The following is a 72,089-nucleotide window of genomic DNA, read 5'->3' on the forward strand; positions in this document are numbered from 1 at the left end:
TATTAAATTTACAAATAATAATGGTCCACTATAAATAATCATAAAATTAATAGATCAAAACAATAATACACAAATCCAACAAAGATTGAATAAAAAATAGATTATTTAGAAAAAAAAATCATAATTGAAGCATAATAATTGAAGCAAATTATTGAAAGAATAAATAAAAAAATAATAATTGAAGTACAATAATTGTAGTAAACTATTTAAAAATAAATAATTGAAAACAGAAAAACTATGTATGGCCACTTGAGAGATAAGACATTTATTTTTAGTGGTACGCTAGGTTTATTTTTAATAGGTATGATTAGATTTTTAATAAAAAATTAAGGATACAATAGAAAAATAAAAAATAAAGTAATTTTTAGGTCTCACCTCCCCCTGCTTACATCCCAATTTCGAGTGTAAGAAAAATTGAGATTTGAGGGATAAGGGAGGGTAAGCCTTACCCTTACTTACCCTTATCCTTTACTAACTCATCTCTTTCCCAAACAGGGGTATAGTAATTACTTACCCCTTATTACCCTTATTTACCTTTTCCTCACCCCCACCCAAACAGAGCATTATGCATTACCATTTTCATATTAGGTAATCTCCATTTATTATGGAGATTTTATTTATTATTTTCAAGAAATTAATAAATCCATTCATTTATGAGGTTCCCCTTTATTTGTCATCTCTCTCGAAATCCTGTAGCACTTATCCATTCAGCATTACCCTAAACTCTGTAGTTGAACATGCCTTGTTCTCTAGGAGTGAGCATATTTCAGCTCAAATCAAAAAATCGAACAGAATCAAATCAATTCGGTTTAATTAGTTTGGTTTTAAAATTTAATCGGTTCGGTTTTGAAGGGAAAAAATCGATAAAATCGAACAGAACTGAATAGTAATTTTATATATTCAAATCGAATCAAATCGAACTGAATTAATTTTTAAATTAATTTATTTTTATGGGGAATTTATAAATTATATTTAATTATATATATATAAATTGTTAATTTCATTGATTAATGGTTATTGGGTCCAAGCCAAAATCAAAATTAGACCAAATAACTTGAAAATTAAGTCTAAATTAAAAAATTAATCAAAAATCAAAATCGATCGATTTGAACTGAATCGAAATAGAGCGGTTCGGTTCAATTTCTAAAATATGTAATTCGGCTTTCATAATTTAATTCAGTTCAGTTTGGTTTGAACCGAATGCTCACAATGTTCTCTATATAACGGGGATAAGAAAAAGCTTTTGTGAGAGAAGTTAGCATGCAAAAAGCTTGGTTCTATGAGGAGCATGGTCCTAAGGAAGTCCTCAAATTGGGAGACTTCCCAATTCCTTCTCCACTGCACAATCAGCTATTAGTTGAAGTTCGGGCTGCTGCTTTGAATCCTATTGATTCCAAAAGACGTCAAAAACCCTTTTGTCCTTCAGAATTTCCAGTGAGTAGGAATTCATAATAAGAGACATAAATTTAGGGAGAGGTGGGATTGTGGGGTGCTGAGAGAGTGAGATAATCATTGTGAATCCATTTCTTTGAGAATGATACATGTTCAAATAGTACTTTGGTGACATTGCAAGAAATTTGAGAACTTCCTAGAATGTTACTGAATAAGAAGATAACTAGGGCATGCAAAATGAGACCTTTAAAATTTTGTTCTCCTAATGAATCATGCGATTATAACATGTATAATGACTACTGTGCAGGTGGTCCCTGGCTGTGACGTGGCAGGTGTGGTGGTAGCAAAAGGCAGTGGTGTTACAAAATTTTGTATTGGTGATGAGGTTTATGGAAACATTCAAGACTTTAATGCAGAGGGACAACCAAAGCAGCTTGGGACACTGGCAGAGTTCATAGTCGTGGAGGAGAGTTTGGTTGCAAAGAAGCCAAAAAACCTTTCATTTGAAGAGGCTGCTAGCTTGCCACTTGCTGTTCAGACTGCAATTGAAGGTTTCATAACTGCAGATTTTAAAGAGGGGGAGAATATTTTTGTAGTTGGTGGAGGTGGTGGGGTTGGCAGTTTAGTTGTTCAGCTTGCGAAGCATTTATTTGGATCTTCTTATGTTGTTGCTACTTGTAGCACTCCTAAGGTGGAATTTGTCAAAAGTTTGGGAGCTGATGAAGTTGTTGACTACACCAAGACAAGATATGAGGAAATTGAGGAGAAATATGATTATGTTTACGATACAATTGGTATGTTTCCACTTGACCTCGTAGATTGCAGCTTCCATTCTGAGAAAGTGTTTCATATTGAGCTCTTTTTTCTATTAACCTCAACTTTTGCGATGGATGAATCTTAATTCTGTTGATCTGCTAAAACTATTGCATTTTTTTATCATATTAAAATATTAAATGGAGGTATTATTTTAGTATAATTTTGTTTTGTTTCTTTCTGTAAATGTCTCTTAATTTATAATTTGATCTTCAGGCGACTCCAAGAATTCTTTTGTGGTAGCTAAGGATGGCGCACCAATTATTGACATAACCTGGCCGCCCTCAAATCCAAGGGCTGTTTATTCAAGCTTGACAGTTTCAGGGGAAAACCTGGAGAAGCTTGAGCCATTTCTGGAGACTGGCAAACTCAAGGCTGTGATTGATCCTACCGGTCCATATAATTTTATGGATGTAATCCAAGCTTTTGGTTATTTAGAAACTGGAAGAGCCCGCGGAAAGGTTGTTATCTCTTCCTTCCCATCAGAGCACCATCTCCATCCTGCCATATGCGAAAGCAAGAACAATATCTGAGATTTGTATTCGCAGAAGATTCTGTTTTATTGGTGTGAATTTATTCAGGGTTGTTAAAAATAGCAGAAATGAATGTATTGAATATGCCTGTCATAAGTTTTGAGTTTCTGGTTGTTTTCTTGTGTATCAGTGTCTTAATTCTTTTGTTCCTCCTCCATAAGAAATTAATATACTAAGTTATTATTCCTGGTTTTTCATTTATATTTTCTCTTCCTTAATGAGAAGTATGCTTGATTAGAATTAATATCATGATGAATTTGGAACTCCCTGTTGTACAGGGCATTTGATATATATATATATATATATATACACTGTCAAAAGTTAGAATTTCATTTAAAAGAGTCCAATGGACTATTACAAAGATAGAATCAAGCCTTAGACCCATTAAAAAAATAAATAAATAAAACTCAATTTGTTCTTTTTTAACTTTTGGTTGAATTTAATCCAAAGTTTTATTTTATACTCAAATTAACCCAATTGATTAATATATGTCATTTTTTAATATTTAATTATTTTTTAATATTAAAATATTATATAATTATTTAAATAAAAATAAAAATATTATTTTTATTATTCAATATTATTAATTAAACTGAAAATATAAAAAATATCTTTATATTTTAATATAATTAATTAAAATTTTAATTAATTTTAATTATTTAAATGAAAAAATATGATTTTTGTACTTCATGCTTTTAATTTAAAATTAGAAAATTATAATTAAATAAAACTAAAAATATAAAAACATTATTTTTCCATATTATTAATTAATATTAAAAAAGTAAAATATAAAAATAACTAATTATAATTAATTAATTAAGATTAAAAATAATTAATTAAGTAATTAATATTAAAAAATAATTAATTTTAAAAATATTTAAAAAATTAAAAAAAAGGTAACTCACATACCAATGTGGTGAGTGAGTTATACCTTACTCAAAATTGAACTAAATTAGACATAAATTAAAATTTTTAAATTAAATTAAATTAAAATTAAATTAAATTAAATCTTTTCAATAAATATAAGGAGAAAATTAGACTTTATTCTAAAATAAAAAATGCTCACACAACCTAGCTAATAGTGTAGGCCCAAAGCCCACAGTTCCAAAACCCTGGGGTTAAGCTATGTTGGGGTCTCTCGCACAGCGTTGCTTGCCATCATTGATTCTTCACCGTGCCATTTATGCTATTAAGAAAAAGCCCAGCCTCAACGGGCAAATAGAGCAATCACCAGAAGCTAAAAATCGAAGGAAAACTCTGCCACTGGAAGCCATGCAAGGCTAAGATCTAACCATATGAGCATAAAAACCCCATCGTCAAGTGCATCGCCCCAAGCTCCCAAAGATTGAAGCCAAGATCTATCAACAGTGACTTAGAAGCAGAGCTAGCACCAATGTCAGGACCTCGAGATACCATCTTCTCCATAGCTCACAGAGCCATAGTTGCACCAACACACAACCAATTAAGGCATACAAACAAAAAATGCAGATCACAACCTTCATTAGTGTTCCACGAATCTGCAACCAAGTAAAATGGAGATATTTACAATCCAACCTAAGTTAGTGAAGGCAAACTGTTGGAATCCTACATTAGAAAAATATAAAATAAAGGACCAATATGTAATATTAAATTAATTAATCATTTTGATATATAAAATAATTTAATCAACTGATATTCTCTTCAAATTTAACGCAAACCCACGTTAAATTATTTCATTCAACCAACTACAATTGTGATTTTGGCATATTGTTTCAAATTCTATGATATATTCAGCGGCTTTGTTACGAAACTGCCAAAGAGATCCTATCTTCATTTTCTTCTCGTAGAAGAATTGCTAGAGGTTAAATGAAAATTAAATTTACTAAAGTTTATTCGATAAATGTCTAAATTATATGTATTAATTACATAAATTATTTGTCACCATCAAGGGTTGATTAATTCACCATCAGCTATTAATAATAAGTAAATCAACATGACAATTTGAGGTTTGGATTAGCGATTAAGTTTTGTCAGCAACGGTTAGCTTTTAGCATCAAATGTTTATCTTATCAGAGTAATCAAGTAATAATCTATTACCTAGAGGCTATAGACACAATCAACATTGAAATACTCCCTTTTTCCAATTTTTTTTTTAGCACTCTGATAGGAAAATGGACATCCTCTTCACCATCTTCACCTTCACAGCAATCCCAGTTCTTCTAATCTTCATGACTTTCTTGTGCCTCATGCTCAAACTCTACACCGGCAAAGACATAAAAAACCCAAACTACGCACCAGTAAACGGCACAGTGTTTGGCCAGCTTTTTTACTTCAACAACCTCTACGACCACCAAACTGAAGTGGCCCAAAAACAGAGGACTTTTAGGCTTCTTGGTCTTGAGGAGAGCGAACTGTACACCACTGATACGAGAAACATAGAGCATATGTTGAAAACGAATTTCGATAAATATTCCAAAGGGATGTATAATCAAGATATCGTGACTGATCTTTTTGGTGAAGGTATATTCGCTGTTGATGGAGATAAGTGGAGACAACAAAGGAAGCTTGCTAGTTTTGAATTCTCCACGAGAATTCTTAGAGATTTTAGCTGTTCTGTTTTTAGAAGAAATGCTGCTAAACTTGTCAGACTCATGTCCGAGATTGCGATTGCTGAAAGGGTTTTTGATATGCAAGTGAGTCGATGAAATTAGCTCTTTTTTCTTGGGATCATTTTACTTTGTTTAATTAACTAATGATTTGATGACTTTTCTGTTATAATTGGTAGGATGTTCTGATGAGATGCACCTTGGATTCCATATTCAAAGTGGGTTTCGGAGTGGAATTAAATTGCTTGGAGGGTTACAGCAAAGAGGGAACTGCTTTTATGAAGGCCTTCGATGACTCGAATGCCTTGGTCTATTGGCGCTATGTGGATCCATTCTGGAAACTCAAAAGGTATTTCAGTATTGGGTGTGAGGCTTCACTTAAGAAGAATATCAAAATCATCGACGACTTTGTACGCAATCTTATCCGCACCAGAAGAGAGCTGTTTACAGAGCAACGATGTCAGGTTTATTTCTTGCAAATTTCTGATCTTTCTTAATTTGATTTATTAGTTTATGATAAAAAAACTGATCAAATTCCTGATAATTCAAGAATGTCAAAGAGGATATACTATCCAGGTTTTTGTTGGAAAGCGACAAGGATCCAGAGAAAATGAATGATCGTTATCTGAGAGATATTATTCTAAATTTTATGATTGCTGGTAAAGATACTAGTGCAAATACTCTTTCCTGGTTCTTCTATATGCTTTGCAAGAACCCTCTAGTCCAGGAAAAAGTTGCACAAGAAGTGAGAAAGGTCACAGGTAGTAGTCAAGATGATGATACTGAAGTTGAAGATTTCATGGCAAAAATAACTGATACAACACTTGAGCAAATGCATTATCTTCATGCGACATTGACAGAGACCCTGAGGCTATACCCTGCAGTTCCAATAGTAAATTTGCCTCTACTATCCACTATTTATAGTTTCTTAATTTTATGCAAAACCATTAATAATTTAATATTGTTAACATACTTCCTTAATGTACTCAAGGATGGGAGATGTGCAGAAGTAGACGATGTTCTTCCTGATGGGTTTAGGATGAAAAAGGGAGATGGATTGTACTACATGGCCTATGCCATGGGCAGGATGACTTATATTTGGGGAAAGGATGCTGAGGATTTTCGGCCAGAAAGATGGCTCAGCAATGGGATTTTCCAACCTGAATCGCCGTTTAAATTCGTAGCATTTCACGTAATCTCTCTCTCTCTCTCTCTCTCTCTCTCTCTCTCTCTGTTGTTGCAAATATAGTTCATCATACATTACTGCTTAAAATTTTTGGTACCTCGTTTTACATAACTTGCAGGCTGGTCCTCGGATATGTTTGGGAAAAGATTTTGCTTACCGACAGATGAAGATAGTATCAATAGCCCTTCTCCGATTCTTCCGCTTTAAATTGGCTGATGACACCAAAAAAGCAACTTATAGGACTATGTTCACACTTCACATTGATGGTGGTCTCCATCTTCGTGCAATACCGAGGACACGCTTATAAATGTTTGAATATATGAAGCAAATAATCATCACATAAGGTGAACTTTAGCAAAATGAAAGTCGCACTTATACTTCTTTATATATACATGTATATATATATAAAAGATGAGAAGGGGATTCGAACTTGGCACTTTGTCTAAATTGAAAGATACATATATCACCATACTTTTGGGTACTATTTACTAACAAAATTGTCTTCTCTTTCTGTACCCATATCTTGTCCAACCAATTAACCAAATGTTGTCGTGGAAATTGAAAAGCAGGTAAGTTTGAATAAGTGAAAGTAAATTACTACCCTATTATGTTACCGTTTTGCTGTAGTTCAGTAGAATCTTTGCAAATAGACCAAAGACTAGCATGGAGTAACATGGTATTCGAAATAAAATGCACAAAGAGGCACTTGGAGACCTGTTGACATGCAAAGCAGTGCAACTAAGTTATTGCCACAGATAAATGGTTTATTTGCTCACAATAACAGCAGGCTAAAGGAACTGACATGTAGTCTTAACCCATCAACATTCACTACCTTACAACAATATGCACATTGATATTGCAGAAGAAACAATGTCGCTGGACTTTGAAATAAATCAACCAGTTTGCCTGTTCTAACTTAATATGGATGACAATGGAATTTATACTCTATCAAGGACCTATTTTTCACCATTTAATTGACAAAAAAAATTGAAGCACAGCAAACCGCCAATCACAGTCCTCACGCATCACACCCTAAATTAAGATGTGATGGTCCTACAAACATAAAAAGACATTGACATAAGAAGCAATAGGATCCGACCAATTACAACAAATGTGTAGCAGTCACAGTAGGAAGTTGAAGCCCTGGTCTAGAGGTCCATCCTTTGCGTTTCCTGTATTCCTCAATAGCCCGTAACCGAACCCTTTCTTGTGAAGCATCTGGGGCATTCTTCAGAACCTGCAGAAAACAGAAACATCTTAGTCTGAACTACTGTGTTAATAATCTATCATGTAAATATCACGCAACACTTGAGCTACCTTAGGAACAGCAACCAATTTTGGTGGAGCTTGGACAACATCTCCAAATTTTATCTGTTCACGTACAGGAAAGTCCAAATTCTCTTCTGTTTTGGATTTTTGGCGTTTCTTCTTCTTTGCTTCCATATACCTATATCAATTTAAAATGTAAATGTGATCATCCAGATGTTCAAAAAGCATGCCTGAGCTGAGTCTGTGAAAAGGAAGCACTAGAAAGTTTGCATTCTTTTTGGGTAATTCAGGCAAGCAAGTGACTAGACATTCAACTACATTGGATCTGATACATGAATCCCCATATAACCCATTCAAACCAGAGCCACATGCTCCAATGGACCCCTCAAAAGTGCTCTAATTCGCTATTAAATTCTATAAGACTTGTGCCCATAGGTTTACGGTTTCAGCAGATGGCAATTGTAGATACCAAATGAAATCATAATAAACAACCAAATATTACTGCAAAATTCTGGGCAACTATTAGAGACAAACAAGATATAAAAATCAGGTCCAGGCATAGCATTCACAAAAAGAAGACATCATAGAATACTTATGAAAAAATACCATTGGAAGTTACGAACGATAAGCTCAATCTCACTGTAGAAAGATGACCTTTTCAAACCTCTTGTAGTTGGTAATTGGCAGAAAATTGTGATGTCCCTTTTATCTTAAGGACATTATAAATACAAAGACAGGGAAAGTAAATTCTGATAAAAAAGAGCAATTCTGATAAGAAAGAGCTCCACCCATCTATGATAAGATCCCATTAAATGCAAAGGTTCTTAATTGATCGATCTATAGTGAAGACTTCAATGCCAATAAGTGCCACAACATTTTAATGCTTTATACTAGGAATTAGCAGAGCAACATCACTATTATCTGTGGGGATTGGGAAATCCCTGTTTCTAGCTTCTTCTTCATCCAATTTTCCAATCCAGAGGAGACATTTTAGATACACAAGGGTTCAAGTGTAGTGGAGAGATTTTTACTCACTAATAATAGATTCTATGCAATTGATGAAAGGGCAATCTATCGCATAAGAAATTTACATCTCATCTTAGATGCTTACTTTTTCTTGCGCTCCCGCCTTTTCTCACTGGTTTTTGTCTTCTCCATTTCAAACCGAAGATCATCGACTTGCTTTCTCTCTCTCTTTTTCTTTCTCTTTTCATCCTTGCTATCAAGAACAATCTCATCACCATCATCTGTAGGTTCAGGCGTTAAAAGTTTCCCATCGTCACCTTCATCCACGGTAGCTTCTGAGGTAATTGCATCCTCTAGAGGGAATTTCTAGACATATCATACTTGTTATTCATCATCAAAAAGTTCAATCCAAATTCTTTCATTCAGTGAAACGCCTAACGCAGCCTAGAGAAACTCTGAACAGTCTTACAAACATTAAAGCCTGACTGAATCTCTCATTGACGAAGCAAAATACAAGGAATTAGCGCTTACATTTTCTGCATAACCGCCTCCCCGTTTCCTCTTCTCTTTAGCAGAACCTAAAACAAAAAACAAATCGGCATAAAACACTGTTTCTGCGCATATATAAAGATAAAAGGGACGGAGAGAGGGAGAGAACCATCAAGAAGATGAGAAGTGAAGGACATGATCTGGCGAAGTTTGGAGGGAAGAGCGTCGACTTGGGAGGGGTTGGGTGGCGGCGGAAGACGGGTGTGGCCTCCATGCGCCGCCAAGTAGTTCTTCTCTCTCCTTTTTCTTCCTTTCCTTCCCATCTGCACTCCGTTGTCTGTTTCCTTCTGCTAACCCTACTCTCGTTCTTTTTACGCTGATGTTGGTCAAAGGGCACGCAGCTGGCACAGTTCAACTAATCAGATGGTTCATGTTCATTGTCAGTATCCACCGCCAAATACCTCATCAGTCGTCACTGGGACATCGTGGTATTATTATTATTACTACTTTATTTTATTATAAACGAAAATAAAATTTTATAATCATTTTTATAAATCGATACATCTTTTACAAAGTAATTAATTAAAAAAAGTTACTAATTTAATAAAAAAATAATTATCACAAATACTATATGTAATGTAATTGATTAATTTAATTTATTTTAATAAATGAGTAATTTATTTCTGTAATTTTAAAAAAAAATTATTGTCTATAATTTATTTGTTAGATTTTTTCTAATATATATATATATATATTACGTTAAGATATTTTATCTTTGCAATTAACAATTTTACAGCATTAATTTACAAAAATTATATGAGATGAATTATAAAATTTTATTCAATAAATAAAATTACTTTATAATAAAATTAAGTAATTATAAAATTTAATTATAAAACGATGGGAGATAATTATATAAATTAACTTGCATGAAAGGACTGAATAATAAGGACTCACATAATTATTAGATAGATTTAATCTAAACATTATTATATTATTTATATTTATTTATAATTATATAAGGGTATAAATATTATTAAAAATTAAATTTACTGATAAATTAATAAATTAAATTTATTTAATATATATATATATTTATTATTTATATTTTTTCCTCAATATATAATTTTTCCAATTTATTTATAATTTTTTCACCTGCGAGAGCAAAAATCACTAACATAATCAAATTTTATTAAGTTATATTGACAGAGAAATTTCAACTAGGAAAGGCTTTATGTATCCCCACCCAAAAAAAAAAAATTAAAAAGGGTAAATTTTTTTCGTTTTTCACATGTGGAGTTTTTTTTGGTTTTTTGAACATGCATTTTTTTGCAACAACAAGTCCCAAATGGGCAAAAACAATACAAGCCATAAAGGGCATATATAACAAAGCTTCGTAGCCAAATGCACAAAGGTCAAAACTCTTAACCCAGCCCCAAAAATCAGTTTAAACCTATAAACCACTAGCCTTAGGAAATCGTGCAGCCAGCTAGCAAAATCACCAATCGAAAGCACACAGGAAAATAAAACCACCAATGGCACTTGATCAGCCTCATTGGATATCCCAGGCTGGCTGGTGCAGCAACTGAGGACAAAGATAAAGATCGTCAAGGGTAAAACAACAGCACTACCATCAGATCTCCAATATTCAAATCAAAACTCAGTCGCTGCCAGATTAAAGTCTCCAAAACCAATCGACCCTAACATTTCTAGGGAAGAAGATGGCCTGAAATGCAGAGGTCCAAGGAGTTTCAGTTTATTGTAGCCTTGGATCAGCCTGTGCGAAGTAATTCCGGTGGACTCCTCTAAATACCACATTCCCTTTCTACAGAAATATCAATAGTTGGCTATTACTCAATCTACACAGAGAACCAAAGATACGTTCTCACCATGCACAACCCTTGCGCCTTACGCCAAACTTAAAACTATGCATACCGAAACAGGGATAAGAGAGAGCAGCCTTATGCCTGATTGTATAAACCAACATCAATCACCTCCCCTGCCTCGAAAGGCAGGAAAAGTTAGAAGAAAATCTCCTCGGCGATTACGAGAGAAAAAAGCTAGGCAACCAAATGAGAGAAATTTCTCTCTACCAACAAGAGAGATTTTTCCTTCAACACATGTGAAGGAGTTAATATGTTATTAATTTGGATAGAGTATAAAAGAAAAGAGAGTTAGCATTTTATTAATTTGGATGGGATTTAAGAAAAGACAGGAAAATTTTGTAAAGTCTAATTTTATGGCCATCCAATAAAATAAAAGTTAAATATTTTTATTAAGAGATTCAAGTAGGCACTGTTGTATAAAATTCTGAATTGCAACTGCTGGTTCTAATTGAACATATTCAGTTTTGACATTCTAAAAAAAAAAAATATTCAGTTTTGGTACAAGACAATTAATTTTATACGGTGGAACGACTACATGTACAAATGATATACTACAAGACTAAATTCACTATATCAAAAAGAAACACAAAAAAAAAATGAAGGCAAAAAATGGACAGCTCAAGTGCTTAGATTCGCATCATCAATCTCAATGGCCGCAAACTACAACTCAATTGAATAAAAAACCGTAACTACCAGTGGAAACAAGACACTTATGAACAGAATGTTGTTCCACTGGTCAAATACATATGTTACACCCACACGCTGTGAACTGTAAGTTCAGCAATTGATTTGGTACCTGCACTGGAGTAATCCATTCCGTCGTGTACATTCTATTGATGTCCTGGTAGTATTGCGCATCTCCTGTAATCCTTCTTCAACTAATCAAACCGCAGCGGCCTAAACCTATGACTTTATAAGGGGCCTCAGCCCTTCCCCTTCCCAACCAAGTTTGAGCATTTGATCTACCACTTTCAAGCTCAACTGCGAGAAGAAATTGGATCTAGTCATGATAAGGTTTACTTCATAATAAGCATTTCAATCACGATATCAGCTCCTTAACCATCATGAATTATTTTACGAGTTATTACCATCATCACAACATTTTCTATAAAACTACACTTTGTTTTGAGCAAGTTTAAGAACACAAAAGATAGCCAGGCATGTTGAAGAATACTACTATTTTATATCAGCCAGAAAAGATCAATCGACAATGGCCATTTAATACAAGCAAAAGCAAGCTATGAACATAATCAAATCAAATATTTGCATGGAGATGCATAGCACATACTTGTCCTAACTGGACTGAAAAACATTGCAGATGATAAATCAAAGAATCATTAACTGGTTAAAAATCCCGAATATTAAGGTCAAAAAAAGAAATTCAACTTACAGCTGGATCAGTGAAGATTATCAACTGCTTATCTGCAGTTGACACCAACAGATTTGTGTTATCGTTGTTTAAAGCCAGAGCTGTTATATCTTGGCCTTCTTCAAGCTTCAATACATGAAATACCTGGAGTATCATGCATTTCAGGACTGTTAGTAAAGCATCACCAATTAATAGTAAGGCCTAGCGGTTCCATGGTTAAAGAAGTGTATAATTCATTTCCCAACTCACAGCTGCACTACATTGAACATGTTTCATCATATGATAGTTAAAAAGTAATCACTACTAGCTGTAACATGTAGCATGATAAAAATGCGTGTCAATTACATAATAATCCTTTGATTTTCATACCTTCAGCGTAAGCAGATCCAAGAAACATACTGAGGGGCTAGGCACATCCAATCTGTTCTCCTCCCCAGTTTTCTCGGATTCCAGTTCAAAATCCTCAGCTCCTGGTTTCTTTATACTGAAATTATTATTACAGTTACACGTGTTCATTCCAATCAAAGCACTCTTCCCATCAACAGAAATTTCTATGCAACTGACAATGCTAGAGAAAGGAAGTTGCGCTCTAGCAATTGGTACCCCATTAAGAGTAAAGGTACATAGAGTATGTTGAGATTTGTTCCAAGTCAACACAACCCCCTCAGATGAAAGGCTAACAGCATGGGCCTCAATATCAACCAGTCTTCTGATCAAGCGACCGCTTCTCACAGAATGCAATAGAACATCAGATGAAAGAGAGCAGGAAACAACAATCCCAAGATCTGAACTGACACAACAACATAGTATTTCTCTGTGGTGACCCCGAAGGACATGTATTGGACCCTCAATACGATGCCTCCTGCTTTTGTCTGCAAAGACATTTGCTGCAGTACTACTGGTTGAAGTTGGAGTGCCTGCACCTGAGGAAGGTTCTGACATACTGCTCGAATGTGATGTAAATGCCCTATGTATCTTCCAGAGTAATACAGTAGTGTCCCGTGATCCTGTGACAAGATAGTTGCTATCTGGGGAAAGAGCAATGCAAGTGACAGGAGCACAGTGCCCAATGGCTGTTTCTAGGGTTTTGGCTCCATCTGATGACACTAGCTTTATACTATTATCCACATGCCCACCTAGGTACACAAATGTATGGAAAATGGATATTAATTTATTGAGAAAATACATGACCAAATATGAAAAGCAGGCTGTTGAGTATGCTGGAAAGCCCAAAAAATGTAGGTAGAAAGGAGGGAAGAAAAGAAGAAGAAGAAGAAGAAGATTATGATTACACTGTCGAAACTATAACCTATATAAGTATATGCTTGAACGTTGACTAGAACTGTCAAGATTTCCCTTCGGTACCTTCTTTTACCTTCTCAGGAAGCAAACCAAGGATAACTGTTTACTTCAAGTTAATTAAAAAAGATTTTACAGAAACACACAAAAAACAAAGAATTTTTTCCTGTTCTGTTCGAGAGAGAAAGAGAAAGAGGGTTAGTCCTCTTCTAAGGTAAACAAAAAACATTAAGGGTAAAAAGTATACAGTTTTGAAATAGATCTCCCCCTCCATCCTCCAGAATACATGTTTGCCCAACAATCAAGGGATAAATATTTTCAACCAACACATGAAGGTCAGGAGAGAGCAAACCATTATTCTGTTAAAGAGTTTTACAAACCCTAAAACTAATGCTATCAGTTTTGCAACATAATCAATTCTCCAAGTTTCAATTAAGTATTTCCATTATTAGCTCTTATTGTTAACAGGTTTGATTTACTTGGAATGTTCAAAATTCAAATCATTGTGGATTTTCTCTTGGCCATGTCTCCTTGCAATTTGATCTGAATGGGACAACATACAAGGTAAAAGGCAAAGAAGTAATGCCCACAAATACACAAAGGGCTAAATGACAGCACCAGGTTGGTTCTCACGTGATCTGTTCACATACCTCATAGCCATAGATTCTTTACCAGTCCCCAAATCCTGATTGTCTTTATTGATTCCAATGGCTACCCCATAATCCAAAACGTGCTACCTCACCCTTTGGCTTTTGAAAATTCACCAGAGCATCACTTAAGCCTTCCACCACTATAATATGTCAACACTGGAGCTTTATTCAATCCCTCCTACATGTTTTGCATCACAAAGTCTCCAATAGTATAACGTCAATTATCAACAATCTAATTCCTATTTTTGAATCCAGACACCACATAATAAAATACACAAACTTGATTGCAAATTGGCCACTAGCTCATCGGTAGATGCTTACTCCATCGTGGAAGCAACAAAGTATTCAAATATCAGGTTCCCCTCCTTCAGAAAATGTTGCCGAGAGGTAGAGAAATCACTTTGTGACCAAAGAGTTGCAACAAGTCCAACTTTAATTACTACTTTCTCTTTTCTGAGTTAAATTTCTGCAGCCTTAAAATAATTTCTTGCCTTTCCATTAAAAGTTAAGTACAAATTGATAAACAGACACATTTGAGTAATCGCCACCCAGCCAGGAAAAGGGGATTGTAGTTTTTGAAGTACTCGAAACAATCTGAAGTACGCTTAGGTATTTGACCACAATATATTGCAATTAAAGGGTCCTCCTTAAATCCTAAAATTAGATTCTTGAGATTTCTTAGAACTTTTAGAAGGGAAAGAAAGCACTTTACAATCTAGTTATGTCAAGGACTGATCATGAATAAATTGAATGCTTACCAGTGATGATTTCTTTATCTATTGTGATGGAAACAACAGCTGTACTTCTGATTCCAGATGCAGCAAATGCTATTGCCTGGGGGAAATGCCACTCATCAGTACCTGACCCAGCTGGCCCTTTGAATATGCGCATGAATGTTCCACTGGCAGAACTAGCTGCAGCTTTTCCATGTTGAAAAAGGAAAGGTGCACCCTGCCCATCTGGGGTGTTGGGTTGCCACTTATGCTGTGCAACATGTGCCGCTGGTGCATTTATATCAGCGATTATAACGGTATCCAAATGTGCATGAATGGCAGCAGCAGGTAGATTGCAGCGCTCAGGGCCTGGAACAGCATATGGTTTGACTTCTTTTGGGTTTCGAAATATAGTCTGACATGAAAATTATGTCAGGGTACTGTGCCATAAATTAATCCTCTTCCATAAACAAGATAATAGGAAGTTGCAACCTCTAGTTATTATATAAAGAGTCAATGAAAAAGGAGCTTAAATTTTTATCAAAAAGCACCATAAGTTTTGTAAGACATTACAACATCCACACCACAACTAAGGGATGGATCAGCTGTAAATGCCTTCCCAATTCTTTGGTCTCTCATTATAGTCAAGGGAAATTCTGTCATTAAGTTTTCAAGCAATACTATCCATAATAGCAAACTACACCACACTATATTTAGGCAACGGAAGGATGAGTTGAACATGTGCAAATCCAAATGCACATAGAAATGCATGTATCCAAAAGCTTTATCAGGCAGGAAAGCATAAAAGTTTAGCTAAGATCAGACCTGCAAATGGAGAACATCAGCTAATGGCTTCTTCTTCAAGTGAGGAACAGTCAGAAGTTGGGATGGGGTCTGTCCAAAGTATGCAATCTGGTCTTGTGTAGCTCGTTGTTGTACCTTTTGTGGATAGATACAAAGAACATGAAAACAAGGAACAATACCATAAGGGTCCATTCAAATAAGTGAGCATTTCAAATAAAGGTAGATTTTTTGAGTTTCAAGTGAAAAAAATTATTATACCAGTACAAAGTCAAATTCAAATTCCCCTTCATTGGAAATCCTTATCCATCCAAATGAATCCTAAATTAAAACACTTGTAGAATAACAGAGAAAACTTACTGGATCTGAGATCTTATCTATATCTACTGTCCCTTCATAGGTAATGTAAAAGAAAACATTATTTGCCAGTATAGCTTCTTTACCACGTTGCTTATACCTGCATAATCCAACTCATCAAACATTTGAAATGAAAAGGACAGTAACTAATTATCCTTGTCCATATAATAACTGGCTCAGATTGAAAATAACAAAACAAAGACAAGAATGGAACATGAGTGATGAACAGTATTATAATTATGCAGAAACATACCCAAATATGAGATCAATCCATTCATGCAAATGCTCAGATACATGCTCACTCTCAAGAGCCATCCGATGCTTATGGATGAAATCAACTGGGTTTTCAGCCCAAGGAGGAAGTTTGACAGAATCTGAAAAATTAAATGTTATAAAACTGATAACTTTAAAGATATCTGTTACTGGGACCATGTTTCGTTTATGAAATTGAAAATAGTTTGAAAAACATACTAAGCTTTTCTCCTAATTGCGTCATGCCAAAGTCAACTGAATTTTCATTGGTTAAGATCTCAGGGAGATAAAACAACTCAGGAACCTAAGACAGCCAAACACACATACAACCGTCAAAGTGCAAATGATTAGAAAGATACAAGAAGAATAGTTAGGGGATAGTAAAATGAAGCAGTGCCTTCATGTTAATTATCAGACATACCAGTTCCTTCACATCACTCATGTCCTCAAGAACTCCATTCCAAGTAGCAGAAATATCTGAAAACATCCGGTCTGCATGATCAAATTTTCCACCTTGCAGTTTTATTGAAAGAGTTGTATATGGTTCTACTCTAACAAGATAATATAATACCTGTGACAGAAATATGAGTAATTAGCATAAGATAATACCAAAATGGCTACATTTTACACCTGACAATAATTTGAGAGAACACGTTCAATTATCATTTAAATTATTTGTAAACAAAAACAAAAAATAAAGCATACCAAAAAATATATAATCCAAACAACACTGTTATGATATAGGAACCCATAACAGCAAGATCTCAAGTAACAGAAAGACTAGAAATAAAGCGGAGAAAGAAATAAAGTTTTGGGAAGAAGAGAACAGAGAGGATGAGAAAGAAATTGAATAGATTCTTGATATTTTTCAGAATGCCCTTCTTCAGTTACAAATACAATAGTTGTTATTTACACAGCTAACAGCCCTTCCTATATCTGTCCCCGCAAAATATAACTTCCCTAACAACTTTCGGTTCTTCAGCTAAGTACCACAGACCACCCTATAATTTCATTGCTTTCACATACAATCACAGCCCCTTGTTCGCCTTATTAGTCATAACATTGCCCACTTCTTGGAATCATTCTTGTCCTCAAGAATGAATAGTGGAAGCTGCAATATAACACTGAAATTGTTGCCTCCATATCCAGAAAATTACCAGAAATATTCAGCAGCAAAAGAATATTTCGTCAACTTCAATTTTTCAAAGAAATAAACTTTTTAAAATTTTAATTAATGATATTCATCAACTTTGTAAGACCAATTGCATAAATGTATAACTGCTACACAATCGGCAACTTTAGATGATAAAATGCAACAGGAACTTACTGTCCCAGCACTTGAGTAATGAGAACCATAATGGAACTTCGGGATGACAGGATCATCGAAGCTAGAATACCTCTCCTGAAATTTTTTTAGCCGATCAAGATTCAATGCACCAACAGGCTGCAAATACACAAGGCACTGTATTGACAATAGCAAAAGGGACAATGTACAGTAAGTGAAAAAAAAATTCCAATTATTCTACCTTTGAAAGATCTCGATATGAAGAAGGATCAGAAAGATCCAAACTCTTTGAACAGTAATCAGAAAGAATCCAAGGGAAGACTGGATACTGTAAGAAAACAAAAAGAATTTAGCAGCAAATGCAGAAAAATTCCACTCGCAAAGAGTAGTTACCTGTGAAACCCACCTGAGTTATGTCATTATAACTACGCCCAGCCAGAGTATTAAGCTGCATTAGATATTCAAAATTGCTGATCTGCATAATGGTTATATTGTACTGGTTAAAATTCACAATTTAGGGGAAATGAGCATTTTAGTCACAACTGTAAGTGAGATTGAAGAAACAACTGAAATTCATTTTATACCTCCCACCTAGCCCAGCGTTCCATAAGTTGAGTTCTCTTCAGAAGTTGTTCAGGTCTCTACAGTGGAAAATAAATTACACACTTAAAAGTAACATCAAAGACTTGTGAATAGCCAGCTTAAGTCCCAAACACATACAAACACCCCAATGTGCACACAAGCACATGAATAATGAGTTAAGTTGTTGAAGGAATATACAAGTCAAAAGACAAGCAGCAAACCTGAGTTGCTAGATAAATATTGTTCAAATGAGGAGGACGTAATTGTACAATTGCTCGATAAGCATTTCTTCGCCCCTCAGTACTCTGGGAATCAACATTTTAATCCACAAAGAAAGGTTTGCGGTCAGACTATTTATATAAGCAACAAAGTGACAAGTAGTCAGGCTTATTTCATAATGTACCCCAAAATCAAAGAAGAAATTTGATCGGTCAACCATAAAAAGTTCCAGAGCACTTCTTCTAAGAAGATATCTGTGACAAAGACAAACCAGTACAAAAGGAAAATCAAAAAAAAAAAAAAAAAAATGACAACAGAACCTGAAACAATGAAATTAAGATACAAAATAACAATTACCATGAACACAATAAAACAAAATGACAATTTATCCAAATGAAGGGCAATGAATTACAAGAAGAAGAAGAAGAAGATGAAGAAAGAACTTTCAAAAATATAATAAGGGACCATCATTGCTATGTACTAACTATCTAAGGCATTGCTCAAAACCATTCCACCTCCAACAAACATTGCTAAAACTATGACAGCATACTCTGATTACAGATGGGTGAAAAAATGACTGGCAAACCCTCTATGAAATGCTCCAGTGAAGTCCATTATGACACCCACTTTGCATTAAAAAAGTAGCTCTCTCTAAATAGCACTTGCTTCTCGGGGTGGATTGCAATCCAAACTATGAATCCAGAACCAAACCAAATATTGTATTATCCAATGTCAGGACAGGCGTTAAAATCAAACCAACCAACAAATGGCCTACTGCACTCGATCAACCCATTTCTGCTGGTAGTAAAAAAGAAAGAATAATTTCTGCAGTTATGTAAAACCAAATATTATTCTCATCTCTTTTACTGAAGTTCAGCTTTCCCATTATGAATCATCGTAAATCTGCAAATTTACAATTTCATTCCTACTTCAAACAAACTAAGGCACTGGACATATTATCAAAATGTAAGACTCAAATTGTTTAAATGAGAAAACTACTAAAGAAATGCAACCCCAATTAAACTAATAAAAGCTGTAAGAACTTTACCTTCGGCTATAAATCTGATGGAGGGAAGACATCAACCAGCTGCGATCTTTTTCTTCGTCCCTTGATTCAGAAGATTCCATTCCATCCACAGCGTTGCTTTCAGTGGTATCAACTATAAAATTTATTCTCCTAGTTGTTACCTGAAAGAAATAATTGGTTCCCGTGATCAGTAATAATTGGTCACATTAAAATGGCAAAGAATCACTTTCCAAATCTCGTGTTCTAGAACAGGAATCAAGCAAAGTTCTCCCATTTACATTCAATCTGTTGAAAAAGACCAAACTGTTTAGGTCCCACTGTTATTAAGCAGAAAAGATCAAACTGAATAATGAGTGCAAAACTGGTTTACTTACTAAGCATAAGAGGATTATCAACCCAAATCAGAATAGGATTTGTAACATGTAAGCTAAATTTTTCAAATCAGATAATCAGAATCCATTTGCCACTCATTTGAAACCCATGGAGTTGTCGCAGTGGCAATGTAGGAGTAACAGTGGTGGGTATTTTATCCCTCACCATTTAAACATTAATAGGGTAAAATGAATGGGTTAGGGTTAATTGGAATTAAACGGGTATGGATGCCTGCATAAACTTAAAATGGGTGACAAATGGGTATACGGGTCATTTGCAACCCATACAAACCCAAACATTTGCCACCCAACACCATGATCCTCCACAATAATTGTTGTCTCCACTCTTAGTTATGACCAAGACGCTTGCAAAATGAACCATCCCATGTTTTAAAAAAAAAAAAAAAAAAAGATTTCCAAGTCTATATGTTTGCAAAATTTTGATAATCAAGCAAGCTCTTCATGGATAAATAACTTGACAAGTTTTCACTCATTTGGTTCGGGAAGCATCTTTTTTTTTTTTTTTTATTTGATGAGGGAACCACTATAAAATTTCATTACATGAATGTCATACAATGAATAAAGTAAGACAAAGTGAACAAAAAGCAATGCATGCATAAAAGGAAGATTTTCATTGCGCTTAAGAAACTTACTTGAAATGTTCCTCGCATAACCATTAAGGGCCGGACCATAGATGATGGAAGCTCAAGAACAATCCTTTCATTAAGGTCACTAGGAACATATCCTTGTGCAACTGCTGATGTACTTTCTAAATCTTGGTCGCCACCATGTTGAGCATCACCTGATTCTGCAGATGGCTCCAGGTTTTCATCAGTTGCTCCTGATGGTCTTGGCTGGCTCACTTCACTCAGTTCTGTTTCATAGGCGCTACCATCTAAAACATTAATTTCTGTATGTTCATCATCCTCAGTTATTCCCTCCATTGAGATTGCTTCTGCTGCCAGAACAGGAACATTCCCTTGATCATTCTTCCTCTCAATTTGATCCTCATAATTAGCAGCAGCACCAAAATGATCAGACCCCCTATAATTCCTCTTCAAAAATCTTCTCATTCTTGAAGAACTTTCCATAAAGTCTAGCTTCCAAAAGACCTACATGTCGTTACATTTTTAAGAAAAGCTCCTCAAGATAATGCATAAGAATTTATTTAGAGAAAAATTAAGATATGATACAATAAGCTTTGCTTTCTCTGTACATACACGTTTGGGACTGCACAAGTGGCCCCCAAGTGGCCCAAAAAGACACTTCATCTCTATCAAGCAACGGATAAGTTTCCGCCATGCACGAATACCACTAGATAAATGATGTCGAGCTGTTACATCGGCTTGAGCACGCCTATCAACCTAGAAAATTATATATAGAAATAAGTGATTCTATCATGTCACCATGGTAAGTAATTACAGAATGAGACAAACATTATTCAAACCTCTGATCGCTGCATGTTTCTAGCTAAAGCAAAACATGCAACAAGGACTGCTATAAATTTATAAGATAGAGCATTGAAATCTTTCGCATAGACTGATCTTGTGTCAAATGGCTGCATACATTCCATCCAGGAAACTCCCATGGCTTCAGTAGTATTCCATCTCTTCACACGCTCCATGTCACTTGCATTTCTTCGCTGGGCAGATGTGGCCATTGCAACTGCACTAAGGCCCCTTCCAGAACCAATCTTAGCATTACGTTCCAGATCACGTGCTGCTGCCAATGCTGCAGCTTTTGCAGCAGCCTTATCCTTTGGAATATTTGGTGTTTTGTTGGTCATCTCTAAAGGTTTTTGGAAGCTTGAAAAGGTATGTAGTCTAGATGATTTCCGCTCAAGCAAGGAAGAGTCACGCTTAAGTTGTGTGTTAGTTGCTGGAGATGAGGTTTCCCCACCTGCAGCACCAGCAGCAATCATTGCCAATGCCATAGCAGCTGGTGGTGAAGCAAATGCAGCTGCCCAAGCTGGAGAGATCATGGAGAGAGCAGCCTAAAAGAAAGAAAGTTGAAATGTTCAAAAAAACAAATATAGAAACACTATTGACACTATAAGAAATTGTCTGATAGTGAGAAATTAACTTGCTTCCAAAGTTTGCAATAAGAGGCAACTTAATGGCATGGCTACCAAATTGAAAGGAAAAAATGCATGGGGGGCAAACATACAATCCTCCACTGCACTTCTTTAGCATTTAGGTCCCTGGTTATATTTATTCCAGAAAAGTGTGATAACAACAATAAATAAAATGCAAACTTGACTATTGCTGTGTTAAGAAAGAAATTAGGCCACTGCAGATTATCTATCAGCTTTAAAGCATAACATTAAATGTACACTGTGTGTGTATCCACCCACCAAGACATGCTTTAATAAATACAGCGGCGAATACCTCTCCTTTCTTCTCTGATTTTGTATCATGCGGACCTATAAGCACCTTAAAATATTAAGTCCTATACTAATAAACAAGCACATAACTCAATCACCATTCTGGGATATGAGAGCAATAAATTGGTCCCAATTCAATCACCATTCTGGGACATGGGATCAATAAATTGGTATTAAGATGATATGAAAAGATTTAAGGCAACATTCCATGCATTCAGCCTTACATGCAATATAACCCCAACTTCCCAAGGGCAAAGCATTAGATGGTTCAGGCCAAATGAACATGAAATGATGTTAAACTAGCAAAATAGCAAAAGAATCAGCATATATCCATAGAAAAAATTTTTACCATTGTAATTGAGGTATTTTTCATACATACAAAGGTGTAGACTTCCTCATTAAAAAGACTTCTATAACACTCCTCCTCAAGTTGGAGTATAGATGTTAATCATGCCCAACTTGTTACAGATGTAGTCAACCCGAGCTCCACTTATAGCTTTTGTAGACAAATCTCCTAGTTGGTCTCCAGTTTTGTTGTGTTGTGTTGAGATAATCCCTTGTTGAAGCTTTTCCCAGACAAAATGACAATCAATTTCAATATGCTTGGTCCGTTCATTGAACACAGGATTAGAAGCAATATGGATAGCAGCTTGATTATTACACCATAAACGCGCAGGCAAAGAGGTCTTAAGGCCAACCTCATCTAATAACTGAAGTATCCATACTATTTCACACATTGATTGTGCCATAACTCAATATTCCAATTTAGCACTAGATCGCGAGACTACGCTCTGTTTCTTACTTCTCCATGTCACCAAATTACCTCTAACAAAAACACAATATCCAGTAGTTGATCTTCTATCAGCCTTAGAACTTGCCCAATCTACATCTAAAAAGCATTCAACATTCAAATGCCCATGATTATATAATAAGCCTCGCCCTGGAGCTCCCTTCAAATAACACAAAATTTATCCCAAAACTTCCCAATGAGCAGACATTGGAGAAGACATAAACCGACTTACCACACTGACTGAGTATGCAATATCAGGACGAGTTATTGTAAGGTAGTTCAATTTACCTATCAACCTCCTGTATTTTTCTGAATCCTCAAATAGTTTACCATCCTCTGCTCCAAGTTGGAGATTCGGGGTCATTGGTGCATTGTAGGGCTTAGCGCCTAATTTTCCAGTTTCTATCAGTAGATCAAGAACATACTTCCGTTGAGACAAGAAGATACCTTTCTTACTTCTCATAACTTCAATACCCAAGAAATATTTGAGTAGGCCTAAATCTTTTGTTTGAAACTGGGTCTGAAGGAAGTGTTTAAGAGATGAAATGCCTACAGAATTACTTACAGTGATAACAACATCATCAACATACACTACCAGTAGAATTAGGCCAACCTTAGACTACCTATAGAATACCGAATGATTGCACTTACTCTTTTGCATACCAAAATCTTGTACTAATTCACTAAATCTCTCAAACCAAGCCCGAGGACTTTGTTTCAAGCCATAAAGAGACTTTCGAAGTTTGCAAACTTTACCCAACTCCCCCCGAGCAGCAAACCCTGGTGGTTACTCCATGTATACCTTATCTTGGAGATCACCATGAAGGAAGGCATTCTTTATATCTAATTGGTGCAAAGGCTAATCATGTGTAGCTGCTAAGGAGATGAGCAATCGAACTGAAGCTAGTTTAGCTACAGGAGAAAAAGTATCAGAGTAATCTACCACATATGTTGGAACATATCCTTTGGCTATAAGACGTGCTTTTAATCTGGCTATAGAACCATCAGGATTCGTCTTTACCAAAAAAACCCATTTGCACCCAATAGCCTTTTTACCAATGGGAAAAGGCACCAGTTCCCATATATCATTTGTATCTAAGGCCTCTATTTCCTCTTTCATAACGGCACACCAACCAGGATGAGATAATGCCTCAATGACCGTTTTAGAGGTTTTTATAGAATCTAAAGAGGTAACAAAACATCAAGAAGAAGAAGACAAATGATTATAAGAAACAAAAGAAGAAATAGGGTAAGTATATGTATGTTTACTTTTGCGAAGAGCAATGGGAAAATCTAAAATAGGATCATGATCAGTGGTAGTAATTGGATCTTCCGATGACTAAGATGGTGGAGGATCTAAGTTTGGAGTCTGCAATCTCCTTAAATAAACATGAATAACAGGTGGTTGGACTGAGACAGGGACAGGGTCAGAGGAGTAGGAAGAGAAGATTGTGTTTGTTTAGCAGTGTAGACTAAAAGGTCATCATCCTCCCCCTGATTCTCATACACAGATGTTTGAGAAAATAATGGAGTAGACCCCAAAATGTAACATCAGCAGAAATAATATAATGATTAAGAGTTGAAGAAAAACACTTGTATCCTTTTTGGAGCCACAAGTATCCAAGGAAAACACACTTAAGAGACTTTGGATCCAATTTAAAAACTTATAGTTGAACAATTCGCACAAAACAAGTACAACCAAAGATCCAGAGTTCAACAGGAAACAATGATTTAGATGGAAATAAAATAGTATAAGGAATGTCTCCATCAAGGACAGAAGATGGCATGCGATTGATCAAAAAACATGCTGTAAAAACTGCATCGGCCCAAAAATATTTAGGTACCTTCATTTGGAAAAGAAGTGCCCTAGCTACCTCAAGAAGATGTCGATTTTTTCTTTTGTCAGCACCATTTTGAGATGGTGTATCAACACAAGAAGACTGGTGAAGAATACCATTCTGAGTCCTATAGTTCTGAAAGTGCTCGGAAAAATATTCTTTAGCATTATAACTTCTTAGCATACGTACAAAAGTATTAAACTGAGTTTTAATTTCAATACAAAAAGTATTAAAGATAGAAAATAACTAAGAATGATTCTTCACTAAATATAACCATATAACACGAGAGTAATCATCCACAAAAGTAACAAAATATCTAACTCCAAGTTTAGAAGTAATGGAACATAAACCCCAAATATCAGAATGAACTAATTCAAAAAGGGACGAAGCCCGTTTATTGACTCTAGGCACAGAAGGTAAACGATGATGCTTAGTAAACTGACATGACTCACATTCTAGTACTGACATGACTCACATTCTAGTACTGACAAAGACTGAAACTGAGGACATAATTTCTTCAAGGTAGATAAAGAAGGATGGCCCAATCTACAATGAACTTCAAGAGGAGTTAAGGTACTATAGGGAGCAATAGATCGCGGTTCACATTTATCAAGGATCGAGAGACCACTGACTCATGCCCTTTACCAATAATCTACATCATCGTAAGATCCTGAAACAAACAATAGTCAGGAAAAAAGAAAATAGAATAATTTAAGTTTCGAGTGAGTTTACAAACAGATAGTAAATTAAAAGAGAAGTTAGGTAGACATAAGACAGATGACAAAGATACGGATGTGGTTAGATTCATAGTTCCAGAACCAATGACACACGAAGTAGATCCATCAGCTAAAGTGACTGTGGAAGGAGTGGTAAAAGACTGAAAATCAGATAAAAGACCAGAATTACCTGTCATATGATCTGTAGCACCAGAATCAATGACCCATTTAGACGAGGATGACACAAGGCATGTAGTGAATTTGCCTGACTCAGCGATAACAGTGATTGAGGAGTTGGTAAGCTTTAGAGATGCCTGATACTGGGAGAACTGTGCAAATTCTTCTGCAAACACTGATATAGTTTTCTCAGAAGATAAAGACACTGTAGAATTTTCATTTACCATATTTGCCGCCTGGGATCGCTGATTTTTCCTCTGAAGTTTTAAACAGTTACGTTTTGTGTGTCCAGGCTCATGGCAATAATAACAAATGACTCCTCCCGAGTTCTGATTAGACCTAGCCTCCACATTATGTTGATTGTTTCTGTGGTTAGTAATCCCTCCTCTATATCTTCCTCTATTTCCCTGTTGTCCACTTATATTTCTACTAATAAGAGCACTGTTAATAGGTTGTGAAAAATAAGTGCTTTCTGTACGAAGGACACGTGGAAAAGTATCATGAGAAAATCTGATATTTAACAGTTTCATATTCGGAGAGTAAACCAACAAGAAAACTCATAACAGTCATTTGCTCACATTGAGCTTATTGCACCTTTACATCAAGACTGAATGATAATAGAACATTAAGCTCTTCATAAACACGTTTAAATTCCATAAAATATGTTGTAAGAGTCTTGTCTTGTTTTGCAGATCGATGAAATGCTTTGCAAATATCATATATGCGAGAAATATTGCCTTTGCCAGAGTATAAAAATTCTAAATACTCCATCAATTCTTTAACATACTCACAGTGATTAATAAGGCTCATTACCTCACTATGAATTGAATTCCGAAGCTATAAAAACAAACGGGCATCTTCCCTTAACCAAGTTTGCTTAGTATCATCATTCGGTGGATCTTTTGTAAGATGATCGTCTTTATCAATGCTCCTTAAATAAATTTGAACAGTTTTGCTCCACTCCAAGTAGTTTAAGCCATTAAGTTTGTTTTCAGTGATTTTAGTCATCACTAGGACTACATCAGTGATTATAGACTTGGTCTCACCTTCAGCCATTGCACCTTAAAGTCCACAAATAGCCCGAGCTATCGAACACTAGCAGATCCAGTGACCCGAGAAAGGAGATTCTTCAAACACTTCCAAGAATGCAGCCTAAAAACCAAACAAGGCCTGTAGGGACAGGATCACCTCGTCGGGACAACGCCAGGGAAGAATGTCTGGCCGTTAGAAGTCGCCGGAAAACACCACACGCACGGACACGCGCTGGCGCGTGGAACAGGGGCCGAAACACATAAGTGGGCGTGGAGCCCACTCTTTCCAAGTCCCGTCACCGGACTTTCAAGGGCGGCCGATTGGTACCTAGGTCTCCTTCTGAGACTGGCTGTGAGGTACCTTGATAGTCCTAGGGAGTCCTCCTAGGTTACAATATGCCAATGAAATAGAACAGGGAACAGGAGGAAATTTTCAACGAAAAAGGGCTTTAGAACCAGGGACCTGTAGCTCTAATACCATGTAATTGAGGTATTTTTCATACATACAAAGGTGTTAATACACACACATATATATATATATGTATACAATCTTCTCCTATTCTATATGGATTAACACTCTAATTCTACATGGATTAGGAATCCTATCCTATAGGAGTCAATCTCCTAATTGGAGTAGACTTCCTCATTAAAAAGACTTCCATAACAACCATCTAAAAGAAGGAGCCCAAAATATATCACATTTCACAAATAGTCATAAGTCAATATCAAAAAGCAAATATAACTAGTTTGCATGTCATGAATTCCTGCAACAATAGTGGTAAGCAAAAAGGTAGGGATGACAAGAACATATAGAATTGGCCAACCTCTAAAGGAAGTGCATCTGCAGCTAAAGCAGGATCATCAACAGTAAGAGGATTTAAACCATCAGCAATAGCAAGCTCATGAATCCCAGCAAGAAGTGGCCGCCACCTCCGCAACACAGCAACAAAAGGCGGTAAAATAGCCTCAAGGTAGCGTTTACGAATAGGTTTTCTGTCTCTGCTAACAGCATGCCATACCTGAAACAGCAAGTCAAAACTAAGATGAATACAAAAACAATAAGCAAGAATCAACAAACCCACAACCACATCAGCTTAGCAGGTAGAGAAAGCAACAACAGAACTTTTCATCAAGATCTTAGTCAAATGAAGATCAGAATAGATAAAAGCTAATCAATATACATAATAACTTAGTGATAAGGAGCACCACATCAGTTTCATGCAGAACTAACCTCAGAAAAAAGAACACAAGATGCAACCAAAACTCTCTGTCTCTTTGAATCAGAAATGGGCATATTTAGAACAGGTGAAAGTACACTGCAAGTGAAAATCTTGAATTAGTAAATCCAATATTGATAAAACATGAAGTGCAAACTAGAAAACACATTCCAATAAAGACTAGAGACAATCTATACACCATATAATCATGATTAACACACGAATGCACGAAAATAAGAGTGCAATCATATAATCATTATGTCCAAGTCCAAATTCCCTAAACCCTTAGTCCGATAAGAAGATAGCAGCAACTAACAAAAATTATAAAATAAGTCTTAGGAAATAAGGGAAATGTTCATGTGTTAGGGGAATGAGAACACAGTCATTACCTCCACAACAAGGCTGACCTTGGTTCTCTCATCGACATTCTAGCAATATTTTCCACAGACATAGTTCCTTCTGACGCCCCATCCTTTATGCTTACATTCCTCATGAGCATATTGGTTTCACCATCATCTTCCTCCCTCATTGACAGAAGAACCATACGGAGCATGCATAAGAATGGCTGATCACTGTCCAATAACTGGTATAGTAATGCCATTCCTCCCATTCCAGTTCCTGATCCTCCACCTATACCAAGACCACCACCAAGTCCAGACTCATCTAACAGTAAAGCTTGGAGCATGGAAACTGACTTCTTCACCAAAGGAAGTTCAATCCAGTTTCCATTTGCATCTTTTTCCAAAGCAGACCTCCAAGATTCCCAGCCACTTCCGCCACCACCAAAGTCAGCTGTTTTTGAAGGAAGGCCAACACCATACCACAACCTGCTCCTATATTTCCAACCCTCAGATAAATCCATACAAATGCTCCCATATGATACAAAAGCACAAGAAACAGACTCATAAGGTTCAGCTGATGCTGCTGCTGTGAGTCGTTCCATCACAGCAGCTGAAATTTGCCCATTTGCATCAGCCATTGAAGCAAGGACCTAAAAGAAACCTTGTGTTAGTACATAGACCAACAAAATTTAAGTTACATTAGAAATATAAGATATAAAATAACAAAAATTTTTGGAGAAAATAACCACCAAAAAATTCATAATGCTTCTGTTGACAAGAGTTATTACTAAACACATCAAAGGACTATAAGAATTTCAATACATACACCAAGAGGTAGTCCCCCAGAGTCATTGGATCTGCGATCACCTAGAGATTCAAATGAATCCCGACCAGTTGATGTCAATGAACTTGAACGATTATTCAGGGGAAATACAAGGGATAGGGGAGATGGGGAACTATCAACAACACGTGACGCACAAGAGAGCTTGCTCTGTAACCGTAAATGATCTTCAACAAGCATTAAAATGACAATAGCATTTTCAACCAATGCCACAGAAAGCTGAGCAGCATTTTCTGCTTCTGCCTTAGCCTCTTTTGGTGATAAACCCTCAGCCGCAACACCAGCAGCTGCTGCAGCAATAAGTTGAGTCTACAAAAAAAAAAAAAAAAAGGTTAGATGTATTAATGAGTGCACTTTTTTCCCCTCAAGACTAGCTTGGAATGATAAAGCTAACTGTCATAATTCTTGGGGTTAATTGTGTTGAAAAACATGCAGGAGTAACCTTGGAATGCTTAAGTTTAATGTAGATTTATATAGTTATATTACCCTCTCCACCTGCCCATGAGTTTTTGGATTGTATATAGCTAACAATGTATGCTGTTGTACTTTTCCTGTTGTTGTAACTCCGCACGCTATGCTCATTTGTTTTGCTAAGCCCATATTGGTGTTACTCTCATTTGCCGTTACCTTCAAATAGACAAGTTGCCTGTACAGGAGAGAGGTTTTGGCCGTTGAAGTATAAAGGTATTATGGCCTTGTATAGCATATGGGCCTCTCCACACGCTGCTTTGAAGTTTTGGGCGTAATACTTCAAAATGGCACTAATCAATTAACATGTAATTGAGCCATAGATCCATAAAGAAAAATAGTGGAATGCATAATGCAACACAAAATGCATCTTATAATCCATAGATTCTTTCCAATTTAGGGTTTCTTAAAAGATGCCAAAACATATTGCAAAGTCTATTCTCTGAAAAGGTTGGGAGTTGAGCAAGCAATCAAGCAATGAAGATTGGACGCTGTCAACCCTTTCTAGTTGAAAGCTATTGTTGTTATATCTAATTTTGCGAATACAGAGGGAGAAACAATCAAATATTATAGCATTTGCTTCTATCCAATCACAGATTCTCCTATTTTTGAAACCACATGCATGTAGAATGGAGAGAACTGCATCATTTCTCAACTCCTAGTTCTTTCTTTTCAATTGTGAGTGTGAATTAGACTTTCAGTAGCTGTCTCTTCTACTTCCCATATACATTTAAAATTATCTAGCAAAAATAAAGGCATAAACAAATTATAGTTGGAGGATTTCTTCTGCACTACTTTCACTTATAAGTCGTAATTCACATTTTCCAACTGGCTTCATTTTAGATTGAGGACATGCCACTCATGAATACTTCTTCACATTAGGATGGCATCGTTTTATGCAATTTACAACATTTCATGTCTCATCCAAAATGAGAATACAGAATATATTAAAACAACCTGCAATAATATTTATCACAATCACAAACTATGAAAATCAAAAGTTACCTGAACCTGCAGTTCTCTTGCAGCAAAATCCAATAAGCCACTCAAAAGCCTTCTTTTAAATATAGGGAGCGATTCTTCACGTCTTCAAATCACAAAGAAATTAAAAGAAATTAATCAAATGAGAAATCAATTATTAATTTGTAGGTAATTAGGTACGACTTCAAGATGAAAGGTACAGTAATTGTTGCTCACAACATTTAGATTTAGAAAGAGGAATAAAATATCACATAAAGCTTCCATGGAATTCAAATGTCAACTCTACACACAGACACCCCTCAGGATCCCCACAATAAAATCACTAAAGTGAAGACAAATTTCAAAAATAAATAAATAAATAAATAATGAGTGCACTTTACTGTGTATCGGAAATGAACAGATCACATGAATTTCTAAACATATCATCCAAATATAAGTTTACAGATGAAATTGAAAAATTATATACATTTAATTCTACCCATTTCTTTCTGTATATGAGTGTATCTATTCTATATTAAATATATTTTTATTCATGGCTGTATTCTGTACAGCCACTTCATACCCAGGTTGGAGTTGGACACATACCATTATCACCATTCACCCGAACATTAGTAGGCCAACAAATGCCTATTGCATAAGCCATTGATTGATAAATCAAGGCATAATGACCATAACTGAAAATTTTCAAAGCAAAAAACCAGACCAGTTTTGCTAAGGAGCAAATGAAAGAGCAACTGGATAAATAATTCCGTTTCTTTTGCACTATTGCACAATCACAATAGGTCCTCTTTTGCACTATTGTACAATCACGCATTCCTATTTTTGTGCGTAACTCTGAAATTGTAGGGGTAAGCAGAGCTCTATTCAAATAGAAAAATCAACAGAAACGATTAAATTCAGAAATTCATATTGGTTTTTTCGGTAATTCGATTCTATTCAGTTTTTATTTTAAGAAATTTGGTTTATTCGGTTTGCTTTTCTAAGAAAAAAAATTGGTTCAACCAAACCAATAGTTAATATTTTAATTAATTATTAGAGTTACAAATAGAAATAATAACAAAAATGAGTCCAAAAGGAGTCCAAAAAAACAAGTCCAAGATGAAGCTTAAATCAAACCAAACCAAACTAAACCAATTCGGTTCGGTTTGGTCTGCCAAAAATTTCAGTTCGTTTAGTTCATTTTGGTTCGGTTTTCTTCCTAACTCAGTGTAGTTCACTTTGGTCTGCTAAAAGTTTTGGTTTATTTGGTTTTTTTCTTTTAATTTTTCAAACTGGACCAACCGATGCTCACCCCTTTGAAGTTCCGCAAACTGTCAAGGAATTCTACATTGACAGCAAAGAGAAAGTTGATTTTAACAGTTTTGAAGTGATAACAGCATCAAATTCTACCACAGTATCTTTGAGAATAATAAGGAAGTTAAAAATAGATAGCAAAAGTCACATATGGAGCAAAATATTTACCCACTAAAGCAAGATAAAGAAAGATTTGATATGTCAACAGGCAATTTGTCCAAAATCAAAATACAAACCCCAAACACACAAGAAGATAGAAAGCGATATTGTCTTTGTAGAATTAAGCAACAGTAGTGACAGTCATGATATAAATCACTAAAACTAAACAATGATAATCCTATTTATAGCTTTAAAAAATAAATAAATAAGAAAAGAAACATCACAGAAGGTTGCCAATTGGATACAGTAATACCTAACTCGCTGGTCTCCTGTGCTAGATCCCCCCACAATAGAAAGCCATTCTGCACAATGAATTGTTGCTTCAATATCCTGTAGAAGACAAATAATAATAAATGTGACCAATATAAAGTAGGAAAACATATTGGACATAGACTTGGCCCATAATAGTACAAGTGAAGGTAGGATGTGCAGAAAAATGTGTACCACTAAAACCTAAACATTATGTAAATGAACAAGAAGCATTTATTTATAATTAAAAAGAAAGGAAAAAAAAACTTGTAGTAGGCATCATTTTTCTTATTGGCAAGCCAAACCAACAAATCACTCTTGGTGAATGCAGTTTTGTTAACTCAAGAATAAAGCCCCAAGCCCAGCCTCCAGAGGATGAAAAAAAAAAAATTCTCATACACTTTTCTCAGCTGTACTTCAACTTTCAAGTATAACTTAAAATATTTCACATATGCTATGTACATATTTTTACGTAGGCATCAGGTTAAGTTGTCGTGACATATAATTTGGATTCAGAGCCTAAGTATTCCATAAGCAAACTAAAATAGAAACTTAACTCTTCCGAGTGCCTCCATTTCTTCAGAAAATTCTGAAGATATAGTGAATACAAGATATTCTTGACTTAAAACAGGGAAGCAAGAAATGATAATGAAACAATCATCGAATGCTAGTTAGACATGCAGGATTTTGCTAAACACTGAGAAAAGGAATCAGGAGGAAGAGAAAAAAGAGATAATTGAAAGGACATCTGCTGGGGCATTCTACAGGCTTTTCAACCTGCAAACATGTTGGGACCATATCAACTGCATTGCAGACCTGAACAGAATATGCACTTATTTCAAAGCTGACAATGCATAAAAACAACCAGCAGATATGTGCAAGCAACTATAAGCATTTAAGGACTTGAAAACAAGTATAAATAAAGGATGCTTATGCCTCCCAAATGGGAAAATTTTAGTTAAAATTGTGTACAAATATAAATATAAACATCCACCTTCCAACCATCCTTCTGGCGCATTGAATACTCTAACATTATAATCAAGAAGTTGTGCACGAGGTCCTCAATGTCCCCTAAGCTTGCCAAATTAGAATCTACCATCACACCCTTCTGCAAAAAACAAGCATTTGAAATGATTGAGACAAAGAATTCAAGTACAGCCTCAAAATCTTGCCAAATTAACTCTTATGCTCTCTATAAAAGATATAAGGTCTGTAACATAACTAAATGCCATGTCCCTTATTCTATTTGCTTTTAAAAATGGGGAAGTTGAAAAATTAAAATCCAAAACAAGGTTAGATAACATTACCTAGGCGTGGCCAACGGGCTGAACTGAACCAGAAAAGGAACTGCAGGATTCCCTGTGGTTCTAGTTCAGTCCGGTTCAATGCCAGTTCGATATATCCGATGCTTGAAATTTTTTCAACTTTTTAATTTTTTTAAAAAAGAAAAAAAAAATCCATTTTTCGCCTGGAACTGAACTGAACCAGCCAGTTCCTGTCTGATTCAAAGCCAGTTTTGACCCATTCTGGTTCTGGGTTGAAGAACCAGTTCCGGTTCTAGGTTAAAGAACCAGTTCCGGTTCTGAACTTGGCCAGGTCTAACATTACCTCATAATTAGAGATCAGAACCTCTAGAATCCACTCCGGCCACTCCTCCATTTCTGTCAGGCTGCTTCTGTTTTCTGGATGACTGCAAGCCAAAAACAGAAGATCCTGAAATCATATAGAAAGCAGCAGCTCAGAAATTAAAACAGAATATCAAGAGCCCTAATCAGGAAATTAGATTGCCAAATTATAAAGAAACTTGAATTATTAATTAACTTATTGCGCGAGGATACCAATTCAGGATGCCTGCTTCTTCTAGTAAATAGTAAGAAAACTCGCATTTACTGTTACTAAGCTTGAAGCAATTGTTGATAGAAATTACAGTAAACAAACACTCATATATAAACAAATTGATCAAAATGAAATTAACCAGTTGCCTATTATACATCAGTCACAATAACAAACACTCCCATCAGTTGATTGCTTAAGTGTCATGGTGCAACCATGCTATAAGATAGAGGAAAGAATCCAGTTGATTTTCTTCAAGTGGAAAACCAAGAAATAGAATATCACCTACAATTATAACTCTTCTAGCTATTATATCTTGCTAGATCTAAGTTGCTGAATGCATTATTGAAGGTTTAAATCCATTTTACCAAGATAACTCAGCCTGAAAGCCAACCTAATTGGCTATGATTGATCCGACTGAGATAAAATCTTTCATGAGCAGAGTTAAACCCAATTTCCTGAGATAACATTAAAATAGTAGGAAACTTCTTTACCAATACCACACTCAGAAAATAAACAGCTGCATCTCCCATCCTCTTCTCATAAATAAATGGGAGGAACAAGACATAATGAAATAAGGTGTACTCGCCCCATCTTTCCTCAGAAGAAAACATTTGACGCACATATGCAGTCCTTTCTAACTTAAGATAGCCTTCACAGATAACATAGAATTAAGCCAAAAACAACAACATGAAACAATTTACGTACAACAGCGGTTTCACAGGTGATGATCATGCAGGTATTAAGATTTTCATTTCCATGCCATAAACAGGAGTGAATTGTTTTCAAAACTCCATGAAGAACAGGTATCACAACTTCTGAACAGGACATCAACACAGTATATGCACGCAGATACAAAGCATTATTAACATAAATGATACCTGCAATGCCCTGCTTTGCAAAGCCCTAGATGCATAAGGCAGTGAATGCAAAAGAACCAACAAAACTTGTGAATGTTCAAAGCGATGACCAGAATCATAGAAGTTCAGCCCATCCTCTGCTGAAGAAGCATTAATCTGACAAAAATGAGGGCTGGATTTAAACTTTTGATATTTCTGAATGTTGATCGGTACAGGATATCAAAGTGAAGTCAGCATCGCTCAATAATAATGAATGTGAATGTCCCCTTAAAAGTGAGATTTTCAAGATGTCATAAGTCCAACAATCAGAGACTTCTATACCAAGTCCTAAGGTTGCACAAATGGATGCTAGGCACTAGATAACACCATTTCACAAAACTTTTCGTTGCATATTCAAAGATGCAGCAAAAGAAAGCAAAAGTAAAACACAATAAATAGAGTTCAAATACACAAACTAAATCATACACCAAAAACTAAACCAAAAAAAGAGCATGGAAATTATTCACAGCAGGAAAACAAAAAGGCAAATTAACATGTCTTTAAAATTGTGTAATTACAGAAAACAACTAATACTCATTCAACATGGTAAGCAAGTTCAAATGGACAATGATCGGGTGAACTATTTGATGTCACAAAGTGATTACCCTATGCAAAGAAAAAGTATCAAGTTTCACTCACAAGTTTCACTCATACATATATACTTGAGTTGAAAAGCAAATTATACCAATGATTGAATTATCATCTCTTTTGTGTTTTCCCTAAAAAAGGACCAAAATAAAATCAAATGAAAAACAATTTATGGACACATAGTTTGAGTTTGCATTGATCATAATTTTTGTTGACTAACAAATTCACTGGAATAGATGAGAATTACGAAGGGTTGAGGTAGGAATACCGAGGCTGCCAATAAAGCTGTGTATATGTTAGTAGTCATAAGCCTCCTTGGTGCTGCTTGGAAAGCCTTCTGCAATGCAAAAAGTAGAAGAGAAACTTTATCATCAAACAATGAACCACCTCCTTCTTGCAGTCCACCACCCACAGAGTTGCTTGACATATCTGAGGATGCGCATAAACCAAATTTCACATGTCCAGATGTTACCAGAGCACCTAGTAGCCCAATGATTGCAACAATAACACCATCACTTTTGTCAACATTGCAAACATTATTTCTTGCATTATCAGCACTAATTGAAAGACTGATACCGCCCAAATTCTTAATATAAGGATTTTCAGACACAGATGACACCCTTTCAATTCTTCTACTAGTGGAAGAAGCAGCAGGGCTGCCACCACCCTCAGATGGTTCAGATTCACAATCCTTCTCATTTGAAGTAAAATTCCTTGCTTCATTATTCTGATTCTTTTCTGGAACCTCATTGCCTCCATCTGGTTCACTTTCCTCAACAGACAAGCTATCATCACTCTTTGTCACCAATTCTGGAATACTATGATCACCAGCTTTAGCTTCCCGTTGCAGCAGAACTAGAAGTGTTTCTATCCCACCACATGTTATGAATGCCTCTGCAAATGTGTGAGCCCTAGCTGTATTTGGCTGTACTATGAGCCTGTATATCAGATGCAACACCCTGGCAATCTGGAAGAAGATCACAAAGAAAACTGTTGATAATTAATATTCAGGTCCTATCATTATCTAGTTCAAAAGATCCAAGACAAAAGAAGATCACAAAGAAAACTCATTCCTCCCCACCCCACCCCTACAACTAAAAATATGAGGGAAAGAAATAAAACTTGTTATTGCAAGCTATAGAATGTACATCTTCAGAAATTAATGTGCCTCTACAACATGAGTGGTTTACAAAATTTGTTGAATGATGCAAAGCAAATCTACCTATCATGTAAGTTGCTTTATGGACCTTTGGAAGTAGAACACAATACATTTCATATCTTCACAGAAAGCGAAAGGACAGGAGAGAGAGAGAAATAAAAGTTAAGTGAATACATCTATCTATTATAATGTATTTCATAACTTTATAGACTTAACGCCTCAAATCTAGTTTTCAATTTATATGCAACAACAGCAAGTGAATACAAGTGAGAGATGACCTGGAAAAATATGAATTTAATCCCCCAAGTCTATAAGGATTGGCTCAATAAAGTAGAAGTGCTTATAGCTCCATTTGGACCAACGATGCGTTACAATCATACGAAGGAAAAAGGGGACTTTAACTTGTAATTGGAATAAAATTATAAAGACTCATGCCATCATCAGAAAAGAAGATTAATCCACACTTGGAAATAAAAGCCAGTAAACTTTAACATTGATGCTCCCAAATGAGGTGTACAGACACAACTTAACAGCATTATATATGTCCACATTCCATCTTTAGTGCAACTACAGAATTTTGGCCTTATATTATTAATAATAACAGTTATCTTGATTGACCCAAATTTCATTTAACTGATGTTTCCATTTGAAAAAGAAAAAAAAAAAAAAAGGTTAACTCTTTCCAGTATTATCCATGCTCTTTAGCATAAACCTATATAAATATTAAACTGAATGAAAGAAAAACAGTTTATTGAGCAAAAATAGTAATAGAAACAAACATTATATTTGTGTATGTTGATTATATAAAATACAAGCCATTTAAGGCAATTGAATATTGATTCAAACAATATGGTAACTGTATCATCTTAAAAATTGTAAGCATCATTAATTTACATATAAACATTACCCTCATGCAGTGTTATCAAAGGAGAGGAAAGGCGCCGGGCGAGGCAAGGAGATCCCCTGGCACCTTGCCTGGCTGAGGCAAGTTGGCATCCCACAAGGGAGCGCCATAGGCTCCATGGCGAGAGGCGTGAGGAGTTAAAGGCGATGCCTCTGAAAAATAACAGTAATTTTTCTTTTTTTTTTATTTTTTGATTTAAAACAGCAAAATGTTAAAAGCCCTAACTTGTTCTCTGTCTCATGACGCTAGCAGCAACATTGGAGAAGACTTGAGACAACAATAAGGTGTTTCTTGATTTCTTCCTCTCTCTCTCTCCTCTTCTTCATCTTCTTCTTCTTCCTTCCTCTCTCTCTCCTCTCCCCTTCTTCTTTCTTCTCATCTCTCCTCTTCCTCTCATCTTCTCTTCTTCTATTTCTCTCCGTCGCGCCACATCAGCACAACAACACTTTTTTTTCTTTTTATTTTTTTCCTTCTCTTCACTCCTCCTCCTCCTCTCTTTTTCTCTTCTTCTCTTATTCTCTCATCACGCCATCTTTTACAACACCACTTGTAATTTTTTTGTTCATTTTAATTTTTTTTTACCAGATTTGTTTCTCTTTAATTTATTGTTTCATTGTTGATTAGATAGCTATTGTGATATGCATTTTGTTAGATGGGTATTGTGATTTTGATAGGTTTTTTGTTAAATGGCCATTGTGATATGATGTGCTTAAGAAAGAATTGATCTATATTTGCAAATAGTTTTGTCAATTTGAAATGGGTATTGTGGCATGTTTTATAAAGTCTTTTTTTTTCTTTTGTTGCAAAGATCATAGATATTTAAGATGTGAAATGTTGAATGTAAACACAATGGTGGTATACAACTTCCTTTTGGGCATTACCAAATGTTGTAAAAGTCATGTAATATGCTTTTTTACTTATTAAACTAGTTAAAAGTAAGATATTTTTATGTTAAAAGAGTGTGTGTGTGTGTGTAAAATTTAGACAATTTAGGCTATAGCGCCTCGCTTTAAAAAAGTCCTCGCCTCGCCTCTCGCCTAAGGTTATAGGGTACCCTGTCGCCTAACAGCCTCTCGCTCTAATAACATTGCTCACATGTTGAAAATAGGTATGCAAATGGAAACAACTCATAAGCATCCTAAATGCCAATACGAGTAACATGATAGAAAAAGGTTAAAAAATTCAACTACATGTGTTGCAAATTGGAAACTAACAATAAAAACAACGCAAACATAAATAAAATCACATATTATAAAACAGCCCTCCTTGAGGTAATTTTATCTGATCTAAAACAATCTTTGGCAAAGTAACTTACCTGATTTGGTTGAGGGCAATCAACAATAAAACCAAGTAGACAGCGGAGATCATCAGCAGCTGATGAAGGAGGTGCTGCTCCTATTAGAAGTTCAATGATCACTAAGAGTTCATCAACCAGAGCATTTAATTCACCCATGGGAGGTACTGCCTCATCCATTGAAAAAGTATTCACAGAGTCCTTCTCACGAATTGTCCAATAGCATCTTCTGCAGCCATCAAGAAGCATCTGAATAGCATTGGCATCTCGCATTACCAATGACTCTGAGAAAACCATGTCTGCTAGTGATGATAGAAGTTTCTTTTGCAGTCCATAGTTGCATAAGCTCCAAATTTTGAGATCCAATAACAGTGTACTAAAAAGTTGCACTTTGAGTGCATGATTATGCTTCTGCGATTGGCATAAGGAGACAACAGCTGCAACAAGTTCCTCATCTCCTATGCCATTATGTTTTTCAGTACCCAACAAAGACAAAGTTTGAAGAAGATAGTTCAAGATTTTTGAAAGAATCTCAGGTCCTCCAGTTTGACACAACTCTTTATTGTTTCTTGGATTTTGAATGGCTATGGAAATAATTCGAAATACTGGGGCAGCCAGAGTAGCTGTGGCTAAAGACAAAGGAAGGGTTCCCTGTTCTGGTTCCAAACTATCTTTATGCACATTGCTTATTGCCAAAGGAAGTAAACACATAGGACCTCCGTAGGCCAAGGCCCACAAAGCATCCACTGGTCGCATTCGAATTGCAACATGGACCTGTCCAAGTACCTCAGCTGGTCGTCGCAGCACGCCTAAATCATAATGAATAGAGAGTTTCACAAAAGGCATAAATATGACAGAATTATTCTGGCCTTTTACGAAAAGAAACATTTTATACCCTCTCAACCTTATTGAAGAGGATATCAATAAAAAAATTGAAAAAAAAAAAAAGTTACAGTAAAATTGGTACCATAGTTCCCCTTTACAAACAATAAATATATCTGTGGATTTATAAATTTATTGACCAATGACGCAATATTTTGATGATTTTGCTGCTAAAAATGAAACTGGGCAACATAATTAGGAGAGAAAGGGGCATTCTAATAATAAGAATAAAAGGCAAAAGAGGTGGAGAGAAGAGGGATGCTTCACAAGCATAGGAGTCTTTAACATTAAAATGCATTCAGATAAGGATGTAATCAGTAGCATGGTGCCAAAATTACATCAAATTGCACATGCATGAACAATTAGATGTGAACACACTGGGTGGGCCAAATAGTTCATAAAAAACAAACAAGGAGCATTCTATTGTCCAAAGTAAAAAACTAAGAAATTATGTGTGCACCTGCAGAACCTGAAGGGGAAGCATCTGGACAGAAACGCCCACTAAGCAAACTGGGGTGATAGAGAAGGTGAATGCACCCTCCAATCTCAGCATCCAGAAGTGAACTTTCCTTTGCCATAGTTCGAACATGGTCATTAGTTGCAAGCCAAGGAAGTCCTGCTCCACTACCAAAAGTAGGTAGCACATCCCCTCCTCTAGATGCTAAACGTGCCATCCTTTCTGGACCAATTGGCTCCTTAAAGATATAAACAGGCCCCATCTCAGCAAACAGAGGGCACTGACGACGTCTACGCTGTAAACCAGCAATTGTGGGAGGGGGGTTTGTCCCAATGCAACAAAATGCAAGTGGCTTAGAGATCCGAGGGAACTCAAAAGGGCGAGTTTCATATAATGATCCATCAATATACAATCTCAATTCACTCTCTGCTTTACCTAGTAGCCCCGGCTTGCAGATATGCTCCAAACCAATAAAATACCAACATTGTGGCTTGAATGCATGAGTAAAATGCAAGGAAGCCTTCTTTCCCTTTCCACTACCACTTTCAACAACCAAAAACTGTGCGTGAAAGTATGCCTCTACCCCATGGTTATCAGCTGATAAGAAACTAAAAAGTCGTGGCATGTGGGCTGTGCCTTCACCAGCAAGCGCACTGGCAGCAGCTGCAGCAGACATGGCAGATGATTTTCCTGACTTGGCTGCTGCTGCTGCAGCAATTGCAGCAGCTGCAGTAGCCGTGTTCAATGTGTCTGCAAATGATTCAATATAGATCCATGTTGCAAATGCATATCCATTGGTAAATGGCCAACGGCTCTCCCCTGGACCAAGCAAACCAGAGCTTTCACCATCAAACTCAAAAGTAAATGCTGGTCCCTTTGACTCCTTTCCACTCATTGCCTTCTCCAGGGCATGCATTAAGCGAGATGCCCATGCAGTGGCAAGTGTTCTTGTAATGACTTGAAGCCATCTATGCAAATCAATAACGTTCAGTGAATGCCCTGCCAAGTGTTGAATGCAGTGGCATAAAGGACTTCCATCCCATCTCAACTGCATTGTTGAATCAACATCCTCAACAAAGATCTTCTCTGCTGAACACAAAAGAACACCTAACAGACCAGCCATAGAGCACATCTCTCTATTTCTTGTGCAAGCCCGCAATATGGCACGTAAACCCCTTACCATCCTCGTCCTAGGGGACATGTAAATCTCACTATCGCCCACCCAAGGAAGCCAGGGAATGAGCTCACCCGCCACAATCGCTGCCCGAGAGTTCAGCATCACACTAGGAGGATTGTTGTCCCCATCCTCAAAACTCTCAACTCCACCCATGGTGGCCAGAAGCGAATCAACAACCAAATAAGCAATGGTCTCTGCTTCCTCCCCATTTTCAAAACTCTCAACTCCACTGACAGTGTTCTTCAGCTTGTCCAAGCTTTCAGGCTTTCCCATGATAGCAGAATCCACTAAATGCAATAACTCTGGAGACACATTTGGCATAACAGCTTTTGGCTTAGGCCTTGGCGGTGAACCAAAGGCAGAAAAACCAACATCTCCGAAGTAAGCAGAATCAAGACTGGTTGATGAATACGATGGTTTAATTGTAGAACCAAACTGTCTCTCAGGCCCAGGGCTTGATATAGAGCGATCATGTCGAACTTCAGTCAGTGGAGGAGAACCAAGCTCAGCCCTAAAAGTCCCAGATAAATATTTAGAGGCTTCATAAAATTCATCAGATAGTTGTGTCTCATGCTCTGAATTGGATGATCGGTTTGAATCTGCATGACCAATCTGTACCCCAGCAGCTGCCTTTTCCTGATCCTTCAAAGATACCTGTTCAAACTGGTCTTCATCCATAACTGTAGCTCCAGAATTAAGCCCTTGGGAAACTACATTGTTATTTCCTATCTCCATGTCACTACTACCAGTGAGATTTACATTTTCAAGATGAGAAGTTCCGATACTACCTTCTACAACACTAACTACCTCAGGAATTCCTGGATCCTTCCCAGAAATTTCTCCAGTTTCTTTCTTTTCTTCCTCCTCTTCCATTACAAATAGCTAACTAACACTCATCCAAAATATTTACATATCCAGCGCCTACAAAAGAAATATAGAGTAAATGAAACTGAACGCCATTACAGTATGCTGAGAAAACATAAATCCTCCATTATCACAGCAACAACAACAACAACAAAAAAAACTGTAATGAAGAAACTAAGTTTTCAATCAAAGGGAGTAAGCGATTGATGATCATGAGGTAAAACTGCCAATCACACAGGTAAAGTACTCAATTAAGGCTTAGCGGATCTAGCTCATGAGGCACATACATTCATTTAATGTATATAAAAAATGCATTTCATCTAAATCGTCGAACCAAGATCTTTAAATAGACCAATGCAGCCGGTCAATCAAGTCTCTGACACACTAACATGCGAACTATAACATCAGTACCTATATTACACGTACATGGAACATTAAACCCAAAAAAAAGGTCCTGATTCTTTCTAATTTCGAAAGAAAATATGGTAGACAGATCAGAGTCCAATCACCATTTGTTCGGTGGAGAAAGACAAGAGAAATGTAATGAGCTTACCTTTGGAAAATGGATCGGTCTGGTTCGATTTTGAATCTTTACCTAATTGTATAGATGATTGAATAGAGAAGACAAAAGAAAAATGGACGAAGAGAGAGAGAGAATCGGAGAAGAAGAAAGAGGGAGCAATTTGGTTGCCAGAGAGAAGGTGGATTTGGCCAGTAATATGCCCTGCCCTGCCCTGCCTGTGCTTGCCCAGTCAAAAACAATGCAAGGAGTGGTTAATTGCTTAATGCTTAATCCAAGGTGCTTTGTTTTTTTTTTTTTTTTTTTTTTTTGTAAGGATTTTTTTTCCTAACGAAAACTGTTTGTCCTATCTTACCTTGCAGAAGGTTTAGAATTTTAAAAAAAAAATGTTTTTTTATAAACATTAAATTATTTATTTTAGAAATAATATCTGCTTTAAAAAAAATCATAAAAACTCTCATAATTTATTATTTTAAATTAAAAAAATACTGATAAATTTTGTATTAAATTAAAAATGCTTTGGAGAGTTGGGCTAGTAAACAAAAAGATCTTGAAATTTAGGCCTGGTTTGCAAACGTGGCCAACATCTAGGCCCATAAGAAGGCATGAGAGCAAGGCCCATCTTGGAGTTCTTTCATTGGGTAGGGCTTTGATTTCATAGCTGATTGAAATCTGTTCATTTATTAGTTACAAGAATATAAAATAAATCATTGCTAAAATTTTCAATATAATATAAAGTTATACTAGATATTATTATTATTATTATAAAATTTAATTAATTAATGATAAAAATAAAACAATTGATAGCTAAAATTAAGTTTTAAAGTTATTTTAATAAAAAAATAATAGTTAGAATAAATTAAATAGTTAAATAAATTAGACAAATAATTAAACAAAAAGGAAAATAAAATTAGAAAAAAAATCAAATAATTATACAAGTTATATTTAAATGGTTGGAAATTTTAAAATAAATTAAAATTAAAAATATATTAAAATAAATTAAAATTAAAATTATATTAAAAAAATAAAAAAATTTACCCAAAGGAAAAAAGTGTGGAGGTGAATAGTAAAATCATGAATTAGTTTGAACCGAAATAATCGATTATCATATCGATTTAATACGATAATTCAATTTAATACAACTCAACTCAACTAAGCTTTTATCCTAAAAATTAAGGGTCGGCTATATGGATTCGCTTTCTCCACTCCGAACAATTTTGGGTTAAATCCTCAGAAATATGTAATGCTTATAGGTCATGTTGTACTACTCTCCTCCAAGTCAATTTAGGTCTACCCCTTTTTTTCTTTCTATCCTCTAACCTAATGTGCTCTACTTGTCTAACTCGAGCCTCCGTATGTCTACGCTTTACATGACCAAACAACGTCAATCTCCCTTCTCTCAACTTATCTTCAATTGGCATCACTCCTACCTTTTCTCTAATACTCTCATTACGGATTTTATCTAGATTAGTATAGCCACTCATCCACCTTAACATTCTGATCTCTGCAACTCTTATCTTAGATGCATACGACTCTTTCAATGCCCAACACTCACTACCATATAGCATTGCCGGTAGTATGACTGTACGGTAAAATTTTCTTTTTAATTTATTGGGACTCTTACGATCACATAAAACTCCCATGGTACGTCTCCACTTCAACCATCCGGCTTTAATCCTATGACTAACATCCTCCTCACATCCCCCATCTACTTGAAGGACTGAGCCTAGATATTTAATGTGAAAACCCATATACAATTATTATTTATTATTATTTTATTTTAATTAGCTAACAATAATTTAATATATTTATAAAAAATATATATTTTTTATTAGATGGTCTGCTTATTTATTTTTAGATATATAAATATATTATTTTTGAAATTAAATATATATCTGCAATCTGAACAACCCAGTTCAATAATAACTCTTATCCCATTCTACACCTAATAGAACTCTCGAAATATATATATACCCTAATCATCTCTTCTGCTAAACTTTGCTCTCAAAACCTGTTTATCACCTCCTTTTTCTATCAAATACTCTAAATAGAGAATCCCTAAATTTTTACTTCTCTATTCATCACATTCGATTCTGTTTTCAAGATAAAAATTCTCATTCTTTATTCAATGATGGGTGAATTTAATTTTATTTTCTTTCATTAATTTGTTACAACTACCCTAGAAATTTATTTTTTTTTCTTTGATCATTAGTATTGAATTGGTTGATCATAATTGCTATTGGACAATAATTAATTATTATATATATATATATATATATATATATATATATAAGTTATTGATATTTTATTTTATATTTTGAGTACATATGAGATTCAAATATTCATTCTGTCAGCTGAAATTATCTCTCGTCCATTGAAAATAACTATTGTCTCGGAGATTTCAGGTGAGTGGTAATTATAGTACATGGCACCGTTTTAGTCCCTTTTAAAATTTCTTAGCATTAAATTTATTATTAAATGAAATTTTAAATCAATATTTTAACAATTATTTTATATATAATTTTCTAGAGTTTTATTTTATTATTTAATTTTATTTCGATTTTGATTAAATAATTGATTTTGTCAACTATCTCTGCATTAGACCCATTAAGATTCCGGGAACAGGCCTTTAATGTATTTATATTGATTGATATTTGACTATAAAATTTACTGATGTATTACTGAATTGATTTGAGATTGATTTGATTTTATTGACTTTCTGAAACTATTGAAATACACTATTGGAATTGCACTATCAGTTATTATTTGCTATCTGAAATTTTTTATTGATTTTGATTGATTCGTACAAATTGATTTTCTATTTTGAATTGGTACCTGTGTCCAGTATCTGTTTCTGTTATCTGGCCCCGCCGTGTGGACTATCACGGTATTAGGTTGTATTGTCGAGTCATGCATCATTGCAGTTTATGATTTGCATTAGTATCATATGCATTGATATCTGTGAAGGAGGAGGAAGGTATCTGATATCTGGTAGCGCGCTTACCATCTGACCTTTGGTAATGTGGGGTATCATCACCCAGTGCCTTTGTACCATAAAATTTTTATTGAATGAATTTCTTTTATATATATGTTTTGTGAAGTTATTTTATTAATGATTTTGACAGCATGAGCATGATTTTATTGAATAGAAAATTTATTGTGAAATTAATCAAGCGTCTGTCTGTTCCTATTCCGTTGTGTGCTATAATTATCATTCACTGAGCATCTAGCTCAAACCACGTTTTCTCTGTCTGTTATCTGTTTCAGATCAGTAGAATTCTGCAGCTGATCCAAATATTCGGTCCATTTTCTGGAGAGGGACAACTTTGATTTGTTCTCATGGTATGCCCGAATTCATGTTTTCTCGGGCTAATAATTAGTTTAGTTTATCAAACAGCTTAAGTTTTTATTGAAATCTGTAGAGACTCCGCAGTTTACCTATGGGATATTTATAATATTTATTCAGCATTTTGTTTATTTGGATTTTGTCTATTTTTGAGATTAGTAAGTGACAATATATTTATTCAAGATACTCTGATAAGGCTTGCATGATTTAAGAATACTTAAATTATGCGCCGGTCACGGTTCAGAATTTTGGGTCGTGACAAAGTTGGTATCAGAGCTTGGTTGAGGTTTAGTAAACTTGCGGAGTATAGGATCCTTAACGTCTTTTCAGTTTATCATTGCTTCAGATATCTGCGTCCTTCGTACTTTTTCACTTATCTTAATTTGGCTCACATTTTCAAATTTAATGCTTGTTTATTAAAATAAATAGGTGCCTGGGTCTATTAGACGTAAGAGGAGAACTAAGGCCAAGGGTCTTAATGGTGCAAACCTTGATCCAACAAGGGAGGTACCCCCTCAAACTATTAATCAGACATCTGAACAGACGCTTATGGCTAAGACTAAGGCACAACCATTCCTTTGTTTCCCCATACTTTTCCATGATATTTAGTACAGCACCTAATTTGTTAGAGTATCCTTTATCTGTATCAACACCTATGAGGAACGCAATAGGCACTAATATGGTGTATAGGGGATGTATGGTTCACATTGGAGATAGAGAATTAGCTACAGTTCTTGTTTCTTTAGATATATTTGAGTTTGATGTGATTTTAGGCATGGATTGGTTAGCCACTGATCACATTTCATGGGATTGTCATAGTAAAGTTGTACTCTTTAAAATTCCTAGGGAGGCAGAATTTCAATTTCAGGGAGATCGCAGTATTGCCTCTAGTAATCTTATCTCTGTAGTGAGTGCTAGACGATTATTGCGAAAGAGGTGTAAAGGGTATCTAGCTTATGTTAGAGATGTTCAGGTAGAAGGTGCAGGTTTGGAGAATGTTGCAGTGGTTAAGGAGTTTCCTGATGTGTTTCCAGAAAATTTATCAGGTTTACCCCCGGAGCGAGAGGTAGAGTTTGGTGTAGACCTAGTTCCTGGAACTGAGCCCATATCTATGCCACCTTATCGTATGGCACCCACAGAACTTAAGGAGTTGAAGGAGCAGCTACAGGACCTACTAGATAAGGGGTTTATTCGCCCTAGTGTTTCTCCATGGGGTGCTCCTGTGTTATTTGTACGGAAGAAGGATGGGTCTTTGAGAATGTGCATTGATTATAGGCAATTGAATAAGGTAACTGTGTGTAATAAGTATCCTCTTTCACGCATAGATGACCTGTTTGACCAACTTCAAGGTGGAAAGTATTTTTCCAAGATTGATCTTCGATCTGGGTATCATCAATTGAGGGTCAAGAAAGAAGACATACTCAAGACAGCCTTTAGGACTAGGTATGGACACTATGAATTTCTTGTAATGTCTTTTGGTCTTACCAATGCTCCGGCCGCTTTTATGGATCTCATGAATAGAGTTTTCAAGCCTTTCTTAGATCAATTTGTTATAGTGTTCATCGATGACATTTTAGTGTACTCAAAGAGTAAGGAGGAGCATGAACAGCATTTGAGAATTATCCTTCAGACCTTACGAGAACACAAGCTATATGCCAAGTTCTCAAAATGTGAGTTTTGGTTAGATAATGTGGCTTTCCTAGGCCATACAGTATCTAAGGATGGGGTGTGCGTTGATAAGAAAAAAAAGTTGAGGCAGTGCTTCATTGGCCTAGACCCACAACTGTGTTAGAGATTTGTAGTTTCTTAGGTTTAGCAGGCTATTATAGACGGTTTGTTCAAGACTTCTCTCGTATTGCAGCACCTTTAACTAAGTTGACATAGAAGAATGTGAAATTTCAGTGGTCTGAGGCTTGTGAAAAAAGTTTTCAGGAGCTTAAGACTCGTTTAACTACAGCACCAGTGTTAGCCCTTCCATCCGGATCAGGGGGTTATGTAGTATATTATGATGCTTCTAGGATTGGTTTAGGATGTGTTTTGATGCAACATGGATGGGTTATTGCATATGCTACTCGTCAGTTGAAAAGGCACGAGCAGAATTATCCAACTCATGATTTGGAAATGGCTGCAGTAATTTTTGCTTTGAAAATCTGGAGGCACTATTTATATGGTGAGACTTGTGAAATCTTCACTGACCACAAAAGTCTCAAATACATCTTTGACCAACGTGATCTTAATCTTAGGCAAAGAAGATGGGTAGAATTGCTGAAGGATTATGATTGCACCATACAGTATCACCCTGGAAAGGCTAATGTGGTGGCTGATGCTCTAAGCAGGAAGTCTTCTGGTAGTTTAGCCCATATATCTACCAAGATGAGGCCTTTGATTGGTGAATTACATGGGTTGCTAGATCAGGGAGTAGAGTTTGAAATCATAGCTGGATCATTCTTAGCACATTTTCGAGTTAGGCCTATCTTGATTGATCGAATTAAGGCTGCTCAAAAGAGGGATTCTCAGCTGTGTGAGATTATAGATAATATTCATCAAGACCAAGCTCAAGGAATCATGAGGTTTGGGAAGAAAGGGAAGCTTAGCCCTCGTTTTATTGGTCCATTTGAAATTTTGGAGAGAATTGGAGCAGTTGCTTACCGTTTAGCCCTTCCACCTAGTTTTGCACATGTACATCCAGTTTTCCATATTTCTATGCTTAGGAAGTATGTACCAGATCCATCTCATATTTTACAACCTCAAACCATGTAATTTAGGGATGATATGTCATATGAGGAGCAACCAGTAAAGATTTTAGATCGACAAATTAGGAAACTCCGGTCTAAGGAAGTGGCTTTGGTCAAAGTCTTGTGGCATAATCACTCAAGTAGTAAGGCCACATGGGAGGCAGAATCTGAAATGCGAGCCAAATATCCTTACTTATTTGATTCTTCAGGTTAGAACTTTGTCTATTCAAATTCGGGGACCGAATTTTTTTTAAGGGGGGAAGTATGTGAAAACCCATATACAATTATTATTTATTATTATTTTATTTTAATTAGCTAACAATAATTTAATATATTTATAAAAAATATATATATTTTATTAAATGGTCTGCTTATTTATTTTTAGATATATAAATATATTATTTTTGAAATTAAATATATATCTGCAATCTGAACAACCCAGTTCAATAATAACTCTTATCCCATTCTACACCTAATAGAACACTCGAAATATATATATGTAGACCATTATTTTGTGATGAGTATGTGCATTGAGGCCGTGGGAAACCCGATGATGAAAAATTATATGACTGTAAGATGTAATTGGAGGCATTGAGCTGAATTATTAATTTCATGGCATGATCTTGAAAAAATAAAAATAATAATAAAGTTTTGGGAAAATTAATTTAATTAAATTTAAATAAAATTTTATTTTGTTTAAATTTAATATGGGTAGTTTTTTAAATGGATCTAATTAAGTTTAATTGGGCTCCATGGGCCTAAGAAAGCCTAGTTAGGAATTTTAAATGAGACCCATTTAATTATTTTCTAAAAATTAAAATAACAAAATATCTCTCTCCTCCTTGGCCCCACTCTCTTCCTCACTCCCTATTGGTGCCTTCCATTTTTTCCTGTCTTCCTATTGGTTGAAACACCTCACCCATATCCCAGTCTTATTCGAATTCTGCAATCGCAGTTGTTTAAGTCATCTAAACTTTATCACCCTAAGACTCCAAATCCTACCACACCTCTTCCTCATTGCCGATTGGTTCCTTTCATTTTTTCCTGTCTTCCTATTGGTTGAAACTCCTGACCCATATCTCAGTCTTATTCGAATTCTGCAATTGTAGTTGTTTAAGTCATCTAAACTTTATCATCCTAAGACTCCAAATCCTACCACACCTCTTCCTCATTCCCTATTGGTGCCTTCCATTTTTTTCTGTCTTCCTATTGGTTGAAACACCTCACCCATATCCCAGTCTTATTCGAATTCTGCAATTGTAGTTGTTCAAGTCATCTAAACTTTATCATCCTAAGACTCCAAACCCTATCACACCTCTCTCCCAAAACCCTATAAATACCCTACTAGAGAAGAGAAGAAGGGGATGATGGGAGGAAAGAGGAAGAGAAAATTCAGAGCTATAGGAAATTTAGAGATATTCAAGACTCTTTGAGTTCTTTCTTATTTTTTTTTCTTTTCTTCAAGAAGATTTGCATACAAGATTTCTATAAGGTCAGTTTTTTATTGTTTTCTTTTCAAGATCTATGCCACACAATATTTTAATTCTATTCTCTTTGTCTTCAATTTATTTTATATGTTCATATGGATCATGTAATCATGTTTAATTTGAGGGGATACACAACTCTGCACATGTTTAGTTTCTGTCTCTTTATTTCTTTTATTTTCTTTAGTTTCTTTATTTTTTATTACAAACGAAATTGGTAAGTAGCCCTAAGGTAAGTACCAAAGAGGACATTTGCGTGGAGCTTATATGGAGCTAAACGGGAGTAAGCCAGGGATATCATTGCCAAACTAGAAGAGAAGACCCTTTTTTAAGGGTAGCTTGCCCCAATGGCAACTGCATTTATCAACAAGTAAGTAGCTCTAAACTTCTCGAATAACCATTGGCATGAAATTGTAGTAATAATAGAACTTTCATTTGGTAAATTAAAATTAACTTTGTTTTTAATTTAACTGACTTTTGCATGTAATTAATTTAAATAAACACTTTGTAAATTAAAATTAATCTTGTTTGTAAATTAAACTAATATTGGCATGTAAAATAAATTTAATTTAATACTTGGTAATTGTAAAATAAATTTGCATGTTAGAAATCTTTATTAGGTTGTGATTGTTTGGGACTTATGTGATATTAGAATAAATTACACATGTACATAATTAACTTAGTTCAATTATCCTTAGGGTAACTTGGTGAAAATTAATTAATTAGGTTAAATAGAAACATAGGGTTATTTGAAATTGAATTTATTTGTAAATTAAATTCCCAATAATAAATTAATTTTAGTCATCTGGTAAATATCATTTAAATAATTAGCAACCCCATAGATAGGAATTACTTGTGCATGAAAATTGTGTGTAAATAACAACCCTTTTTGTGAATTACTTGCGTGTGTAGGATTAGAATTGCATTTTTTAGGATAAAGTTTAATAAAGGAATAATAAACAAGACTTCTAGAAACATTAGTAGAGGACTGACACTCGAATTAACGAGGTTAGACTAGGCGTAAGGGGTGCCTAACACCTTCCCCTTACGTACCCACTATCCCGAACCTAGACATTGGGCTATGGTAATGACGGTTGTGGAAACTCTGCAAGGAGTAAGTTTCCATCCATGACCCTCGGAAGAAACACTGAATATGTCCCGATTATTACCCGGGTGGCGACTCCTGTCTATCTATGCCTTTGTGGCATAAATTCTTAGTACCGTGGTAGTGTTATGGGAAGACGGTACTTACCAGTGGTTTGATTCTATTAGGATTGTATGAAGTGCATGTCTAGGAAATGCTGTCTAAGGAAGTGGTACTTAAGTGAGACCATTGTGACTCTACCATCTTTCCTGGGCATTACCTGGTGCATTTTATATAATTCTAATGGATGATATTTCGCCTCACGCCCCCCTCCCCTACAGTTTGGCGACTCCGCTGGGGATTAAATGGATAGTTACTCCAACATGTTTCTATTAGTCTAATATTATTCCTTTGTTAAATTTTTTGTATTGCACTACACTATCACACGGATCACCCTTACCCTTTTAGCCTCGTTAGTACTAGCCAAGGAGACCATAGTTCTACTCGAGCTATGACGAATTGGTGAATGCTAGCACCCCATGCCCGCACCTTCGAGTATATAAAGAGTCACAGCTCCGGCCGTTGTGCTTAATGGACAAGCTCTCGCATGGGTGACCCTTTTCCTACCCAATGAAGCCCATGAGCTATAGATTTCAACCCTAGGTACCCCGTAGATTTTTGTTGTGCTGGATTTATAACCTTACTATTTAAACCATAAGTTCTAGTGGTAGTTGAGATGAACCTAGGCCTATGCATAAACCCAATGTGTGTATAGGCCCAAGTCCATTTCAAAACCCATGTTAAGCAAGAGGATGCTTACTTATGGTTAAACTTTAAGGATATAAATCCTTTGTTTGTGAGGGAAGGATCGTCCTGGACCACCCCCTGTTGGTGTGTCCAGTGTACCATAGCTTAGGATAGAATTTTTTTCTTACCCTGCACGTGAGAGTTGAAGGTATAAGGGGGCAAAGATTCAGTTTTGGAGATTTTTTTTTTTCGGTTTTGATTCAGTCTTTGGTCCGATTTTAGTTCAGTTTATATGGTCTGGTTTTGATTCAGTTTTGGTTCTAGTGGTATGGTTTGATTTTGGTTCTAGTGGTATGGTTTGATTTTGGTTTTATAAAAGTAAAGGCAAAAAAAAAAAATGGTCCATTAATGCATTGCATTCATGTACATAGCATGCTTAGATTAACCCTTAAATCCTATTTTTTTTGAGCAAACATAGCCTCAAAACACACCAAAGAGACTTCCAATCAGGTCACTTAGGTTATGGAAGGGAAGAGACTAGTAAGGATTTCACCTGCACTATTTAAGATGGAAGAAACTATGGCCGTGCTTAATGAAATATTGAATGCCAAGATGTTTGAGCTAGAAGAGACAATTGTGGTTAACTTTAGAAAGAGGCCTCGAGGCAGGCCAATTAAGTGGCATTAAAGTTATTGAGGTTCAAATTGTGTTTCACACCCCAAGGAGATTTTTCCAATTCAGCCAACCCTTATCTGAAGTTTTGGAGTGTCTCAAAGCTCAAGACCTCCTACAGCTCTTAGCACCCAGACCACTACCAAATCCACTCCCACCTAGCTGTGATATCAACCAATGTCGCTGGTTCTACCAAGCCCACAGTCATGACACCGACTGATGCTTTCAACTTAAGCATGATATCTAAGACCCAATTGATGCCAAAAAGATAATTGACCCAGAAAATCAACCCAAAAGCCCCATGCTAAGCCAAAATTTCCACCTACATCAGATCTCTACATGATCTCCATCACTCCAAATAACCTTAACAAAATTATTGACTTTATCCAACCCATCCAAAAGCCCAATGAACTTATCCAACCCATCCAAAAGCCCAGTGAACCTATCCAACCCATCCAAAAGCTCAATGAACCTCAGTCTATAAATGGTTGTTGACATTTGAGATTATTCTAGCTATGATGAGGGTCCTTTGGATGTTTAGACTAATTCTGATGAGGAGATAGTTACATTACAACTAGATGGTTCAGTTCCACTAGTGTCTGATCTTCAAGTTGTTGGGATATATGAAAACTAGATGGATTTAAAAGTGGCTACTATAAAGAAAGAGATGAAGTTTTTTCTTAGCATAGGCCTAGGAGAAAGTATAAATGGTCTGGTGACTTTTCTTAAGATGAAGGGGCAGATCACGAGTCATGGTTGGGCTATGAGCCAACAGAAGAGGAAGAAGAGCCAAAGCCTCCTAAGTTCTTGAAAGAGGGGGCAATTACCTTGACATATGATTAGGGGTTACCACATGTGAAAGAATTAAAGCAGAAAATCAGCACCATTTATCTAAAGACTGCATGGAAGCCAAGAACCTAAAGCTACACTCCTAAGTTTGAGTTTATCTTTTGTAATGCTCACAGTAGTCATACTGATGTTTTCAATGTACTTGATGAAGATTTTGAGGCAAAGATCAATAACATGACCAGTCCTTTTGCTTACTTGTTCGATGTTTATTCTAATGGGCATATGCATAGCATTTATAATCATTTAGAATCAGTTTCTATTAATGCATCAAAATTGATCTCTATTAATTTGGGTACACCAAATAATCCTAAAGACATTAAGTTAGTTGAAGATTTAACCCAAAAAGAAAGAGATAAATTTATAGCCTTGTTAACAAAGTACCAAGAAGCACATGCCTCGAGCTTAAAATCAGATGGCCGATTCCCAAGCCACGCTGGTGTCCCCATAGGAAAAGAGTGATCAAAAGTTGACTTAGCTAGTTATCCTAATGAGGAGTAAAATTTCATGCTATGAAGGATTAATAGTAGCACATGTGGACCTAGAGAGAGAAGGAAAATGATATGATGAAGACATAAGGAGGTCTCTGGAAGTGAAAGAATACTCGCAATAAGCCTACAAAAGAGATAGAGCAATAATTTATAGATTAGCCACTCAATTTACTTTAGCTGGGGGGCAATTCTACTAACTCTTATGTGTGATAGAAAAATAGGCTGAGCAAATAATGAAAGAAGTACATGCAGGAATGTGTGGTCCCCATATAAATGGAAAGGTTCTAGTTGAAAAAAAAAATGTTCGAAACATATAAGGATAGGCCTGAAAAACTCCCTTATGTTCTTTAAGGTTATCGTAGTACTGCAAGGACATTCACGGGGGCGACCCCATTCTCTTTAAGGTAAAGCCAAGAAAGATCAAAGAGGGAGACATGATTTTGAAACAAGCTTGGCCCATCCCTTTTGATTTAAGAGGAAAGTTTACCCAAGCTAGGATGGTCCATGCATAGTCAACAAGATCTTGCTACTGTAAGAATATCAAACCTGGATGGGAATAAATTTCAAAAACCAGTCAATTTAGACAAGGCTCAAATGGTACTTTGTGTGAGACAGGCAGCTAAGTGAAAACACAAAAGCGGTCTAGGCAAAAGTAAGGGTCAAAGAAAAAGAGCGAAAAAAAGAAAAAGAAAAAAAAAAGAGAAAAGAAAAGAAAAATGCTAGATTGAAAACACGCAAAAGCGGTCTAGGCAAAAGGAGAGATGAGAGAAGATCTGGATGGAAAACCTGAAAAGGCCATTCAGCAGGTTATAAAGCTTATTTCTAACTTTGGAAGGTTAGAAATTTAGCAAAACTAAATGTAAGAGGGAGTAATGGTGTACCTGAATAAATAAAGAAGTTTTTATTGCATTAATCAGGAATAGGTTTTATTTAATTATGATTGTGAATGTTTGTGTCTTGAGGGATACATCAAAAGATTAAGTAATTGAACTGCATTGTTTTGATTTAACCTATTGTCTTGTGAGCATGATAGAATAGGTGCTTGATATGAATATCCTGGTGATTGTCTAAATTCAAAGAAAAAAAAAGAGAAAAAGAACAAGAAAAAGAAAAGAAAAAAGAGAGCTCGCTAAGTGGAAAACCCGAAAGGGCCGCTTAGGCAAAAGTTAGAGCAAGCCCGCTGAGATGAAAACCCAAAAAGGCATTCCAGGCAAAAGTTAAGGCACAGAGAATGGAGTTCATGGAAGAGAAATGAGTCAAGGAAGAAACCATAGGGGGAGAGAAGAAAAAGAAAAATCAGAGGAAAATTGTATTGTGACCTTAAGGAAGTCTTTTTAGTGAATGGTTTTTCTCAAAAATTTTGAGGCTAAAAGAAAGTTTTTGCAAAAGAGATCCCTCAGAGGACTATGTTTTTTATAGAATCTCCAATAAAATTTGCATTCTCATGATAGGAAATAGCATACAGGAAGCACAAAAATCAGAGAGAATTTTGAGATCAAGTTATCCCAATTTTTTTCAAATCACGAATTAGATTTCTTTTGGTAAGTCCTTAGACGTTGTTTAGGGCACATGGCATAGTTGTGTAAGGCGTAGAAGAACACGCATCAACATGTCACTTGTAGGTGTGTAAGGCGTAGAAGAACATGCATCACCACAGTTTCAAGTGTCGAACTACGAGTGGGTCTGATTCTTCCTCAGGATAGCGAGGGGGATACGTAGGTAGTTTAGGACTGCGGTCCTAAATACGAACCCACAACATTTCATGACAAATGTTTTTTGGTAAGTCCTTAGACATTGTTTAGGGCGCACGACATAGTTGTGTAAGGCGTAGAAGAACACACATCAACATGTCACCTGTAGGTGTGTAAGGCGTAGAAGAACATGCATCACCACAGTTTCAAGTGTCGAACTACGAGTGGGTCTGATTCTTCCTCAGGATAGCGAGGGGGATACGTAGGTAGTTTAGGACTGCGGTCCTAAATACGAACCCACAACATTTCATGATAGATATTGGTTGAAACACCTCACCCATATCCCAGTCTTATTCGAATTCTGCAATTGTAGTTGTTTAAGTCATCTAAACTTTATCATCCTAAGACTCCAAATCCTACCACACCTCTTCCTCATTCCCTATTGGTGCCTTCCATTTTTTTCTGTCTTCCTATTGGTTGAAACACCTCACCCATATCCCAGTCTTATTCGAATTCTGCAATTGTAGTTGTTCAAGTCATCTAAACTTTATCATCCTAAGACTCCAAACCCTATCACACCTCTCTCCCAAAACCCTATAAATACCCTACTAGAGAAAGGAAGAAGGAGAGGATGGGAGGAAAGAGGAAGATAAAATTCAGAGCTATAAGAAATTTAGAGACATTCAAGACTCTTTGAGTTCTTCCTTATTTTTTTTCTTTTCTTCAAGAAGATTTTTCATACAAGATTTCTGGAAGGTCAGTTTTTATTGTTTTCTTTTCAAGATCTATGCCACACAATATTTTAATTCTATGCTCCTTGTCTTCAATTTATTTTATATGTTCATATTGATCATGTAATCATGTTTAATTTGAGGGGATACACAACTCTGCACATGTTTAGTTTCTGTCTCTCTTATTTTTATTATTTTTCTTTATTTTCTGAATTTGTAAAAAATTTTTAAAAATTATATTCATATTCTACACGAAATTCCATTAATTTTAGGCTCAAGAATCACTAAAAAAGCTTTAATATTTTGTAAGTTATGGCTATTTGAAGTTAGGGTTCCTGTAAAATCTGATTTGCAGGATATCCGACTTGTGGAGCCCATATCTCCCTTGTTCCTTAATATTTTTGTGCAAATCTAGTGTCTAAAATTAACTTTAGAATCTTATGAATCTTTTTCAATTGGCTTTGCATTCATATCTGTTGTGGTTAATGAGTTATGAATTTTACAAAAAAGTAGTACGATTCTGTCACTTAGAAAAGTTACGATTTATGTAGACCATTCGGCTAGGGTTTTATTTGATTTATAAATTTTATGATTTTGTATGATATGTAGGCTGTCTTCTGTAATTTTTTTATGATTTTTAGGCATGTTTAACTATTTTTAAAAAATCGAATTTCTTGCTACTGTTAATCTGCCAGAATTTGAAAATTGTATATTTATGCATGTTCTTGTATTTTCTTAGGTTTTAATTGATATTTGATCTATTTTCTGTATTCTTTTAATTCAAGAAGTGTTATAAAGTATTTGGATCATGTTAGAAGACTTAGACCATTAGGTAGTTGCAATTAATTAGGAATCTTAACCCTTTAGGAGACTAGAGTTAGAATCTAATGTAAATTGTTATTAATATTTTCTTTATTTCTTTTATGTTCTTTAGTTTTTTTATTTTTTTTTATTACAAACAAAATTGGTAAGTAGCCCTAAGGTAAGTACTAAAGAGGGCATTTGCGTGAAGCTTATATGGAGCTAAACGGGAGTAAGCCAGGGATATCATTGCCATACTAGAAGAGAATACCATTTTCTAAGGGTAGCTTGCCCCAATGGCAACTGCATTTACCAACAGGTGAGTAGCTCTAACTTCTCGAATAACCATTGGCATGAAATTGTAGTAATAATAGAACTTTTATTTGGTAAATTAAAATTAACTTTGTTTTTAATTTAACTGACTTTTGCATGTAATTAATTTAAATAAATACTTTGTAAATTAAAATTAATCTTGTTTGTAAATTAAACTAACATTGGTATGTAAATAAATTTAATTTAATATTTGGTAATTGTAAAATAAATTTGCATGTTAGAAATCTTTATTAGGTTGTGATTGTTTGGGCCTTATATGATATTAGAATAAATTACACATGTACATAATTAACTTAGTTCAATTATCCTTAGGGTAACTTGGTGAAAATTAATTAATTAGATTAAATAGAAATATAGGGTTATTTGAAATTGAATTTGTTTATAAATTAAATTCTCAATAATAAATTAATTTTAGTCATCTGGTAAATATCATTTAAATAATTAGCAACCCCATAGATAGGAATTACTTGTGCATGAAAATTGTGTGTAAACAACAACCCTTTTGTGAATTACTTGCGTGTGTAGGATTAGAATTGCATTTTTTAGGATAAAGTTTAATAAAGGAATAATAAACAAGACTTCTGGAAACATTAGTAGAGGACTGGCACTCGAATCAACGAGGTTAGACCAGGCGTAAGGGGTGCCTAACACCTTCCCCTTACGTACCCACTATCCCGAACCTAGACATTGGGCTATGGTAATGACGGTTGTGGAAACTCTGCAAGGAGTAAGTTGCCATCCATGACCCTCGGAAGAAACACTGAATATGTCCCGGTTATTATCCGGGTGGCGACTCCTGTCTATCTATGCCTTCGTGGCATAAATCCTTAGTACCGTGGTAGTGTTATGGGAAGACGGTACTTACCAGTAGTTTGATTCTATTAGGATTGTATGAAGTGCATGTCTAGGAAATGCTGTCTAAGGAGGTGGTATTTAAGTGAGACCATTGTGACTCCACCATCTTTCCTGGGCATTACCTGGTGCATTCTATATAATTCCAATGGATGATATTTCGCCTCACGTCCCCGCTCCTACAAATATCATCCGCAAACATCATACACCAAGGAATACTCTCTTGTATATGTTTCGTCAGTTCATCTAAAACTAATGTAAAAAGGTAAGGGCTTATGGCTGATCCTTGGTGTAATCCAATTGAGATCAGAAAATCTCTTGTGTCCCCTCCCACTGTGTGCACAATAGTAGTTACTCCTTCATACATATCTTTCAATACTTGTATGTACCTAATAGATACCCTCTTTTGTTCTAACACATTCCATAAGACCTCTCTTGGAACACTATCATAAGCCTTTTCCAAATTAATAAAAACCATGTGTAGATCTTTCTTCACATCTCTATATTTCTCCATCAAGCTTCTAATGAGAAAGATCGCTTCCATAGTTGAACGACCGGGCATGAAACCAAATTGATTGAGAGAGATAGAAGTATCATGACATAGTCGATGCTCCACAACTCTCCCACACAACTTCATAGTATATGCTTTTGATATAATTATCTATGAACTATATTCAGTAATAAATGTGAGCATTTCTCATTGAATTGAGTGTGATAAGAAATGAATTGAATTTTGAGATACTGAAGTGATTTGAGAAATTGTTGAAAATATGTTGGTGGTTGATTGAGATTGAAATTATAATTATATTGTAAGTGTTTTTAACAGATTCAGAAGAACTGTTTTTCCAATTTACAGCCGGTACTATGCCGGATTTTCTATAAAATTTACGAAAAATTCAGATTAATAAAAAATTGTAAATAAAAAAGTAAAAAGGGTTAATTGAATTGAATATGATTTGGTGCTAGTTTGAGCAACTCTGTATGTCTCCCTTATTTTTAAAAATAGGTACTAAAATACTCTTTCTCCATTCATCAGGCATTTTCTTTGAGTTTAGAATCTTATTAAATAATTTAGTTAACCATGCCACTCCCATATCTCCCAAATACTTCCACACTTCAATTGGTATTTCATCGGGTCCACAGGCTTTACCCACTTTCATTCTCTTAAGTGCTTCCTTTACTTCTAAAGATCTAATCCTTCTAGTATAATTCACATTCTTTTCTATTGTTCTATAATCTATATTCACGCTATTACCATTTTGACTATTATTAAAGAGATCATTAAAATAATTTCTCCATTTTTCTTTAATGTCCTCATCTTTCACACCTTCTTTATCCTTAATGCACCTAACTTGATTGAGATCTTGACATTTCCTTTCTCTCCTCCTTGCTAATCTATAAATATTTTTCTCCCCTTCTTTAGTTTCAAGTTTCTCATATAACTTTTCAAAGGCCTGTGCTCTTGCTTGATTAACTGCCTTTTTTGTCTATTTATTTGCTATCTTGTACTGTTCATATGCCTCATTATTATCACATTTAGATAATTTCTTATACCATTTCTTTTTTCTCTTCACTGCCTTTTGTACTTCCTCATTCTACCACCATCTCTCTTTTGAGGGTGGTTCATGTCCTTTAGACTCTCCAAGCACTTTTCTAGCTACTTCTCTAATCTTTGATGCCATATGTATCCACATATCATTAGCCTCCATATCCAGCTTCCATACTTTGGACTCGAGAAGCCCATTTTTGAACTTCACTTGCTTTAATCCTTTGAACTCCCACCACTTTGTTCGAGCTACACTATTTCTTCTGACCTTACTTGAATTGTTCCTAAACTTGACATCCAAGACTACCAACCGATGTTGACTTGTTAAAGCCTCTCCTGGAATGACCTTGCAATCCTTGCATAGAGCTCTATTTATCTTCCTGGTTAAGAGGAAGTCGATTTGGCTTCTATGTTGCCCACTTTTGAAAGTCACTAAATATGAATCTCTTTTTATATAGTAGGTATTTGCTAGTATTAGGTCGTATGCCATAGCAAAATCCATGATGCTTTTTCCCTCCTCATTTCGACTGCCAAAACCAAAACCTCCATGAACATTCTCATAACCTTGTCTATCACTTCCTACATGTCCATTTAAATCTCCACCAATGAAAACATTCTCTTAATTCGGTATGCTTTGCATTAAATCATCCATATCTTCCCAAAACTTTTGTTTACTCTCACTGTCTAGTCCTATTTATGGGGCATAAGCACTAACTATATTTATTGTTTCTCCTTCTAGTACTAGCTTTACTAATATAATTCTATCTCCTACTCTTTTCACAGCTATTACTGCGTCTTTCAATGTCCTGTCTATGATTATGCCCACTCCGTTCTTGTTTTTCTCATTTTCGGTAAACCACAGTTTGTACCATGAATTACCTACTTCCTTACTTTTCTCTCCTACCCATTTAGTCTCATGAATGCAAGCAATATTCACCATTCTCCTTTCCAAGATATCCGCAAGCTCCATTAATTTTCCTGTAAGTGATCCAATATTCCAAGTACCAACCCTGATCCTCCTCCTATCCTGCTACTTCCTAATTGGTCTCCTTCTATGACATCTTCTATTGTTTTCTATGTCTATCTTGTATTCTGTTCCACTATTTATTATACTATCTATCATATGGACTAACTTCTTTTCCTACACCCGTCCATGATGTGGGAACCCTTGCTCACTTAACACCACACCTGGGCGCTGGCATAGAGCGTCGCTTTCGGTGAACGCCCTATACCCTTGCATATTTCTCACTACACCCGGGCTCCGATGTAGCGCGTCGTTAGTAGAGGACGCCTCAACGTTTATATCATTTGAATCCATATCATAGGGTGTGACGAAATTTTATCATTTGAATCCATATCATAGGGTGTGACGAAATTTTTACGCTGGTTATCACCTACCGCAACCCTCCTCCTTTATTCAGGCTTGGGACCGGCTAAGCGCAAACTACTGAGGCGGAGTTGATAATTCAATTTAATATTCATACTAAATTGATTTAGTTTAATTTTTTTTATAATTTTTATTAATTTCATTCAATTTAATTTTAAATAAAAAGATTTTGATGAAACTAAATCAAACCGATATAAAGTATTTTGACCGGTTACAAATGTGTTGAGATTGTTTGTAGTTTAGTGATCCACGTTGTTTTTGAATTAGCTATAGGTCATAGGTTCGATTAACATTTTTATTAGATAGATTTTAGCTAAAATGATCATGACCATCCACTCCATTTAATCTCAGCTATGCAATTTGAGTACATAGACATACCTATGTAATTTAGCAATAGCCTCGTATTCTCTCTTTTTAAATCATGGCAGCTCATTTGCTCTACCTTTGTATTTTCTCTTTTCTCTTTCTCATCTCCATGGCTTCAACCTTCACAAATTGCCCCTTTCCGGTACAACGCGGATGACTCAACAGCCTCCAGCTGAGCATCAATGCAACGAATCAACATGGACAATCGACAACCTCCAGGAGTCCAACGTTCCTCTTGCTGTGGACAACTGCCAACTGGGCTATTGGGTCTCAAGCCGCAATTTTTGTTGTTTTCTAATATATTGTTTTTATTGATCAGATGATGTTGAAATTATGATAGAAGTTTTCAGTGGATTGTCTCTAAATCAAATTATCGAATTTAATTGAATTACTTCAATTTAGTTTAATTTAATTTTTTTAAAATTTTTTATTTAATTTTAAATATTATAAAATTTAATTTTTTATTTAATCAATTTAATTTAATTTAAATTGAATCGACAAATTGCTCAGTTGTAAAGCACTCAATATCTAAGTAATTTTGTAAAAGCAATTTTAAAAAATATTTTTAAAAGTAAAAAAAAATAATAATGTGAAGGATAACTGTAATTATCTTTTTAGTATATTATGCAAATAGAGTAAATAATCTAAAAAAATAAATTAAAAATAAAATACTATTCACTAAAACAATGAAATAGAAAAAACAATAAATGAAAAAAATTATATAATATATAAATCATTTATAAATAGTTGGAAATTTTAAATAAAATAAAATAAAAATTTGCAAAAAGTAGTTAAGGAAAAGAGTTATTTAGGTGCATTGTGAAGTTATGGCGGAGATAAAATATTGAACGGTCTAACATTTTTATATAAAAATGGTAAAAAATAAAAAAAAGAAGTACGGTTATCGTGAGTAATAAAAGAATAAATAATTTTTAAAAAATAATTTTAAAAGTTAAAAAATTTAAAAAAAAAATTATTCACATAAACGGTAAAATGGGATTGAATTTAGTATATGAGAATTTCAAATTTGAATTTTATGCGAAATGACTCAAGAAATAAAATAGAAATTAATATGTCAATAAATCTTATTATGACTTAATATTTTAACTTGGATTAGTCAAAATATGAGTTGTCATTCTTATACAAATGATAAATAATTAAATATAACCAATCCTAAAATCAAAGAATTTGAAATTTAAACTCTCTATATATAGTATTTACTTGATTTTGACTTATTAATAATAAAAAAAAATAGAATATCACTTATCAATCAACTAATAAATTTTATAATGACTTAATATTTTAGATGGGGTTTGACAGTAGAAAATATATGAAAAAAATAAACTATTTTTTAAAAAAGTTATAGAAAGTAAAAAAAAAAAAGGTAAAGAAAAAAAAATAACAGTGCCTTTTGATTGATAATGGAGTAGCGTGTAAAAATACACAATATTTTTTTTTTTAAATATAGTGAGGGTTAGGAATGATTTTTCTCTAAAGTTATTATGTTGTTATATGTTTAATTCGTAAAAATCAACTTAGCATTTATAAATTAACTTAAATTTATAAATATTTAAAATTTTATATCGTTACATATTTACTTATAAGTGAGTGATGTATTTATAAAAAATATATAATATAATAAAATATTTAATTAAATTAATATATAAATATAAGGCTTATAAATATTAAAATAAAAAATGAGATATCTATAATTTAAAAATTATTATAAATAAATATGTTATAATAATTTTAGAGTTTACAAGCTTATTGGACCAATTCATAAATTAAAATAAAACACTCTTTTAGTTAAATAAATTTATCTAAAGCTTAGTTGACAAACTCATAAATTAAAATAAATACCCTTTTAGTTGGATAGATTTACCTACTTTTATAATTATTTTATTATTTCTTAATTACATTTATATTGAATTATGAATGTGTTTGATATTATTATTAAAATAATTATTTAAAAAATTATTTTTAATTATATATTAAAAAATTATTATAATATTAAATTTAATAAATTTTAATAATAAAAAATATTAAAATGATAAAGTGATTTTTTTATACTATTTTTTTTAATTACATCTAAATGACACTTTTGTTTAAAAAATAATTTTAATTTTTTAATTTTAATATCAGACAAGTACTATAAATGGCATGTGTTCCCTTCTATCACCAATGAAAAAGCTTGTTGTTTTCTTTGTTTTTAATTTCTTTAAATTAAAAAAAAATAATAATAAATAAAAAAAATTTTAAATGAATAAATTTTAATTAATTATTAAATATATCAAGAGTATTAAAAAATAATATTATTAATTTTATAAAAAATAAATTGTTCACAATCATAAAAGACGGTGTAAACTTCACCCAAAAATTGCTCTCGCGTACAACTTCAACTTGTCAGAAAAACAGGTAGAAGACGTGTCTATTCAATGTGGCCAAACAAATCACATCAGACCTAAAATCACATGGTAAGAAGGCCCCTTTGTGTGCATTAGTCACTGTCACTACGCTGGCCTCTGCCGGAACTAAGGGATTAATTATTAAAAAAATATAAAAATAAAAAATATTTTCGAAACTGTTTAAAAATTAATATTTACTTCAAAAAGTTATTAAAAAAAAGTTTTTTATAAATTAAATTAATATTTTTTTTTTATCAAAAAAATACAATCATACATTTTAAAAAATTGTTACTTTTAATGATATTTTGAAAAATACATAACTACATATTTTTAGAAGTATCACTTTAATGATATTTTTAAAAATATATAATTAAATATTTTTAAAATGTTATTCTTAATAATATTTTTAAAATATCATAAAATAAAAAATAAAATTATTTAAAAATATATTATTTGTCACGACCCAATCTATGGGTCGAACCGGTATTAGGACCTGGACTAGCCTAAAGCCCCCGAGTCCCGTGGTAAGTCTAACAATTACTTAATCCAACTCTAAGGCCCATTTGGGCTCAATTTCAAGAATTCAACCAGACAGAGTCCGGCCATAAAGTGGACCTTTTAATGATGAGTTTTTGACTCATCCGACCTGTAAACACAATATATAATCAATTGGGGAGCTCAGCTCACCCTCCTCATACTCATAACAACATAAAATAAATGGGAGCTTAGCTCCCTCATCCAGTCTAACAAACATGCATATAATAAGTTTATAAGTCCAACATATTATAAACCTGAATCAAATAAATATTTCTAACACATGCGGAAATTATAGAAGGTAACAGAATTCTGCGAACATTAATAAATGACCTGCGAGGGAAAAAAGTAAGTTAACCTCGATAATATCCTCCTGTGGCCTGGAAAAATATTGAACATGAGTGAGTATTCGACTCAGAGAGTAAAATATCAATTTCAACCATAATCTCTATAACTATCTAAAGCTAATGCACCATGTACAGTGAAATGTAACATCAATAATATTTTTACATCATATCAGCAAAAAGGTAATTTGGAGCACTCGCACACCCGATAATGTCAAACAATACATATATGGTAGCTGATCCCCTATACAGCTCTCTTAATCCAACCTGTGTCAGCGAAGAACTCAGCTCAGACTTCCACTTAATAACCAAATCGGGGTCCCAGCGAAGAACTCAAGTCGTGTCTACCCCGAAGGACTGGGTCCTAGCGAATATCTCAAGCTGTGTCTACCCGTCCTATCCATAGCCAACACCACATCACACGCACGCCAACGCACACACACTACTCCAAATTACTACAACAACATCCATGACACTTTAACAGTTGTGAATGCAACATAAAACGTGCCTAGAGTTTAACTACATAGATATATACATATAAGTGATGCATGGGCATGCTTGAACATATAATAATAGTGAAATTACAATTAAAATTAATATTTTACTCACAGACTTGATAGCCATCGTGGCGGTGAAGGAGGAAGAAGGTCATTCGGCTCACTGATTATTTTATTACAATTATTTAATACAATTGACTCAATACAAACTAAAAAAAGACCAAATACGTCATAAGTCGTGTCGAAAATCCGACAGAGTCTCCCCTATACCTAGGACCTACCAAACCTGCAAATGGGTTTAAAACACACTTCTATATCCACCAACCATACACCCACAACTCAATGATATCACACAGCACCTCCTGGGCCTATCCAAACAGTCATCAATCATAATATGTAAAATTACAGTTTAGTCCTTATAATTGACCATTTTTACAAAAATTACCCAAATAAACTCTAAAAATTCTAAAATTTTGCCCTGCGGGCCTTAGCAATATTACTAGGCTAATGCAAAAAGAATTATAATTTTCTGAGCTACCACGAATATTTTATGGATTTTTAATCTCATTTAAGCACCAAAAAATTACGAAAAAGCAAGGTTCGGGTTTACCTATGCCAATTCCGACTCTGGGGACGCGCTCGGGACGTCTAACAACAGTGGGGTAGCCAAAATCTCGATCTGATTCTAAGATTTTTTCAGTAGCCGGTCTGTCTGGCCGGAAATTCATAGACCCGGACAACTGTCTAATTTCCACGAATTGAAGATATTTACACGAAGCCCACAACACGGGGTATTAGTACATAAATTTTACAAAATTTTCTAAGCTTATTTAATGCTCGGAAAAATACTACGAAGTTCCGTGGGACCCATCGAAAAACGGTGTCGAAAAGTTTCGAAATTTATATTGCCGCGAAGCTCTCGACGAGTGGAGCGCTCTGGTACTCTCGATTTTCTCGTGGGGTTCACGGTTTGCGAGAAATCTAGACAAAAATTAAAAATGCGCTAAAACTTTCCGGATAAAAATTGGACAAACCACTTGATGGATTTTGGTGTTCTTAGTCTCTATGGAAAGTTCTCGAGGTGTAGATGGTGTTTGACACAAGACCCGGCCCAATCGGTGACCGGATTGGCCGTATTTCTGTCGGGAAGACGAAGCGGAGAGCTGCGCTGCGCGTCGCTTCGTGCGACGTTTCTCGGAGTTTCAGGCGGCAGCTGGAGGTGGGATGAGGCTGGGGTGGCGCGCCGGCGAGGTGGGGAGGCTGGGGAGGCAGCTGGCTGGGGAAGGGTGGTGAGAGGAGAGAGAAAATGGGAGAGAAAGAGAGAGAGGCGACGCGACGCGGGAAGAGAAAGAAGAAGGAGATGGAGTCGGCCCCATTCGGCCGGTCTGATCCGGTCCGGTTCGATTCGGCCGGTTGAATTCAGATACAAAATTTTGAATTTTTACTCTGCCTTGGAACCGAAAACGAGGTCCAAAAATTCTGAAAAAATTTCAAAAAACTCAGAAAAATTCGTAGACTCCAAATATATTTTTAGTTTTGCCACGTGGTCTTTAAATTAATTCTTAAAAATCATCAAAGTTTTTTTTTTTCCGGAAAATCGAACCCGATTTCTAAAACCTGAAAAATTTCAAATAATTTCCTAAAATTCAAATAAAATAAATTATCAATATTTACCCAAAAATAATAAATTTAAAAATTAGGGGTGTTACATTATTATTATTTTTATTTTTATTATTTTTTTATTGTTATTTAATTATTTTTCTTTTAATGAATGTAAAAAAAATATATTTAAAATTATTTAAATAAAATAATTTTTACAATTTTAAAATTATTTAAAATTAAAATTAAATAAAAAATAAAATAATTATAATATCATAAAAACTCCGCTTAATTGATAAATTGATAATTTTATTTTATTTTGAATGTGTTTTTGGTTTTTTAGAGTAAATTAATAAATTTATCATTAATTACAGTAAAAATATCAAAATATTCTTAATTATATTTTTAATATGAAACAATTAAGTTTTGAGGTATTTCTGAAAATATTATTGAAAGTGATATTTTTAAAAATATATGACTATGTGATCTAAAAATATCACTGAAAATGGTGTTTTCAAAAATGTATAATTGTATTTTTTGATAAAAAGTTATAGATTTGATCTGTCAATAAACTCTTTTTTTCAGTAGTATTTTCTTAAATAAATATTATTTTTTAAATAATTTTAAATTTACATTAAATTTTTAAATAATTTTTTTTTTACATTTTTTAATAATTAATTTGAATTAAGAGTAATAAATATATGAAAATTATTATTTTTTTAATAAATTATTAAGTGCATTCAATATATGTACATCTTCACTCATAAAGTAGTGAATCTCAATCTCTTAATTTTATTATACAACTGCTTTCATGTGAGTACTCTACAACTCAACTTATCTAAACCTTTATCCCAAAAATTTGAGGTCGGCTATATGGATTCGCTTTTTCCACTTTGAACGATTTTGGGTTAAATCCTCAGAAATGTGTAATACTTCTAGGTCCTCCAAGTCAATTTAGGTCTACCCCGCTTTCATGTGAGTACTCTATATATAATTTTTTAGTAGATCGAATACATCTAATAATTTATTTATTTTTAATATATATAAAGTTTAAGAGTTAAAAATAATGATACAAATTATTGGATTATAATTAAAAAATTACATTAATTAAATTCAGTTATTTTATTAGATAATAATTTGATTATCAATCGGTTTTTTAATATTAATGTTTGAAAATTATTTTTATTATTAATTTATTATTTTTAAAATTACAATCAAAATAGTTAAATTTTTTTTATTAATAATATATATTATTTATATTATTTTTCTTGATAATATTTAATTTGCAGTTATTTTATCAAAAATATTTAATTATGTTTTTATTGATAATTTATAAATACAGCAGATTATCTGGAGACAATGAAGTAAACTGGAGCAGATATGGATTATCTCAATTTCCTGCCACTGCTCTGTTTCATATGGGCATGCATCCATGTCTTCACATATTATAAGCTTGGCCGCCGGAAGTCCCTTCCACCGGGTCCCCGCCCTTTACCGTTCATCGGAAACATATTCCAGCTCGGCGACAAACCCCACCAAGACCTTGCAAAACTCTCAAAAACTTTTGGACCTCTTGTGACCCTCGAGCTAGGTAGCTTAACAACTATAGTCGTATCTTCTCCTGATCTTGCCAAAGAAACATTAATCAAACACGACCAAGCCTTATTTAGCCGGACAATTCCAGAAAACATTCGCGCGTATAACCACCACAATAATTCGGTGGTGTGGTTGCCCTCATCAACTCATTGGAGAAACCTCAGGAAGATCGGTGCGACGCAAATGTTCACAGTGCAAAGGCTCGACGCTAGCCAAGAAGTTCGTCGAAAAAAGGTGCAACAATTGCTAGATTTTGTGCATGAAAATTGCAAGAAGGATCAAGCCATTGATATTGGTCAAGCTGCCTTCACCACAACCCTTAATCTAATGTCAAGCACCTTCTTCTCTATTGATTTGGCGGGATATTCTTCTGATATTTCACATGAGTTTAATGACCTTGTAGTTAAAATAATGGAAGAAACTGGAAGGCCAAATCTTGCAGACTATTTCCCCATCCTTAGTTTAGTGGATCCACAAGGTGCTTACAAACGCACGAAGATTTACTTTGAAAGATTACTTAAACTTTTTGATGGTATCATCAACGATCGGATCGCTTCAGGAATGACATCTAAGGAAAGCCAAAGCCATGATGTACTCGAGTCGCTCCTCATGCTTGTCAAAGAAGGCAATTCCGAAATAAGCCTTCTTGATATAAAGCATCTACTCTTGGTGAGCACTTTATCTCTTTCCTCTCTTATATATAATGCACCAGATGATTTTTTTTTAGGCCAAGTTTGAGCATATTGTTAGAGATTTTGAATTCCATTCTACAAATTTCTCTGTTGTCAATGTAGGATTATTTTGTTGCGGGTACTGACACAACCGCAAGGACATTAGAGTGGACAATGGCAGAGCTACTCCACAACCCTGAAAAACTTGCAAAAGCTAAAGGCGAGCTCAAAGCATTTGAGGGGGTAGTCCAAGAAGCTGACTTGTCCAAGTTCCCTTATCTGCAAGCAATAGTTAAAGAGACTTTTCGATTGCACCCACCGGCTCCATTCCTGGTGCCCCGTAAAGCTGAATCTGAGGTTGAGATAAGCCGCTTCAGGATTCCCAAAAATGCGCAAATACTAGTCAACGTCTGGGCAATGGGAACAGATGCAAGCATATGGCAGAACCCATATAGCTTCGAGCCTGAGAGGTTTCTAGATAGCAAAATTGACGTGAAAGGGAGAGATTTTGAGCTAATCCCATTTGGAGCCGGAAGAAGGATTTGCCCAGGATTGCCATTAGCGCACAGGATGGTCCACTTAATGTTGGCTTCTCTTATACATTCATTCGAGTGGAAACTGGCAAATGGGATGAAGGCTAAGGACATGGACATGAATGAAACATTTGGCCTCACATTACGCAAGACTGAGCCTCTCTTGGCAGTCCCACATCTCCATTAAACCTAAACAGTAAACTTTTTCCTTTCATTTCCTTTTTCTGTATCCCGAATCAAAATTATATTTAATGAATCTTTAATTAAATAAAACCAAATTGGCTGGTGTAGTTTGGTTTTACTGCTTAAACTAAATAATAAATTAAATCAAAATTATGTGTTATTGACAAACTTTCCTTTTGTTTGACTACTTACATTTTCCTGATTTTTTTTTCTTATTTTTTTTAAAGAAATTATAAAAAAAAAAAAACAATCATTCATGATCAGAAGGCAACTACAACCTTTTTTTTTTTCCAGTAATATAGCTAAAGGAGAGGGGAGATTAGTGATACGTCCCAACTGCAACCTCCCCTTTCTCACAGATTAAGCTAAATCATTCAGTACAAGAATTTGCTATTCTAGGAACATACATCACAGAAAAATTTGGATAGGATACTAAAGAACATCTGATATCATGTGGCACGTTATGCTTTTGATAGTTGGCATTAATTTAGAAAACAGAAGGGGCCCCATAATCTCATCCTAATTTTATTATTTTTTTAAATGAAGCATTGCATTAAAAAGCAAGATTACAAATTGGGTTTACAAAACAAGGAAAAGGAAAAGTGACTCGCTATGATAAACAGTAACCAAACCACCCTAAACCTATTCAGACTAACTCGCAAATTGAACTCACAATCAAACTAACCCAGACATTGAATCAACCCAAGTTGCAATCAAAGACACCAGGAAACAATGGAAACAACTATCCTAGTAGAGGAGGGTTATCCCTCGGATCCAGACCAGAGAACCAAACCTAAAGCCTTCCTCTGTCCGGAATTTTATTGTTTCTAAATGTTTTTGAGTAGTGAAATTTTTATGTCAAAACTTCATCGCTACCCTGAAAAAGGAAAATTTTTTTTCTTTAATTTTAATATTGATCATACATTAAAGTTTTTATTAGAAAAAAAATTATAAGAATAATAGATGAGTATAATGCAATATTTTCATAAGAGAAAATATAAACATAAATAATTAAAATATTATGTTCAGAGATTATCTGAATAAAAGAGAATAACTTTTCAGGCAGGAAATGATCATTTTTTTATTTTTGATGATCAAAGAAATTAATAAGCAGACTCCATTGATAAAAGATAATTATTCATGGCTAAGTCTCCAATAAAAAAAAAAATCAACGATTTACGTTATATTTCAAATTATCAAATAGCCAATTTAAATATTAAAAAAAAATCACTAAGGGGATAAGATCAAAACCCAAATAGTAGAGAGAAAAATATGATCTCAATATTAGAGAGAAAACCTCATATCTATTTCTAAACTTCATATCTATTTTTTAAAAAATACAAATTTAAGAAAAGAAATTCAGATTTATCTCAAATGAATACATATATAAGAGTTTATTAAAAAAAATAATTAAAGAAAAGAAAAATTATATAAGAGTAGCTATCGATGAGAAACTTATCGGTAGTTTATAAAAAATATATATATAAAAAAAAGGAGAATCAGGCATACG

The 72,089-nt window shown here is 34.8% G+C and overlaps 5 protein-coding genes across 6 annotated transcripts; 3 read left to right on the plus strand and 2 right to left on the minus strand.

The window, feature by feature from the left end:
* Positions 1–1,196: 1,196 nt before the first annotated feature.
* LOC110656252 (2-methylene-furan-3-one reductase) lies at positions 1,197–2,933 on the plus strand. The gene is made up of 3 exons (XM_021812895.2): positions 1,197–1,434; positions 1,700–2,186; positions 2,422–2,933. Exons 1-3 carry the CDS (start codon positions 1,261–1,263, stop codon positions 2,736–2,738), a joined length of 978 nt encoding a protein of 325 aa, XP_021668587.1. The 5' UTR covers positions 1,197–1,260; the 3' UTR covers positions 2,739–2,933.
* Positions 2,934–4,723: 1,790 nt separating this feature from the next.
* On the plus strand, positions 4,724–7,006 carry LOC110656253 (cytochrome P450 704C1). The gene is made up of 5 exons (XM_021812896.2): positions 4,724–5,410; positions 5,503–5,787; positions 5,874–6,215; positions 6,315–6,515; positions 6,628–7,006. Exons 1-5 carry the CDS (start codon positions 4,889–4,891, stop codon positions 6,814–6,816), a joined length of 1,539 nt encoding a protein of 512 aa, XP_021668588.2. The 5' UTR covers positions 4,724–4,888; the 3' UTR covers positions 6,817–7,006.
* A 292-nt stretch (positions 7,007–7,298) lies between these two features.
* On the minus strand, positions 7,299–9,644 carry LOC110656254 (uncharacterized). Its single transcript, XM_021812897.2, has 5 exons — positions 9,403–9,644; positions 9,276–9,322; positions 8,890–9,110; positions 7,827–7,956; positions 7,299–7,746 (listed from the first exon to the last, which is right to left on the minus strand). The coding sequence occupies exons 1-5, from the start codon at positions 9,554–9,556 to the stop codon at positions 7,612–7,614; spliced, it is 687 nt and encodes a 228-aa protein (XP_021668589.2). The 5' UTR covers positions 9,557–9,644; the 3' UTR covers positions 7,299–7,611.
* A 1,887-nt stretch (positions 9,645–11,531) lies between these two features.
* Positions 11,532–43,401, minus strand: LOC110656255 (BEACH domain-containing protein C2). 2 transcript variants are annotated; one of them, XM_058152351.1, is made up of 33 exons: positions 43,139–43,401; positions 40,548–42,642; positions 39,227–40,014; positions 36,117–36,815; positions 35,243–35,377; positions 34,137–34,241; positions 33,523–33,636; positions 32,533–32,609; positions 30,852–30,933; positions 29,364–29,687; positions 29,149–29,187; positions 28,586–29,115; positions 28,211–28,295; positions 27,804–27,998; positions 21,492–22,037; positions 21,265–21,408; positions 20,698–21,156; positions 19,695–19,834; positions 18,831–18,900; positions 18,649–18,732; positions 18,430–18,486; positions 18,252–18,320; positions 18,087–18,173; positions 17,888–18,004; positions 16,982–17,131; positions 16,780–16,864; positions 16,562–16,682; positions 16,312–16,408; positions 15,976–16,089; positions 15,196–15,565; positions 12,858–13,624; positions 12,510–12,632; positions 11,532–12,100 (listed from the first exon to the last, which is right to left on the minus strand). In XM_058152351.1, the coding sequence occupies exons 2-33, from the start codon at positions 42,592–42,594 to the stop codon at positions 12,023–12,025; spliced, it is 8,898 nt and encodes a 2,965-aa protein (XP_058008334.1). In that variant the 5' UTR covers positions 42,595–42,642; positions 43,139–43,401; the 3' UTR covers positions 11,532–12,022. The 2 variants fall into 2 exon arrangements, with proteins under 2 accessions (XP_058008334.1, XP_021668590.2); XM_021812898.2 differs by having other exon boundaries at positions 28,586–29,187.
* Positions 43,402–68,945: 25,544 nt separating this feature from the next.
* On the plus strand, positions 68,946–70,747 carry LOC110645583 (cytochrome P450 76T24-like). Its single transcript, XM_058152352.1, has 2 exons — positions 68,946–69,861; positions 69,987–70,747. The coding sequence occupies exons 1-2, from the start codon at positions 68,977–68,979 to the stop codon at positions 70,581–70,583; spliced, it is 1,482 nt and encodes a 493-aa protein (XP_058008335.1). The 5' UTR covers positions 68,946–68,976; the 3' UTR covers positions 70,584–70,747.
* Positions 70,748–72,089: the final 1,342 nt, after the last annotated feature.

The sequence above is a fragment of the Hevea brasiliensis genome, chromosome 9, assembly GCF_030052815.1.
Source record: "Hevea brasiliensis isolate MT/VB/25A 57/8 chromosome 9, ASM3005281v1, whole genome shotgun sequence".
NCBI classification, from domain to species: domain Eukaryota; kingdom Viridiplantae; phylum Streptophyta; class Magnoliopsida; order Malpighiales; family Euphorbiaceae; genus Hevea; species Hevea brasiliensis.

Bases quoted from the DNA above. Each gene is read 5' to 3' on its own strand.
- LOC110656252 (XM_021812895.2), top strand. From the start codon at position 1,261: ATGCAAAAAGCTTGGTTCTATGAGGAGCATGGTCCTAAGGAAGTCCTC. The intron at 1,435-1,699 runs GTGAGTAGGAAT...ACTACTGTGCAG, and splicing joins TTTGTCCTTCAGAATTTCCA to GTGGTCCCTGGCTGTGACGT. The intron at 2,187-2,421 runs GTATGTTTCCAC...TTTGATCTTCAG, and splicing joins TTATGTTTACGATACAATTG to GCGACTCCAAGAATTCTTTT.
- LOC110656253 (XM_021812896.2), top strand. From the start codon at position 4,889: ATGGACATCCTCTTCACCATCTTCACCTTCACAGCAATCCCAGTTCTT. The intron at 6,216-6,314 runs GTAAATTTGCCT...AATGTACTCAAG, and splicing joins TATACCCTGCAGTTCCAATA to GATGGGAGATGTGCAGAAGT. The intron at 6,516-6,627 runs GTAATCTCTCTC...CATAACTTGCAG, and splicing joins TTAAATTCGTAGCATTTCAC to GCTGGTCCTCGGATATGTTT.
- LOC110656254 (XM_021812897.2), bottom strand. From the start codon at position 9,556: ATGGGAAGGAAAGGAAGAAAAAGGAGAGAGAAGAACTACTTGGCGGCG. The intron at 9,111-9,275 runs GTAAGCGCTAAT...TGATATGTCTAG, and splicing joins GAGGCGGTTATGCAGAAAAT to AAATTCCCTCTAGAGGATGC. The intron at 7,747-7,826 runs GTAGCTCAAGTG...TGTTTTCTGCAG, and splicing joins AATTGGTTGCTGTTCCTAAG to GTTCTGAAGAATGCCCCAGA.
- LOC110656255 (XM_021812898.2), bottom strand. From the start codon at position 42,594: ATGGAAGAGGAGGAAGAAAAGAAAGAAACTGGAGAAATTTCTGGGAAG. The intron at 35,378-36,116 runs GTATTCCTACCT...CATTTTTGTCAG, and splicing joins CAGCTTTATTGGCAGCCTCG to ATTAATGCTTCTTCAGCAGA. The intron at 32,610-33,522 runs GTGGATGTTTAT...TGTCTTCTACAG, and splicing joins GCCAGAAGGATGGTTGGAAG to GATATTGAAGCAACAATTCA.
- LOC110645583 (XM_058152352.1), top strand. From the start codon at position 68,977: ATGGATTATCTCAATTTCCTGCCACTGCTCTGTTTCATATGGGCATGC. The intron at 69,862-69,986 runs GTGAGCACTTTA...TTGTCAATGTAG, and splicing joins ATATAAAGCATCTACTCTTG to GATTATTTTGTTGCGGGTAC.